The sequence below is a fragment of the Diadema antillarum genome, unplaced genomic scaffold (genome assembly GCF_040938485.1).
Source record: "Diadema antillarum isolate AM-2024a unplaced genomic scaffold, OU_Dant_1.0 scf00000035, whole genome shotgun sequence".
Classification (NCBI taxonomy): Eukaryota; Metazoa; Echinodermata; class Echinoidea; order Diadematoida; family Diadematidae; genus Diadema; species Diadema antillarum.
This window is the reverse complement of record NW_027270924.1, coordinates 3,201,123-3,262,070: the sequence shown is the minus strand read 5'-3', so window position 1 is coordinate 3,262,070 and position 60,948 is coordinate 3,201,123. Positions and strand designations below refer to the sequence as shown.

The 60,948-nt window shown below is 40.0% G+C and overlaps 2 protein-coding genes across 2 annotated transcripts; one reads left to right on the top strand and one right to left on the bottom strand.

The window, feature by feature from the left end:
- Positions 1–908: 908 nt before the first annotated feature.
- LOC139743951 (MFS-type efflux pump MSMEG_3705-like) lies at positions 909–15,969 on the bottom strand. The gene is made up of 10 exons (XM_071654422.1): positions 15,857–15,969; positions 11,345–11,633; positions 8,454–8,572; positions 7,744–7,891; positions 6,780–6,942; positions 5,336–5,561; positions 4,646–4,839; positions 3,759–3,843; positions 2,894–3,092; positions 909–1,478 (listed from the first exon to the last, which is right to left on the bottom strand). Exons 2-10 carry the CDS (start codon positions 11,578–11,580, stop codon positions 1,364–1,366), a joined length of 1,485 nt encoding a protein of 494 aa, XP_071510523.1. The 5' UTR covers positions 11,581–11,633; positions 15,857–15,969; the 3' UTR covers positions 909–1,363.
- An 8,656-nt stretch (positions 15,970–24,625) lies between these two features.
- Positions 24,626–60,529, top strand: LOC139743941 (serine/threonine-protein phosphatase 2A activator-like). The gene is made up of 10 exons (XM_071654411.1): positions 24,626–24,694; positions 26,160–26,245; positions 28,422–28,508; positions 29,583–29,708; positions 31,276–31,493; positions 32,164–32,288; positions 33,346–33,443; positions 34,733–34,840; positions 35,464–35,618; positions 59,647–60,529. Exons 1-9 carry the CDS (start codon positions 24,682–24,684, stop codon positions 35,545–35,547), a joined length of 945 nt encoding a protein of 314 aa, XP_071510512.1. The 5' UTR covers positions 24,626–24,681; the 3' UTR covers positions 35,548–35,618; positions 59,647–60,529.
- The last annotated feature ends 419 nt before the right edge of the window (positions 60,530–60,948 follow it).

Here is a 60,948-nt window from a genome sequence, read left to right as displayed (position 1 = left end):
ATATACACATATATAATATAATATGAAATAGAAATTAAATAATTCTGCAAAACATATCAATGAAATCTGCTCCAATAACTGACAGGTTGTGCCATCTGACCTGCTCTTGGTGCTTGTTTTGACTGGTCGAGTTGCAAATTAAAGAAACAAAAGCGAGGATGCACCACATTTCAAGCAAAGGCACATCTCTAACTTAATGCTGGCAGTAAGACAAGATCATTGTTTCATCACTGGGTCACATATTACCGAGATGATGTGAGAGAAATTTTGATTGGGATAGCTTCACTGTTGATCATTTTATTATTCTGTACATATGAAAATGTGAGTAAAAGTTTTTGTTTGCAAGACAGCAAGGTCTCAAGACAAATCATTATCCATTTCTTTATTTCTTAGTGGCTGTTTTTCTTTTTTGTTCACTCAATAGTGCTCCACTTGCTTCTACATTTCCTTACTCTGAAGTAAAAAAAACAACCAGAAGTGATATAGGCTTAACTTACAACAAATCCTCATTTGTATAAGTGCCTTATTCTTGTCCCCATAGGGATTTTTACTTTTGACCATCTCCAACTACTTTTCTCCTTTTGAATGTCCCATTTCATGAACACAGTGGAAACTACCTGTAGTAATAATGATAGTGGCACTGAAGCGACTTAGGGTGCGTTTGAATGCTCTCCTCAAGCGAACTGTACCATACCATACCCGCGCCAGAGGAGCGTTTGAACGCTCCTAAAGTGTACCATACCGTACTGTACCAAGCCAAAAGTGGACCACTTCCCGATGTGCTCCAAAAGCGTACCAAAGCGTACCAAAAGTTCACTGTAAAGCATGCGCATATCATGCGCATACGTCACAATGCAAAGACATCATTCTCTTTGTTCGGGACAGCTGTAAGTAGTTCAAGCGCCAGGTGAATGACATTCTTGCTACAAACAAGCGTGACCTTTTCTAAAAATAACTCGTGAGGTACGCTTTCTCCACAGAGCGCTCAAACGCTCCAAAACTGGCACAGTTCAGTACGGTACGATTTGATTCAGTTCGCTTTGGTTCGCTTTAGAGCGCTCGAACGCACAAAAAAAAAACCAATTGATATTCTTGCTTGGTGCAGTCTTCATGGAATTCCACAAAGAACTACATTTATGTTCTGACTTCCGTGATTAGATGACTTTATAAAGAAAAAAGGCCAGGAAGAAAGAATGAGAGATGTACTTTTGCTTTAAGCCTTTGCACTTTGCCACAGGCAGGGAACGCTTTCCTAGGTCTCCTCCACAATTTACCCTAACAATAGATACCTCTCCACAAAGAAAATATACCAAAGAAGTGATTAAGGCACTGACTGCCGGTGATGTCAGGGGTTTGTTTTTCATCAGTCCTCCTTGTTGTCGTCGGCGAGGAGAGGGTTAACGCTGATCCCTTCTGCCTCTTGTCGATGCTGGATGTCCCGTTTCACGACCACCATGGACACGAGGAAGATGGCCGCCCTGCAAGCAGGAATGAAACATTGTTACAGAACTAACTTCTGATCACTCTTCATATGAATAGAGAATACAGCAAAGCTCTCTATATAATATCTCTGACAGAGGAAAAACAAAGATGACCAATATAGACAATACTGTAAAAGTGGTTTCTTTCGCGTACAGAAACTTTCGCTGTTTCCATCGGTGCGGACTTTTTCACGTGTGTTTAAATTCGCAGTCGGTAATGATAGCGTTGTACAAGCGACGAGTTCAAAACATTTTCGCGTGATGTTAAATTCGCGGTTCAACCTCAAAGCGCGAAAAGCGCGAAAATAAAACCACTGCGAAAGAAATCACTTTTACAGTACTTTCATATGCATGAATATCAGGTACACTGGATTTATAAGCAGTCAATCCACATATACAAATTCAAATAAAGTCTCATAGCAAAATTTAATGATCAGGTTTTTTTTTTCAGCTCCCTAGCATGACTAAACAAAAATTCACCAACTTACAATAATTTGGTGACAAGTGTTTCATGAAAACTGGAGCATGCAGTGTATTGAGAAAGACACATCAGTTTAACTGCATCAGGTCCGATGGTCACTTTTCTTTGTTTGACTTCTCATCGAACACATATTTGGATAAACACTAAGCACACGCATGAATTTATGAAGAGATGGATGAATAGACCAACAGATCATAACACAGACCGAGGTATGTGGGGTCTTCCTGCTGGAATTCTCATTTTCTTTTCTTTTTTCTTTTTTTCTTTTTTAATGAATTATGTTGTACTCTGGGCATGATTTGAGCCTTGTGGCATCACTGAATACTACCCATGAGTCCCGCATATCACTTCAAGAATCGTAGCCTACTGTATAGTCTCCAATCAATCGCAACTCAATGGTTAGACATGTATTGAAGAAACTAATTGTAGTCATTTAACCCATCGCGCAATCAAAAGGGTAATTTTTTTTTTTGCTGCAAACCTTTTCATCTTTAAATCATTTCACTTGCAACTCTGAGTTTTACTGCATTTTCAATATTTGATAGAAATTAGATGCAGTTCTTCTAAATCGACACATCTGCATAAAGTCAGAAAATGCAACAGAAATAAACTTTATCTATTACGTTGCCAACTTAAGGAGTGGTTATACATTCAGTGATTCATATATTTTTGATTATTCCGCAACAAGAATATACAATGGTATATGACCAAAACAGGGCTCTAATGACAGAGCATTTTTTTTTATCCAACGGAGGGAAATACTAGCAGTGAATGACAAAAATTAAACAAAAAAGCTACGAGCATCAAATCACAGAAAGTAATTTCTGCAACTTGATGGGTCATAGTTTAACACAACAACAAAAATGAAGCTCTCTAAGCAGGCAAGCACTTGCAGGCAGGCACTGCTGGCGAGCATGCTACATGTACTTACGCCACGACGTATCCTCCAGGGTAGAGGATATAGAGGGCGACGCGAAGGGACGTGCTCTGACTGATGGGCGGTACCAAGAGGGGCATGTTGCCGCCGATGTTGCTGATGATGAAGAAGTAGAAGGCGATGGCCGTCGTCCTGATACTGGACGGCACCAGCTCCACGACGACTGCCAGGGTCACGCTGACCCACATTTCACCTGCAGAGGGCGACACACATTCTTTTTTTTTAACTTCCGACATCTATTTACTACAATATCTGTAGCATGTCCATCTTTATTCATAGCAATGTTACAACACTTGATGTAGTTTGGAAATGAGTGTTCATTATGGGTACACTCTGTGCAGTTTTGGGGCTATTGATACCAATATCACTCCCTCACACATATACAAAAATGATACCACAGGAACAGTGTGAAACAAAAGGCACAAGTTTGATGATAATAGCAAAGTTCATAAACACATACTCTTCAAGAGGACATATACTGTGGATGAATAAGTGCATGCATTCTGTATGTTCTAGCCTGGTCCATTTACTTTCATCTAATTATCACTTTTATCCATCTACACTACAGCAAAGATTATTAAGCAAAGGTATTCTACATCAAATCCACAGTATATATCACGCACTGAAACAAGTGTGACACAGGCATATTTTGCACTTGCTCATACACTGTACCTATGTCAGGAGTACATTCATTATTGGATGTCTGTTGGCCCACATGGTTTGCCACACACATTTATGCAGAGGAAATTTACATCATCCATGGACTAGACTTTAGATCTAGATGTAGATCTAGTCTTTCGCAATCGAAGCCCAAGTCCATATAATATTAATATAAAGGAACGGTCACCCAATTCCTTACCGATTATGTAAGTTGGTATCTGCATGACAAATGCCCAGGGAGGGGACAGGAACAGTGTCAGAGCTGCAAACGGAGCTGCCAGAAGCTAAAGGAGTGGTAAACATGGCAACAAGAAAGACAAATAATCATTTTGTTGTTAACTGCAAGACCATAAATTTCTGCACGCATACTACCTTCGCGAATTTCGCGAGAGCCAAGATTCGCGAAATGAAAATACACAAGAGAGTTCTTGTCTACACTATATGCATTGAATACCAGTGGCAATTCACAAAAAATTTGTGCCATGACAAAGGCCGTCTGCTCCAATTCGCGAAAACTTCTTGCTTTCCAGTATGCAGGGCTATACCCAACAAGAGACATGTTAAGGAATACCATATACTCTGACAAACATTCTCACATCTTGAGGGGAAAAAAATTGTCTCTTCTTTCTCAGGATGGCACATGACTGTATTTTGTGCATATTACATGTAGTATTTTGGGGTTTCAAATCATGTTTTAGAAGTAGTCCTTTTGTCTGTTTGTTTCTAAAGCACTACTTTATGTCACTTCAAAACAAGAGCCAAAGGGGGCATGATGCCCTCCTGAGCTTCAAGACCGATTTTGACCAGAATGCATGCTCCCTGTGGTGCCCCATAACATCAACAAAGTTGTAATTTGTAACTACCTTTTCACAGGGCCATATGAAAAATATAGCCAGTCTGTAATGTCTCATAACTGGGATACTTGGACTACATTGAAAGTAAGACAAAGATATGATAATGGACGGGTTTAAAGGCCCTGAGAATGTAACAGAATGGCTATGACAAAAAAGGATTTACAGGGGTGTAAGGTTGCGAGAATGGAAAGGTTAACGAGCTGAACCCAATATGTACATGCAATTAACTTACCAGGCTGGCAATCAGGACCCAAATTCTTGCGTAAGTCCCACTGCGCTTGACCACCCGATCTGAGATGAAGCCGCCAAAGATAACGGCAAAGCTGCCCCCAACTAGTGGGATCCACGACAACCACTGGCCGGTGCTGATGGAGGGAAAGTACTGGTCAAAGTAGGGCTGAGTGTTGTAGCCCCACACATAGCCAGCTGTGTAGGGAGAAAAATGGTGGTGTGATGGATCCAGCAAGTCTGTGCTGCGACAATAGCCATTGCATTGTGTGTGATAGTTAAAGTACTTCCCTGCCCTAACCCCCATCCCCAAACATACAAAGTGTAAGGAGCAAAGTCATACCAAAAGATCACAGCTGTGGAAAATGTCATATCCAGTAACTACAAAACAATCACTTCTTATCTAAAATCAGAAATATGTGTATCTATCACAGCAGACAGACATTAAAACAATCATACATTTTCAGTGAAATTTAACAAATTGTAGCCCTGTTTAACAAACAATGTCCACAACTGAACCTTTTAGCTCCTCAACAATCTACACAAAGCACTATCCTCACTACCTAGTCCTTCAGATGGAAGTTTCTTTGGCTACTAGTACCTCATTAAAGCCCTAAGCTGCTTCTGTAATTTCCCAAGAAAGAGAAAAGCAAACCCCACCCCACCCAAGCAAGTCAAATTTTGTCCCACTGACCTCCATTCCTGATGGACCCAGCCAGACAGATGAGTAGGAGGGAGGGACTACAGAAGCACTTGGCCACCATCTTGAGTTTCTGCATGCCGCTCAGCTCCTCGTAGGTGTCCACCCTCTCCTGGAGGGACTCGTTGCGCCTCCTCTCCGGCTCGCGCACCGTCAGCACCATCAGGAGCGCCACGACGAAGCCTGGGATGCTAGCAATCCAGAACACCCAACGCCAGCCCTGGTTTAAAAAAAAGCAAAACAAAACGACAACTCTGGTATTTAAAATAAATTACATTGTAATGGGCAAGAAAGAGTCCCAGCGTAAAAGGTACGCACTTTTACTGGCATAGCCATAGCCAAGGTCACTGAAACTACGAGCAATTTCCTTCCTGGTAACTTCAAAAAGTTTGAGCATGCGTTCACATGTGGTCCATGAAAAAGCTATGCGGTTTGAGTGATGCGAATCTACCTGTAGTTTCCGTTTCTTAAACACGGCTGCTCCATATATGGGCAAAAGCCGCATGCCCTCTTTAAATATAAAACATGTACATGTGCAACAACATGCAAAATAATGCACAATGTGCGTAAATAACATCAAATGGATCTAATCATTGACAAACTTCCCCAAAGCTTCAGCAGGGTGCGGTCACACTACGCAAAACTACATGTGGTTTCACAAGAAGTAAGAAACTTCCCAAGTGCAGGCAGGAAGTTCTGCGGGAAGTTTCATTGGTATAATTTCTCGAGAAGTTTGCGGTCATGCTGCCCAAACTTACTGGGCAAAATACCGGGTGGTAAAGTTATGTGTAGTTTCACACAGTGTAAACATGGCTTATGTGAAACTATGCGTAGTTTCATATAGTGTAAACATTGCTTATGTATATGCAAGTACAAAATGCTTCATGTGACAAACCTACCTCCACCAATCTGCCTTGATTTCATTTCATCACTTTGCATCCGTGTGATTTCTCCATCATAAATTGCCCACATCTACCCCAAGTTTATGCTTTTTGGTTTCTGTTGCATGTTTTGCATATCTAGACTGTATCAACTTTTTATTTCTGCTCAAAACACACACACACACACACACACACACACACACACACAAAATCCGAATATGATTTCATCACTGAATATCCAAGATGGTCTTCCATACCTCAAATTGGCATCAATGATGCTCAATATTGACCCTATGACCTTTGATCACACAATCCAATCTTCTTGCCATGGGAATACACAGGTTGCATTCAATGACCATTGCCCTATAACATTAACCCAATGAGGACAGGCTGATTTTGCTACAACACGCATTTCCCATAGACACATGTCTGAGTATACTCGGGACTTGTCCTCAACGGGTTAACCATGAACCGTGCTCTTCCTAATGATCACCTAGTCAAATGATATATTCTAGTCCAATGTTGTATTCTGGTCATGCTACATGTCATAGACATACCTTTCCATTTATATCTGCTGCAGTGATGAAATCTCCAAACGCATAGGACATGCTGTATCCAGCATAGATGCCGATGTTGTACACACCAAGTGCCACTCCTCGCACACTTGGGACGAAATAATCCGCGATGATGCTGGTAGCAAATGGAGTGCATCCTGCCTCGCTGGAGGGAAGAACATTTCATCATTTTCATCCAGTTAGTTGTTGACCCAGCAGCTTTTAAGAATAAATGTGACAATCGCTTCAAGGCTATTCATCTGCTGATGGTGTGGTTATCGTCAGAACGACATCAGGCCTATGTCGTTCTTTTTCATGTCACCATGTGAGTTGGAGACTAGGTATGATTTTGCATAAATTCATTTTTCTCAGTTTGTAAACATAAAAGGTTCTTTACACTCTATGAATGAAACTGGAAAAAAAAAAAACTTCATAAAATTCTCTGGGTAAAAGTCGCTCAGTTGCTCCCGAATCCTCTGCAAGAAATGGTGAAAGGGAAAAGAATTCCACAATGTCCAGAAGTCTGACTGCTGGTTCTTTTACGTATCCAAGCTACTTCAACAGTCCTTCACACATTTTCATCCTTTTCTTTCAATTGAACTCATCCCTCTTCTCTTGGTCATTAGATATTACCCACAACTACAAATGTACATGAAGTTTTCACACAAGGATTACCATCAATCTGGTAATCATTTTTCCACCAGTCTATGTATGTTGCGGATGTTCACCCTTCCTTTGCTTCACAGAATGAATCAATGAATAAAGAGTGCTCTTTCAGACAAAAGCCATGATTTGGAAATGAAGTCACTTGTCATCTAATAACTGCAAGCAAGGACGATATGGTCTTGCTTTATTATCTAGAGTCACAAGCAAATAAACAAAACTTCATAAACTCCATTAATTCTTGCATTGAGACTGCAGCCCAGAGTACCGTGCCTCCCCACTATCACAGCTATTGACAACCTACCCAAAGCCGAGACCGAATCGTAGGACGACCAGCTGCCAGTATTCTGTAGCAAACCCGGTCAACAACGTCATCAAGCTCCAGAACGCTAGGCAAAAGGCGAGGAGCATCTTTCGGTTGGTGATGTCAGCCAGGTATCCCAGTCCGATACCTGAGAAATATCACATAAAGAGCACTTCATTACTTCTGGGAGATGACCAAGAAAGTGTCAAAATCTACAGTTAACCCGTTGTACGGTTGAGGACGGACTGATTTTGCTACAACATGCATTTCCCATAGACACCTGCCTGACTATACTCGGAACTCGTCCTCAACGGTCAAAGTTTACAGTATACAATTAGGGAACAAACCTTCAATATCATTTTATTTCATTTAACAGGTTCAAAAGGAGGAATTATAAATTTTGCTTCAAACTACTGACAGGCTTAAATAATCTAGCAATGAAGACAATGACACTAAGATAATGCTGAGTGATAATGTACTACCAAAATCATACACAAAGAAGATTTATACAGATTACCATATTTTTTTCTTCAGAATAAACAAATGGCAGAGCTGTGGGAAAGTGATGACACCTCATTAAAACATGAGAAACAATTTCTCTCATATGAAACTTTCCATATTTTTTGTTTATTTGTAATCTGATCTTTCTTTTAAGATGAAACTTTCAGTTATGCTCTTTTGACTTTGTCATAGCTTTCAATGAGACTTACCAGCAAATGTATAAATGACAATAAAGATTGGACCAGCCAGGATCTGATATTGAAGCCCCTGTCCCGTTCTTTCATAGTAGCACACCTCAGTATTATTTGGTCCTTTGTAAGTGTCACATCTGGGAAAGAAGTTGTAGAAGAATATAGGTAAATGAATAAAAGACTGAATAAAAGAGATACATGAATAAATGAATAAATATTCATCTGAGTATCACAATAATACCTGCCAAGTTTGTAATAAATATAACCATGCATTTTCGAAAAGGAGATCAAAATGTGTAAACTGGAACCCAATTCCATCCTGTCCTCATGGGGGCCACTCCTATATCAGCCATACACAAACTTAAAAGTGCTGGTACATTCAATACTGAACACTGCTTGTACTCAGAGTATTTCTTGTTTATAAAAGCAATTAAAAAAAAATCCTTGGTGGCTCTGGCTCCCCTGAGGGCCCTCAAGTGGAGTATGGTGCCCATTTGAACAAATGAAGATCTTATCACCCAAGTGATGCACAGTGCCAAATTTCATGAAAACTCTATCATGAGATTTTTAAGAAGCTGAAAATGTGATAGCCCCCTCCCAAAGCGAGTGAGTGAATGAATGAGTGAATGAATAACTGAAGAATGAAAGAAAGATCTCTTGTATTTAAAGAAACTCCTCTGAAATGTTTCTCAAAGACAATGACAAGGTACAGCAGTTTATGAAAGCAGCACCATCGACGCTAAAAGATAGATCATGGATCTGTAGAATAATAGGCACATGTGTACATACCGTATGGTATTAGTCAGGGGCGGATCCAGGAATTCTGTGAAGGGGGGGGGGGGCGTGACTAATATTTCTGGTGCCACTTCCGTGTTTCATTTCCATTTTTTTTTTTTTTTTCTTTTGTTTTTAACGAAAAATAAAGGAGGGCTGCGCCGGTTGCGCCCCCCTCTGGATCCGCCACTGTTAGTTGTAGTCAAAACATCAGCCCTGGAACTCATTTACAGGGTTTCAAGTTCACCCCTTGCTGGAGATTGATGATGCACACCCAAATGTGCTCCAAGATTTCAATAGATTATGACACATGTGATGCACTACTTATCTGCACTGCAAAGTTCTACACCTTGATGTCTATGAAATCAAGAGTGAAAGAGGAACCTAATGTTAAGTTAAACATTAGGCTCCTGTTTCAAAGAACAATTGAAAACATCTGCCAGTGTAATGTCTGGTGTCTCCATGGTGACAGGTGGGCAACACCTAGTCAGGTGCAAGCATATCAGTTGTTTCCATATGTTAACTGCCTTTTTTTGGCTATTGCATACCTGCCAAAATTTCAAGATGAAATATCTTACTCGTAGATTGCAAAAATCTCATTTTATATGCAAACTGAAGTTAAAAATCTTACTTTCAGTCCAATCTTCAGAAAATACACATGAAAGGTATATCTAAATATTTTTTAAAAATCTTATTTCTCTGACAGAAAATCTTATTTTGCTATTTTTAATGTAAAAAAATCTTACTGAATCTGATAAAATCTTCTTAGTTGGCAAGTATGCTATTGCTTTTGAAAGGGCTTACTTTCATTTAGTATCAAAAGCACACATGGTGGACTAGAAAAGCAATCCTAATCAAGAATACATTGTTAAATATATAGAAAACAATTTCTACCAGTAGGCTTTTAATGTTAGGTTAAGAGGGTTTGAAGATTGAGACATGTTAAAAGGAAAATCCACTCATACATGGTACAGTACACAGCTTTGTGATCTCTTTAATACAGTCGATTGATTTATAAGCATGTTACATTTAGTGAGGAAACAGTGAGAATACTAAAACATTTATGTGTTGTTTGAAGGCTGATTTTCAACAACAACAATAAAATACATGGAGTGTGTATTACCTACTTTCAGTCCATTAGTGTACTGTCTGCCAATTTGAGGGTAATGAATTCTATCACATACATGTATATTGTCACTATCCTTTGAGTTAGTTGATCGCAAAAGACATGAATATATCTCTGACATAGCACAGACAGACCAATCAGAAGGACAGACTCTGACTCAGTAACCTTTAGAAGTGATGTGGAGGAAGAAAATTATCTGCATCTATCCCATCTTTATGACTGAACGATTTCTAGTGCATTTAAGGAACCAAAATTTGGAGTATTCATTTCACCTATACAAGTTATTTTTGGGTCAGGTTACTGTATTAAATGAAGGACTGTATCATGGGGCTAGAGGGGCAGAAATCAATGCTCTGGGTTGCCGGATGCTTGTACTTGTACAGCAATATATGCCAGCTAGCTCTGGTTGTCTGGAAAGCCTGATCAACTACCAGCATAGCTACTTTGTCACGACCTCACGACCATATGGTGACTTGTTTGGCTGTAGTGACACTCACACATTTGATATATAAAAGATGGCAATATTTAGTAATGGGAATTAATGATCATCAGATATTACTGCATATGGGAAAAAATATTTCATTACACATGAGTATCAAGACCAGGTGCTGGTAAAGAAAACACTTACTAATTGCAGTTTCAGGTTTGTTTTCTATATGGAGTTGTGGTCTCTTTTCTGGTGATGTCCCAGGTATTCCATTACACTCAGGAAGAAGTGGACTTGCAAATAATGTCTAGTATTCAACCCAAGAAGGCAAATTCAGCTGTGACCAAAAGCATTGAAAGCTACCAACATGGAACTGTTTGTATGGGACAAGTAATTACGAATACATCCTGGTCTGTCTTTTTTCAGAGTGGTTTCAAAGCACAAAAAACAGCAAAACTTACGATGTTTCACTTGGCGCATGATATGTTTGGCATCTGAAGTCCCTAATTTTCTGATCGAAATAAAACATAAAGAAATTAGAATTATATACAATGAAAACAAAGATATGAGAAATGGACTTACTCGTCTCTGGTTGCATTTTTTGGGCAGCCATTCTTGGGCATCTCTGAATCTGAGACATTCTTGCGCTCGAGACACCCGTAATCACCATAGCCGATGTCCTGCGCCATGGGCTGGGTGCAAACAGCGAGGGCATAACGGTCGAGCTGGTTCAAGAGGTAGGTGACCAGAAGAATGAGCAGGACGTAGGATGCATAGACGCCTGCCCTGTTGAAGTGGAATCCATTTTCTGTTGCCATGATGATTTAAGGCCCCTTTGATGTTACAGCAATAGCATCACAGAAGAAATCATCTGCAAAGAGTAGAAGGACAGTATAAACTAGAAATGTCGCTATGGCGACTGGTATGCCTCCGCCATAATGCATGATTCTCCTAATAGGTCTAGATAGTACATGTGGACAATGTGTGATTACATTTTCACAAAACTGGCAAAATATTGAAATGACAAGTTTGTAACAAATGTGTTGAATGTTCACCTTCCTTGACCTTGGTTTAGTTGGATGAATAGGAGAGCATGTATTTGGGGATTTAAGGACTTTAACTTGACTTTGACCCATTCATACATTTATGCATTGAGTAATTTTCATGGTACCAGTATGGAGAAAAAGTGCAATTTCTGTACTGAATAGTAAATTGTTACCATGTTCATCTGGCCTTTGACCCTAAAATTCATAAGATAATCACTTTCAGGTAGAACATGCATAAATATGCAGTAAGTTTCAAGATAAATTGAGCCACTTCCGAAATATGGAGGAAAAAGTTACAAATGATAGTTCAGCACTTTCACTTGATCTTTGACCTTTTGACCTTTGAGGCAAAAAAAAAAAAAGAAAAAAAAAAACTCTCCAGAGAATTTCTATTAGGTTACACATGCATACACCAAGTGTAAAAAAAAAATAATAATCCTGCTGGCATTGCATGAACATGAGGGAAATAGTAAAATTTTGAAGTGTTGCACTTGACCTTTGACCCCATGAACCCTACATTCTCTAGATAATCACTGCCAGTCAGTACATGTATATACTATGTTCCATGAAGATACCTTGAACAATTTTCCAATTTACAGAGAAAAAAAAGAAGTTTTAATACTTTTACTCGACCTTTTGACCTTTGACCTCATGACCCAAACTTTCACCAGAGAATCTAAATTGGGTAATACATGTATGCACTAAGTTTCAAGAAAATATCTTCAGGCATCGCATAGATATGGTGGAAATAGTGAAATTTTATGTATTTGACCTTGACCTTTTGACCTTTGACCTTGAGCACGTGCACCCAAAAGTTGATAGGCACAAATTCACCCCCTAATACACATACATGCCAAGTTTCATTAGGATACCTCAACAGCTTTTGATAGTTACCTTGTCCACAAAATTCATTACGGACGGACGGAAAGACGGACGGACGGAAGGACGGACGGACGGAAGGACGGACGGACGGACGGAAGGACGGACGGACGGACGGACGGACGGACGGACAACCCGAAAACAAAATGCCTCCGGCACCACTTCGTGGCGGAGGCATAATGAATCACTGGAACCGTCTAGTTGTAAGTAATCAAAACAAATCAGTAGATGAGACAAGAATACTTGTATGGGAAAAAAGTGATGAGATATTTCCAACAAACAAGATATTAAATTTGACATGAACACCTTGGGTTACAAAATGGCTGTCACTCGTACTAAGTAGAAATGGCCTACAACAGACTTACACGATTTCGAGTGGACTGAAGCAAATATCCTGTTGATACTCAAGTTACACCATAGGATCGTTTCTATCACAGCTTAGATTCAAGCTGGCAGTATCAAATGTAACTTCCACTCACCTTCTAATGCGATACTGACATCATCATTTTTTGTTAAAGCTCTACCTTTCAATTCTTCTTTGATAACGTCCGCAAGCTCTCAGTAAAGCTATAACTTACTTTACTTTATCTGTTTCATTATTGATACGAAAGAAGTCAACAGTGTCACTCTTGTGTTTTGTGCTGGGTGCTACAAACCCCAGAAGTCTGCAACAAACCCACAGACCTATTTGCAATGAAATCTCTCTGGTAGGGCATGTATCATGTATGGATGTATGTAATTGGTCAATCACTGCATAGGACACTTGCCCATAAAGACACCCATTTTAGACAACTTTTTTGTCTGTACTGTGGTCACGATGTACATTTCTCATTTGTTCTTCTTTGATCTTCTTCTTAAATTCTTTTTTCTTCTTTGGGGTACCGTACTGTATATTTGCCTCCTTTTACTTGCATAGGGTATGTAGCTCTCCTGCATACAGAACAGACAGAGTAGTTCAGTCTCCTCCAAAAAAAAATCTTAGCAATGAGGATAAATCAGAGTGAAGTGGGACTGTGACTCAAACCTCATGTGCATGAAGTCAGCAGTCCCATCTACGTGGTCTTACCCACTTAGCCACAACTTATTTGTTGTCCTAATGATAATCACTGATCTGGTGCAGAGATGAACATTGATTTATGGTGCTGACGGTCAGAAACAGGGAAGGCAGGCAAGGACAAGGTATCCAATGTGTACATCAGAGATTTAACAATTAGAGCGAAAACATACAGTATTTCTAATAAGGCTTTGAGAACCCATCTTGCATCATTTCACATTATTTTGCTTGCATCGCGTTTTGCCAGGATGATGAGTAGTTTTAGAGTAAATTTTGAGATAAAAAGTATAGCATAATTTCAATCGTAGTACACAACTTTTATTCCTGAAGATCTCATCCCATTCAGCATTGTGGGATTGTAGAATGTTAAGTGCTGATCAATTGTGCTTTTCCAATTTTATTTTCCAACAAGCTGCATGCAATTCAGCATGGAAGATTGCCGTTCAGGCCCGGTTTGCCAATCATGGATAATCGATTATGAAAAAATATCCATGTAGCAACCATGGTCGGGCAAGTTCTGATATTGTGGACTTCTACCAAGCCCAGTTTGGTTTACTTCGCAGTTTTGTCGTTACCCAACTGAAATATTGTTTTACAGGCCAGTGTTCAATATTCCACATTTTTTAATGCATATAATAGATATGTGCATTTTGGAGCAAAAATCAACACAACAGTTCTGTGCAGGCATACAAGAACTTTGACCCAATGGCCAAAGATCGGTCTGTATCTGGTCGTTGGGATATGTTCAGCGAAGACTACGTCTGGCTTCACGGATCCCCTCCTGTCTCTGGAGGAGAGCAACAACGTCGATACTTATTAAAAGACCCCTCCGGACAGACTGATCTTTCTGTCTATTAACGAGAACTATGGTTAGGCTTTCCGTTTAAGGTTAAATGGAATATAATTTACAGATTCTGATTCAGGTTTACTCTAGTGTTTTATAATCTTAAAGGTATTAGCCCACATTTGTAAACCTGCAGCAATTGGTCTCATAGCTAGCATGGAGTTTGGGTATGATTGCAGTAACACCTGTGCAAAATTTCGTTCCAATTAGTCCATTACTTTCATAAAAATAAATGAAAATGCACCGTATGCATGCATATAACGCTCGCTAGCTCCGGTCCACGTACGTACTACATGCATGCGATACATGTGTAAGTTACATGTACGTAGCTAGCCCGCGCTCGTAATTCGATATGGGTCGGGTTGACCCGGTTTGAAAATTGATTTTAAAACGATGATTTTCTCTCTTTTATCGAATGGTATAGACAAATAGCAACAGGTGAGGTATGTTACTGTTATAACTTGTGAAGTCATATTGGACCTGTTTTATGCAGTTTTGATTTTCGTGGGTTTGCAAATGTGGGCTAATACCTTTAAATCAAAATATGTTTACACTAGATCAGTGGCGGATCCAGAGGGGGGCGCAACCGGCGCATGCCCCCCCCCCCCATCTTTCGTTAAAAACAAAAGAAATTTTTAAAAAGTGAAATGAAACCTGGAAGTGGCACCAGAAATATTTAGTTGCGCCCCCCTTTACAGAATTCCTGGATCCGCCCCTGCTAGATGCTGCACTTGATCTGGTAAGTCACATAGTAGATACAACTTTCCATAGTAGTAGTACAAGTTTGTAAACTGACAAGAAGCGAGATAATTTTACCCCGGCGCGGGGCGCTGTAGCTGTAAACCAGTCGGTACGTGTTGGGGTCGCTGCTGCGGTTAGAAGCGAGACAGAAATGCGATTCATTTTTCTTTCTGAACAGTGTCAGAATGGTATCAAAAGAGAAATAACCTGCTTGTATTCTCCACCAGGCAGCCCTCCATTAAATCATTTGGACTCATTTACTTCAATGTAAGAGCAAAACACAGACGGAATTCGATAATATTACATGCAACCAGAATATTTTGGTCATACTGCACCGGTGTCCGAGCCGCGCCGGCGGTTACCGGGCGGGATGCGACGACATACAAATTGATACCAAGGACAAGGTAGAGTGGTAGGTATGTAGACGAAACCCAGATCAAGGCAAGGGCGATACATTTGATACTGTAAGTGTCAACGACCGTCAACAACTAGTTACAACCTAGTCGTATTTACAAGTAAATGCTGCTTACTTATCGTGATACAGGGCGTCAAACAACGAGGTTCGGGAGAGAATTCCAAGACTCCTGTCCAAATCACATCGATACTCAACAAATCGTTTTCGTGGAGACCGAAAGTCTCGTCCGTGTGGGTTTAGAAACCTTTCATCGTCCACAGCTAGCCTAGCCAGCTTGTTACCCGCCCCCACGGTACAGTACGGCCGTACCGTGCATATGATAAACAACGGCGAAAGATCTGCACGTGATCGCGCGTGCAAGCATTGCGTAAACAGGGCGTGGGGGGGGGGGGGGGGGGGGGGGGGTGGGGGCGTGATGTAACCCGTGTGACACGCGCCGCATTTTTATATCCCATTTCTCTCGTACATAAAAGGAGGGAGGGAGGGGGAGTGTTAATTGCCCCCCCCCCGAACTATCCAGACCCACAATTTTTTTTGGACTCGGATGGATTATTTCAAGGTTAGGGGATGGCTAGTAACTGATCAGTGGGAATCAGTGGGAATATGCTGGGGGATGATTGTTCCAACCGTTCCGGGATTCATTTAAGAGTACATTATTCATATCTATTGTTGTGTGAAAATTATTTGCTTCAGAATGGTCTCATCAAGTACTGTAATGTGCAGTTAATCGCTATATACGATCGCCCCGTCACTATACAGGCATGCTAACCCGGAAACATTATTAATGCACATAACTTGACAGCTCATGACGTGATAGGGCAGGTCACCACTCTATCACAATTTAATATTTCAGCATTCCCCTTTACATCAAATTTTCTTACGTTTCCTTTGAAAATTTTATTATTTGTATTCTTCAAAAATATGTATATCAGATCATTGGGTTTCCGCCAGGTTCTACAAACGCAAAAGCTCCCTTGTGTGGGAGGGGAGGAGGATATATCCTCTCTCACACCCTCCCCTTCTGTCCATCTCCATCAGTCCATACAGCCAAGAATGATAAAGACGAACAGGTGGGGGGGGGGGGGGAGAGAAAAAGGTGACAGATACCTTAATGATTTGATTATTCTCATTGTCGGTGAATATCCATTTTGTGTATACTTTTTTCGATTTATAGTCTTCTAAAATATTCCGCCAAAAAGAGTGTGCCAGATCGTTGAAATTTCCGAAGTTCCAAAAATGCAAATCTCCCTTGTGTGGGAGGGGGATACCTTTCTCCCATCGACCTGTATATCCCCCCTCCCCCTTCTCGGTCGTTCCGCTCCCTCGCTTAAGCAAGGAGTTGTAGTAACTCCTTGGCTTGAATGAACATTTTCTTGCCCCCTTATACACTTATCACAATAGTAGGAAAAATGTTTCGATGGCCTTGCTATCAAGTCTCGATCACAGAGTAACAGCCGAGTTTCTCGCGCCCACACACGTCTGACTATCTTTTTCCCCCTTTCAAATACAAAACAAACATTCACCAACAAACAAACAAAAAACATATAAACAAACAACAACACGCACACACACACACACACACACACACACACACACACACACACACACACACACACACACACACACACATACAACACGGATTACCAACCACCAAAACAGTGAAATTTTGGAACAATATTTTTTCAACAGAATATTTGATATATTTGGAGAGTGAAATTATTTATCAAACCGCGCGATTTACAGCTTTAAATGTCAATTGAAGCTCCTTACCACAATAATAGGCATGAGAGGGGAACACCATCTGTAACATCCCCCCCCCCCCGTAGCCAATTCGCTCCCTCGCTCCTTGTTACCTCTCCGTGTAAACTGTTCTCTAAATTTGATATCTCTGTAAATCGATTTAACATGAAAATAATAGAACTAGAATAAAAAAAGTGCTTCAAACATCAGTGCTTAAATCATCATCATAATCATATCCACAGTTATGGCATTTATGGCATACAACAATCGTGCTGCTATATCATCGCATCCCGTTTATCGCACTGCATGCACTCGTATATACGACGGCAGGCGATCAATCAGAACTTGGAATTTCAGAACAGTGATGCATGAAGAACGGCAAAATGGTAAAATGCAGGCCTAGGTGAGGGTTATGGGACCCAGCCAGCTTGGCTTATAGAGAAATCCACCCCCCCCCAAAAAAAAAAAACACCAAATAAATGAACTTCTAAAGAAAGATAAATATATTCCTTACAGAACTATAAACAATAATCATGGCAAAAGTCGGATTAGAAATAATGAAGAAATGACAATTACATTTGTACTTCGGTAAAAAAAAAATACTTGACCAGTGTACTTGCCATAAAACCACTCAAAATAAAAAAGAACAAATGTTAACTGTGACATATCATGGTATGGGAATGTGCTTTTACTCGTATTAGCTAAAAATAACATATGTTTAAAACGAATCTCATATAAAACAAGCATGAAAAATTGTGAGGGTATGGCATCATCAACTCGCTCATTTGAATATTGATAAGGACAGGTCAAGAAGTGTTTTCCGAAAAAAAAATATGAAAGATTTCAAAATGTCATATCTTCCTTGTTATTCATTTTTGCAGCGTTCTGTAGGGATTTCTTCTCTTCTTTTAGAGTGTGTTTATTTTTTTGGGTGGACTCAATTAAAGGTACACTTGACCTTTGAGAGCAGTGATTTTAAAAATGTTTAAGCTATCACATTTGATGCATTATTGTGTTAGTCAGTTGTATCACAAAACATCCTCCATCGTATAAATATTTTGCAATGAAACCTAACATATAGGGAAATATCACTATTTTTCTCAATAAACCATAACTGTATAGACGGTTAACTTAGAAACAATTTTATCATAACTATTGTTCACATTTTGCATATCTAATAATACTTAACATTGATTATCCTAAGTAAAAAATTTTACAATGGGTGTTTCTATATCCCTATATATCATAACTCACATTTTTTACAACTATTTTAAAGTACTAAAGCTGGGTTCTTGTTTTATCTGCAATAATGTCTTTAAACCAGGGCCTTCGGTCATTAGATTCACAGTGACAGAAGTATAGGAGAGTTAGTATATCATAGTCGAAGAGGCTGAGCTCATCTTAAAGGTCTATAGTTCATGCAGAACGACAACAATAAAGACCATACATAATCACAAACATATTTCTTTAAAAAATTGTGAAATTAGACCATCAAGAGTCATTATGCGATGAACTCTGAAAATGCCAGACAACACTACAAACAACGACTGTTAAATTCTCAAAGTGACATCTTGCATTTCCATGGATTGTTTTGATGTTCCCATCGTGAATTTCATTTACACAGGGAGATGGTGAAAATTGCTTATCGATATTTCAATGCTTGAGAAGCAGACACCCCGATTAAACGAGTTACATTGATTGTTTTTGTTTGATTTGTTTGTCTGTTTGTGTGTGTGCGTGTGGTGTCCTCCTCTCTAAAAAAAAATCGAGTGAAAATATTCACTCTTGAGGGAGTGAATACAAAAAAGAGTGAATTTAGAGTGAAATTGGAGTGAATTTTGAGTGAAAATGTTCATTTTCACTCGTTTTGGAGTGACCTCAGGGATCACTCGAAAAATTTTGGAGTGATCCCTGAGGTCACTCTAAAAAGAGTGAAAATGAACATAAGCCTATTAATGCTACACAAAATCACAAATGAAGGGTTGAGGTTTTAAATATCAACACGAATAGGCCTTGCGAGTATGATAAAAATGTAGGCCTATTTAACGGGATGCATATAGTTCAGCTTTGATCGGACAATGCGGCTTTATTCCAGTAAGAGAGCACACCACAAAATTTTAATGTTGAATGAAGAAAAACACGTTTACAGATAAATACAATGTGACCTCCTATCCATGCTGTGGATTAAAAAGACAAGGTTATTTTGTCTTTTTATAGGTTATTATCTGCATCGGACCTCATACTCAGCACTGGCAAACATTATAATTATCACTGTCAGACAACGGCGTAGCCAGGATTTCATCTTAGGGGGGGCGGTAAGTCTGCGAGGGAGCGAAGCGACCGAGCCCGAGCGAGCGGAGCGAGCGAGGGGGGGGAGGGTGTGGGAGGGGGGTGTCCCCCCTCCCACGGTGAGAACTTTTTGCATTTTGATGTTGTAAATGGTGCACTTTGATGCATGTTTTTGCGCGTTTTATCGACGTGAAACAGTCCCACTTGTTTAAGGTAGCAGTATATTTTGATGTAGATTATCATTGAACAAATTTCCTATAAAATGCTACAATTTAAATATGCTTCTTGTATTACTTCTTTTCACTGAATATCATGAACGCGACTGAACCCGAGAGAGCGGAGCGAGCGAAGGGGGAGGGGAGGGTGTGGGAGGGGGTGTCCCCCCTCCCACGGTAAGAACTTTTTGCATTTTGATGTTGCAAATGGTGCAATTTGATGCATGTTTTTGCGCGTTTTATCGACGTGAAACAGTCCCACTTGTTTAAGGTAGCAGTTTATTTTGATATAGATTATTATTGAACAATTTGCCTATAAAATGGTATAAGTTAAATACACTTCTTGTATTAATTCTTTTCACTGAACATTATGAACGCGACTGAATCCGAGCGAGCAGAGCGAGTGAAGGGGGAGGGGAGGGTGTGGGAGGGGGGGTGTCCCCCCTCCCACGGTGAGAACTTTTTGCATTTTGATGTTGCAAATGGTGCAATTTGATGCATTTTTTTGCGTGTTTTAACGAGTTGAAACAATCCCACTTGTTTAAGGTTGCAGTATATTTTGATGTAGATTATCATTGAACAATTCGCCTATAATATGGTACAATTTAAATACACTTCTTGTATTGTTTCTTTTCACTGAATATCATGAACGCGACTGAACCCGAGCGAGCGGAGCGAGCGAGGGGGGAGGGGAGGGTGTGTCCCCCTCCCAAGGTGAGAACTTTTTGCATTTTGATGTTGCAAATGGTGCAATTAGATGCATGTTTTTGCGCGTTTTATCGACGTGAAACAGTCCCACTTGTTTAAGGTAGCAGTATATTTTAGTGTAGATTATTATTCAACAATTTTCCTATAAAATGGTATAAGTTAAATACACTTCTTGTATTACTTCTTTTCACGGAATATCTTGAACGCGACTGAACCCGATCGAGCGGAGCGAGTGAAGGGGGAGGGGAGGGTGTGGGAGGGGGGTGTCCTCCCTCCCACGGTGAGAACTTTTTGCATTTTGATTTTGCAAATGGTGCAATTTGATGCATGTTTTTGCGTGTTTTAACGAGTTGAAACAGTCCCACTTGTTTAAGGTTGCAGTATATTTTGATGTAGATTATCATTGAACAATTTGCCTATAATATGGTACAATTTAAATACACTTTTTGTATTACTTCTTTTCACTGAATATCTTGAACGCGACTGAACCCGATCGAGCGGAGCGAGCGAGGGGGGAGGGAAGGGTGTAGGAGGGGGTGTCCCCCTCCACGGTGAGAACTTTTTGCATTTTGATGTTGCAAATGGTGCAATTTGATGCATGTTTTTGCGTGTTTTAACGAGCTGAAACAGACCCACCTGTTTAAGGTTCAGTATATTTTGATGTATATTATCATTGAACAATTTGCCTATAATAATGGTATAATTTAAATACACTTCTTATATTAATTCTTTTCACTGAATATCATGAACGCGACTGAACCCGAGAGAGCGGAGAGAGCGAAGGGGGAGGGGAGGGGAGGGGAGGGGAAGGTGTGGGAGGGGGTGTCTCCCCTCCCACGGTGAGAACTTTTTGCATTTTGATGTTCCAAATGGTGCAATTTGATGCATGGTTTTGCGTGTTTTAACGAGTTGAAACAGTCCCACTTGTTTAAAGTTGCAGTATATTTTAGTGTAGATTATTATTGAAAAATTTGCCTATAAAATGGTATCATTTAAATAATCTTCTTGTATTAATTCTTACACTGAATATCATGAACACTGTCTGTTCAGCAGTCAAACAGAAAAAGCAATCACACGAGGGTGTAGATGGGGGCATATCCCCTCCCACACGAAGGTGATTTTGCGTTTTCAGACCTGAAATTCAGCGATCTGTTGCAAATTTTTGGTGCAATACTTTTTCATCGAAGTGATAAAATCACGGAATTTAGCTCTTATTCCGAATGTGCACCATCTGTGTGTATGTATAAAGTCTAGTGAGGTAGAGCTTAGGGGAAGGGGGATTCCTCCTCCCGCTCGCGGAGCTTTTGCGTTCTTAGAATTGAAATACAGCGATCTGGGTATAGCCACAGTCTACTTCTATGCATGGCGGAAGGGGGGGGGGGAGGGGCGGGCGAGCAGGGAGAAGGCGTGGGCGAGTGTAATCCCCACCCTTCCCCACCCTTCCCCACCCTTGGAGCTTTTGCCTTTTTAAGGTTGAAATTGAGATACCTCGTCTACGCATATTTGATGGAATCAACATTTGGGAAATCACACACACACACACACAAAAACTGATGGGGGGCTGAGGGAGGAAAGGGTCGATTAAAAGGGGAAATACCCCTTATACATGAGGGAACCTTGAGTTTTCGGAAATAAGTGATAAGTCTTGTGCACTCAGAATTATTCATAATTTTTTGTAAATCTAAAAAGTGTACTAAGCTAGGGAAAGAGGCACAGAGGGGGAGGGTTTGGGAGGGGGTATCCCCCTCCCAAGCACGAGAGATTTTGAATATTTTGAATTGAAATTCAACGATCTGGTGCACACTTTGAGTGAAATATTCAAAAAAAATATCTTATTTGATGAAAGGTTGCAAAGGAGACCCGCTTCATGTGCATGCATACAGTATACACGCATTTTTTTTCCGCCTCCCAAATCCCCGGTCCAAATCTTAGGGGGGGCGATCGCCCCCATCGCCCCCCCCCCCTGGCTACGCCAGTGCTGTCAGATGAACACGAGGGACCTTGCTGCTTTGTCATAGCAAAGGATGGCATTTATCGTAGTCTGTAATAGACCAGTATACCCTGTTGCTATAGTTTCTATCCATAGATCGGAGCTACAATATCTTTTATGACACTGACAGGTGCCCCTTTCGCATAAGACTCCTCTTCTGCCTCCTTCAGTAGGCTGAAGATTCTTGCAGACCGTGTTATTTACATCATAGTATAGTTTATTTACAGATATTTACAAGCACATAACAAATTTGAAGAATACTAGCCACTGTGATCAACGGTTAGTCGGTTACGGAATGATCCCATTGCACAGATGGCGCTGAAACAATTTTCCGACGACAGGGAATTCCATCTCCTCACATTTGAATCTCGCAGCTCTGCCAAATCGGTTGCTTGATAGGCCTATACTTTTTTTTAATGAAGGAGGAATTTGCAAGGAAATCAGTTTGAAGGCGGAAAACATAATTTCGTATATTTATCATCAAGGAAGCTTAACACGCACTTGAATATGCGGTATAATACATAATTTTGCGTTTCAGTGAAATCTATGGAAAAGTTATGAAGGCGCTCAGACTTCAACCAAGATGGTTAATTCACTCGAAAGTTTTTTTTTTTTTATGTCGGTTCATTTCATTCATTTCAGTTACTCATTTTCATTTTTAACAAACAATATTAAGGTAAAGAAAACGTATCATGTGATGTAATATAAAAAAACCAAACAATACATACATTTTTATAGATATATAATATAATCACAATTTACAAATAAAACAGGTTTAACACCTCTTGTGGGAGCAGCGGAACCTGGGGGGGGGGGGGGCTGCAGCTTCATCCCTTCAATTACTTCTTCTTCTTCTTCTTTTTGATTAAGTCTGCCTCCTTCAATAGACTGAAGATTCTTGCAGACTGGTGCTATTTACATTATAATACAATTTATTTACAGATATTTACAAGCACATAGAAAATTTGACGAAAATACTAGCCACTGTGATCAACCGTTAGACGGTTTTGAAATGATCCCACAGATGGCGCTGAAACAATTTCTGACGACAGGGAATTCCAGACAGGGAATTCTTGGGTCAGTGAAAAAAAAAGGGGACAAATTCCAACACCCATGACTTTCCAAAGGTCCCATCCTTACATTATTTCAAGGGGGGGGGGGGGGGATCATGGACCTTGTTGTCCTCTGAACCCCCCACCCCCCCCCCCCCCCGCCGGTCGGTCCTGAGCTCCGCTCCCCCCCCCCCATCCCGTCTTGGCAAAATGGTGTTTTGCAGAGGCGCCGCGGATGCTGTGTTTTTTTTTTTTTTTTTTTTTTTGTTTTGTTTTGTGTGTGTGTGTGTGTGTGTGTGTGTGTGTATGTGTGTGTGTGTTTCCCTCCACTGCATGGGCGGAGGGCAAAATAAAACCCCGGGAGGAGACCCCTGGAAAGTCCTTGTAAGTTTTGTTCAGGCGGTATAGGCCCATGAAGCTATAGGTTCCTAAATATGCTTTATTACGCAATGATTTGATGTAATTTGCTCTTCCTTTTTCTTCTCCTTTTTTCTCCTTCTTCTTCTTCCGCTTCCTCTCTGACTTTCCATTGTGGCAGCGAGAACTTTGAGAGGTAATTGCATTCAAGGGCTTCATCTCTCCTTTTTTCACAAGCCGAAAACATGTGTCCGTGTGAATAATAGATATGAACATTTCGATGTCAAATAACTCCAAATTTTGTCCAAAATCGCTCTTTTTCTCATCTTATTCAGCCTTCTACTATTAGCCAAAGCCACTGTGCTTTCTGCATCTTGCTATCAAACTTAGCGGACCGCTGTATTTGGCCGTTGTCACGGGTCCCAATCTCCACCCAGTCCAGGCGCGCGCTCCGCTATCAAGATCTCCGTGTCGATGCCGCGCTTAACCCGCGCTCGCTCGTGCATCGTACGTGTGATGCTTTCGGAGACAAACCGTGTGGCTGTATTATCCTGGGGATTCCACGAGATCGCACGCAAATAATTCGACTATGGCTGAAAAGGGTAATGCAATTATAACATTTCATTACGTTCTCGTGTAAGGAAACATTTGTAGCTGTTACTGAATTTGTGTTCCATTACTGTGAACCAATCAACCAAGATAAACGCACATTCTGGAATTCTCTTTTCAGTGTCAATAGAGGCACTAGCATGTATTGTAGTAGGTGGGACTACACATTCTGTTACCATTGGCCGAATTCGGACTCTCCAGAGCTGAGCGAGAGAGAAAAGAAGACTCAGCTCAAATTGTCATGTCTGCTGTGTTCCACTTCTCGACTTACTTACTACATCAATCGACACAACACGTTCTTTCTTAATTCAATGCCATCATGACTAGGCCAGGCCAAGTTGCTAGTTGGTATCTGATTGAGGTTAAATAATTGACACTATCCCACCCACTGCACTGGCACCATACCATGTGCATTACTGCCTGGAGTACAGGCACTAACCTCTACGGACTAGATCTAGAGTCCTTCTAGTAAATGCCAGATTAGGACACTGGAATTGTCATTGACATTGGACTGTGATATTCTTTTGACATTGTCATCATTATTGACATTGTCATCATCATGGTCATGTAAATATATTCTGAAAGACTTCAGTCTTTTCGGGGAATTGGGGATTCCATTCCTGGCATGGTATGGTGTAACTAAATAAAATATTAATGCGAACATGCAGATAATCATGATTCAAGTCTTCACAATTTTGCATGATATGGAATTAAGATTTTGATCCACTTGGCACCTGTTCTCTTTGCTTATCAATGATAAAAAATAAAACTAATGAATAAATTTGCGCTATTATTACTCTAGTATTATAATAAAGAATAACTTTCTCACAAGAAGAATCATAACCATGTAATACAAGGAAGTGTATACAACCACACGCGTGTGGACGTGTGTGTACATGTTGCACACACTGGGGGCTTTATTGCGTAGAGCGGAACACGAAGGTTAATCTAGAAGGTAAGCCCATTGCGTGTTGAAGTGGCCGCACTCAGCGTGTTCCCCGCTACGCAATGGAGATTCTCCGTGTGTGTGGTATGTACACACGCGTCCACGAGTGTGGCTGTATCCAGCGACTCTGGCCATGGCTACAGCCACACTCCTGTGGCTGGATGGTAAAGACACACGCGTGTGGTTGTATACACTGCCTTTAACACAAAGCATTGCTTCGCATATGTACCTGTTGTATATAGACCCTATTCCATCTTTAATAGTTTAGAGTGATGCAGAGGTCCATGGTATCATTGGTAGTTTGAGAAGACAAAGTGTAAAATATCATGCATTGGATTTATTGCTTGGTGGTATATTGAATGTGAAAGCCAAGGTATTTTCTCATGAATGGATGTATATACTTAATCAGGATGAGCTTAATAATTGAATACCTGTATTGTATATTGGCTCCTGGAATCCATTCCTGTGATTGTGAATACCAAGTTTCCTTTTTCCCAATCATTTCTCCTCAGAAGCCAACCCTGATTCGGCCAAGTTTAGAGTTCCGACAAAGGAGATCAAATCCCCAATGGACATCAGGAAGTGGCAAACATCACAGGTGAATACTGACTGCAAAGGTCTTGTGAAATGTGTACATGACACCTTTTGCTAGCCTTATGAGTCACATCTTCGACAAAGTAGAAGTACAGAGAATGGCTTTCTGAGCTGCTGCATCTATGCAGGGAACCCTGTTATGATGAGGTCACTGGGACTGCCAGTTTTGAATTTGATTTTGATTTGATTTATTCTTTGTATGCCATTGCTTTACAATTGCATCATTTTTCAGCAATTTCATTTACATTGTACATGGCAATTACACAGTATGGTTATTTTGTACAATTTTAACAATTTTTGTTACATATATCAGGGCTCCACACTAACTTTTATTTTTGGTGGCCCAAAGACAAACATCTGACCTTTTTTGGTGGCCCGATCAGGCCACCAAATTCTTCATTTCTGAAATTTTGGTGGCCCGACTTGCGTTTTTGGTGGCCCCGGGCCACCGGGCCACCGTTAGTGTCGAGCCCTGCATATATGCATCTGTAAATGTAGTCACATGCGTTACATCCTATTTTCCATACAGAGCGAGTGCCAAGAATAAGCACAAAGCTTTACTTTTTGTCAACAGATAATGCATTTGTGATAAAACAAGGGGGTCCAATATGATTTTTTCCTCATTGGTACCTCATTGTAAATTATGTAATTGTACTGAAAAAGAGACCTAAATACAGAAACGGACAATCGGGACCACTGAATTAACCTTCTTAAAGGTGGTAACTCCTCGTGAGCGAGCTCGTTTATAGCAGAGTTTCCTTGTATGTATGTATGTGAAATGTCGGCAAATACTTACCAGTAAATGTTATTGAGAGCTCGCTGTGGCTCAGTGGAAACAAACTATGGACTCTCAAGTATAAGGTCCCTGGATCAAGCCCACCAGCAGCAAGGGTCTGTGCCTGTTCTGCAAAAGTTTTTGTATTGCACACCACAACCTTTTCAGGATTAAGCACATTTTTTATTGAGACCACAAAATACACAAGAAACTTTGCATCCTTTTGGGGGGACAGTCATCTATCACTGGCTCAGTCATCAACACATATCTGCCTTGCCATCAAATGGCTCAGGTTTGAGTCCCTGTGAGTCTAGCCAAGCAATGTCATATTGTGTTGTCATGCCATCTCCTCTTGTAAGAGGCAAAACACTCTGTCCCTCAGATAGGACAACAAAAAATAGACACATCCCATTTGAGAACAAGTCACAACCCACACACATATAATATCCCGCTTCATTCATTCATCACAAGGGTGCAAACCCGATGAAGAAGTCTTTGGGACCTGTGAAGCAATTTTAAGAGTAGTTGAAGCTGGGACTGAGAACCACAGAAATAGAATGAGAAATTACAAATATTGTTCCATTAGTTTTCAGGGGGAAAAAAGTTTATATTATCCCCTGTACATTGTATGAGATTACATGTATATGGAGGGCATTTATGTCTTGGGAGGCAATATTTTCACAAGTTGCTGATGTTGCAAATACCAGTTGACTTGCAAAATTCTTGGAAATACAATCACCCTTGAATATACAGCATTTTCAGTAGCCACAGGGAAAGATTTTGTATCACACGGCAGGCATGTATGTATGAGCATTGCACTGTACAAGCATCCTGTTCTTCTCTAATAATTTCAGAGTAAACTTTGCTTTCGGTACCCGATGTGTATTTGGTCATAAGCTTGATGTCTACTGGTATACATACTTAATTTGAATATTGAAGCAACTGTATAATCAGGATCTACTGTTCAGTGAACCCATTATATGGCATAATGCAGTGGAATGAAAAGTGATCTATCTGTCAATAGATTAATGTATATTGAGTATTTTTAGTCTGTGCTGTATGCCCTGAATAGCATCCGCATAGTTTTGTAGCTCTCATTAGAAAAAAAAGAAGAAGTATTGTTTATATTGCAAGTTTGCCTATCAAGGTGCATTATTTGTTTTGTTTTTGGTAATAGGTATGTGACAATTACCAAGAATAAAAAGTTATTGAGCTACAATTGCGTGCGTCAAACTTCCTTTAGAAAATCTTGAAACCCGACACTACTGGAGGGTAAGATTTTCTCCCTCATATTATCACTTAATCTGTATAATCTTGTAAATTGTCTCGTGAGAAAATTTGTTGAAGAAAATAAAACATTAGTAACTCAATTGATTTCATAACCACCTGATTTCCATTTCTGCAGGCGTATGCTGACTATTTAGTCTTCTTATCGACATTGAATGAAGCTGTCAAAGGAACGACACTGACGGAGGAATGTTCGCAGTCTGCTGTAAGTAATGTAGCTATCTTTATGATCGATTACATAGTGTGATATTGCATCACAAAGCCAACAAAAAGTTGTAGTTGTGATTTTTGTCTTTATGTATGTGTTCAGGTCAAGTTTTAATAGGGGAGATTTAGAATGTGAAATTGGTATGTGACTCGTCAGAATTTGGCTGTTCTTAGCACACTTTAGGAAGGAATGTTAGCAAGCCTTAGCTGCAGGACTGTTACACTGCTTTCCTAGGGCTCCCACACCAATTTGTGTTTTTGATGTGTGCTGACTAAAGAGGGGATTAAAAACTACTGGTACATCATAACTGCTGTGAAGAAATGATTGCATTTCCCTGAGCATAGCACATTCATTTGGCATACAAGTATTCATGATTATAAATATCAAAGCTAATATTGACTGTTCAAACATTTCTTAAGGTATGCTTGCACCCTGTAATTCACCTCTTTGGTAAGAATAAAGGGGAAAAAAAACAAACACCATCAGATGGCAATGTGGGAATATGTAGGCTACAAACTGTGAGGCTGGTTGGTGTAATGTATGGTACATTTGACTAGGAGCATGCAATATTCTGGATTTAATATCCATACTTCCAGAGTTGTATGTGAGCATTTTTTTCCCTCTGCAAAGATTCAACATGTTCAGTTTCTCTTGACCCATTTGGATCACAGCCCCATATCAAAAAAGCCTTCAGCAATTTCAAGAATTGTTTCTGGGCACAGGTCTGCTGCTAATCTGTTTATACTGTCTACACATACAGCTGTCCAGGAATTAACCTTAACCTTTTTGTTGGTCACCTTTAATCAATCAAATTCCATATATGCGTGACTGTTAATCAGCTTACAGTATGCAGTAAGCCATTGATACAAAATATGAAACATTTGTCAACTAAAACCTATTTTACAGATTCAAGAAGGGGGGAGTTTTCTTTTTTAATTGTGCATGCTGTGATGTTTCTTTGCATTTCATGATTTTTCTTTCATACTTACCCTTATTGTTCTTTCTTCTTCTTCTTTTTTTTCACCAATTCCCACCATTCATCCCATCCCCAACCCCTCCCCCGATCCACAGACCTGTGAGAAAGTCCTTTCATTGCTCGACGACCTGAAGAAGTGGGTAGATGAGATTCCACCCGTGGATCAGCCCCAGAGGTTCGGCAACATGGCGTACAGGACGTGGCATCAAAAGCTCCAAGATGTGAGAATTTGATAGCTTGTGTTGGGTGATCACAGTACAGACTGTAAGGAAATATAAATTAAGCACAGTGTATAATTGCTACGACATCATTATCAATTGATTTTGTAGAATGATTTTTCCATGGCTGCTAATGAAGCAAAAAATGTTTGTCAGCAAACAGTCGCTGGAATGATGGCTTTAAAAGAATGGTATAGTTTTGGTTGAGACCTGGCTTCATGTTTCTAACTTTATTTTGGTGAGATAAGGAGAAACCGCTTATGAAATATGAAAGAGCATGTAATTCCAAGAGGAATTCAATGTTTATTTGATGAAAATTTGTTTTGAAATGGCTGAGTTATTCAAAACAGAGTGATCCTAATAAGAGGTGGGACCTACCCTTTATTAAGATTGCTTTGTGTTACTTTGTTTTTGGATATCTCAGCCATTTAAAAAACCAATTATCATCAAATAAACTTTGAAATCCTCTTAAAATGGTATGATCTCTAACATATCAAACACGGTTTCTCAGTATCTCACAATCAGTTAAAAGCGCAATATCCTCATCTCCACCAATACTATACCATCCCTTTAAAGACCCATCTAGAGGACTAGGCAATAGGGATAATGTGCCTTGCCTAGCTACTAGGGGTACAACTGCTGCAGCCAGGGGACTTGAACCACAGACCTCAGATTTTACTGTCTGTTGTTTTGTCCACTGGGCCACGACGGCAGAGAGTTGTAGTCTAAATAAACATTGATATCAATGGTCATTCCATGATCCTGGATTGAGAGTAGTGCTTATGTTCATCAGTTGCAACTCCAGATAGCACAGAGCCACAATTTGATAGGTCATTATCTTACTATCATGTTATGATAAGGTACACAACTCGTGATGAAGAAAAGCAGAGATGAACTTATTTTCATACTGGCTCTATCAGCCATTTTGGAAGGTCATGCTCTCCCAGAGTAATGTAGTGCAGACAGTAGGAAGTGACTGTATGTTCTTTGGTGTGGGACAGATGAACCTTTTCTTACCCGTTGAGGACGAGTCCCGACTATACTCGGGCAGGTGTCTATGGGAAATGCGTATTGTAGCAAAATCAATCCATCTTCAACGGGTTAAATTGATGCTGTTTTCTTGTACGTGCATGTTTGACTTGCAAAACTCCCAAAGGTTTATTCATATTGCATTGAGAGATTGCGTTTGCATAGGTCTGCAAAAATATCACAGTGGCTGCCATGTATCGTTTGATTTGCTGTAAACCCATTTATTGTCACAGCAATAACAGTGTTAGCAAAAGGTTCTTTGTCTAGTCCTCAACACTATTGGTGATAATATCAAGGAAATATTATTTGGCCATATTTTCCATTCTGTCATGTCAGTACCCATCTTTGGAGCACCCATCATTCATCATTGGAGCACTCTTATTGCATAACTACAATATATGCGACTAATGTGAAGGGAAATTGTGCATATCAAATCTCTGCTGTACTTTCAGTACATTACTATTTTAATCCAAAAGTAGATGTGGTACTAAACTATAACATATCAACTGCCCCCCCCCCCCCACCCCACCCTAATGAACAGAATGCTGAGGCTCTGATCCTGAGGTTGCTGCCGGAGAGCCTTAGGGAGGCCACACAGGAGCTCAAGCCCTATCTGACGGACAGCTTCGGGAACTACACCCGCATCGACTACGGGACGGGGCACGAGATGGCCTTCGCCACCTTCCTCTGCTGCCTGTGCAAGCTGAACATCTTACCGCCCTCTGACTCGCAAGCACTGGTACTCAGAGTCTTTACAAGGTACCATCAGAGGGTTCTGAAGTGTTCAGGATGGTTGGGAGTTTGTTGACAGAGAAGTGATGGCACGTTAGCAGAAGTTGATACAGTGGACTCCCGTTATAACGAAATCCTCGGGACTGGTAGTTTTCTTTCATTATATCAAAATTTTGTCATAACCAAACAAATAAGCAATAGAAAACATAGAGCTGATAATGTGTGGGTCCAAATTTTTATTTTATCGTAACTGGAATTTTGTTATAGCCGTGTTCGTTATAATGGGAGTGCACTGTATTTCTCAAAGTAGCATTGTTTCAGGTTTTAGTTGAAAATTATTCATTATTGAAAGTTGGAGAGGTAGTAGTAGTACTACTAGTAGTAGTAATAGTAGTAGTAGTAATAGTAGTAGTAGTAGTAGTAGTAGTAGTAGTAGTAGTAGTAGTAGTAGTAGTAGTAGTAGTAGTAGTAGTAGTAGTAGTAGTAGTAGTAGTAGTAGTAGTTGAAGTAGAAGAAGAAGAAGTAGTAGTAGTTGTAGGTGTAGTAGAGTTGATATCAGTGGTAGTAGTTGTTTGAGTTGTAGTTGCTTGAGTAGTGACAGTTTTACCAGTAATATGAACACCATTAATTCCTTTTATTTGTTTTTTCTTTGTTTTTGTTTTTGTTTTTGGCATTCATCTAATCACTCAATCTTCAGGTATCTTGAGTTAACGAGAAAGCTGCAGACCACATACAACATGGAGCCAGCAGGGAGCCAGGGCGTGTGGGGTCTCGATGACTTCCAGTTCCTCCCCTTCTACTGGGGTAGCGCACAACTCATCGGTAAGGTCCTTCAGCCGCTCCCAAAATGTTGCAGCCAAGCCCATTTCAACTGCTAGAAACACTTCTCTAGTATTGATGTGCAATTTTTGAAAGACAAGTTCTCAAGATGTAGTGGCTGTGCATCATATGCATTCCCTGAAATTTCCAAGAAATATCTTATTCAGATGGACTGCAACTTCAGCTCCATATGTTGAAAAACTTGTCTTGTCAATTAAACCAGAATACTCGATGCAATGTTTGGATGTGCATTCATTTAGAAATCTGAAAAGTTTTGTCTGAAAGTACCTCGAAGATGCCTCCAATATTCACACAGGAAATGTAATCATCTAATTGCTAATCATAGGACAGTTTAATCCAGAACTTGATATACACTTTGCTTTGTCATAAAGTTTTGTGCAGGTAACTTCCCTACCCCCCCCCCCCCCCCAGCATGCTAGAGGGCTTTTAGTCAGAACAGAATTAATTTTCAGAAGAAGCAGATCTTGTAAAGGTAGTCACCAACATTTGCAAGTCATCCTGATTATCACAAAGTTGATCTGATGTTAGCATTTACTTACTCTTGCTTCGATGAGATGAGACTCTGTCTGGAACTGGAACTGTAAAAAAAAAAAAAAAATGCTCCCAACACAAGCACACACGCACACATGCATAAAAAGATAATTATCCTTGATTGTTCCTCTAGTTTCTACTCGCCAATTCTTTTCTGCCTTGTGTGTGATTGGCATTTAGTCTGTTCTTGATCTCCAAAATGCTTTGTAAATCAGGACTTACCAACCTTTGTTCCTGTCTGTGAAATCAAATATTGTGAAGGTTCTTGGACATTTACCCCAGACCCTTCCCCTGATCCTAATCCTAATCCTAATCCTGAACCTTATACTAACCCCAATCCAAATTCTAATCTTAACATAACCCTAACCCTAATCTTTACTCTTACCCTATCACTATTTGGTATTTATCTGGGAGTAATTGTCCTTGGGGTAATTGTCCTGATATGATTGTGAAGCTGTCTTGTAAAGTGCTAGCATTTATCTTCTCTTTTCTCTTTGTCTCATCGCAGATCATCCCACCCTCATCCCGAAACATATTCCGGAAACAAGGTTTGGGGCAGAGAAAGATAAATATATGTTCTGCGGCTGCATCGATTTCATCAATTCAGTAAGTCGTCGGGATGCAGGTATCACAGTAAGGTCCAAGTAATGGCAGAGTGTCTGGAATTACTGGTAGATTTTAAAGGGCAATTCCAGCCTATTGTAAGTATGTCTGAAGAGAGAGAACAAAATCTTTTTTTTTTTGTAGGACAATGATGAAAATTTAATCGAAATGAGATAAAAATGAGATAAAAATGAGGGAAGTTTGTAAACAGTATATTTTCCGTAATCTTTGCCAAAACAGATCTTGAGCAGTTGATGCGATTATGCAAATGATGTCATTACCTCACTATTTTCCATTGATCACTGACAAAAATTAAATGTTCTGCTCTAAAAGTGTGAAACATAATGTTATTCTTGCTTCTTAAATTTTACTATTCTTTGTAGTACGGAATTGCCTTCCAAATATTTTGTTTTCTTTGATGTGGCTGTTGTGGTTTTGTTTTGTATTCTAACAGGGAGAATAGTGGAAAGCAGTGCTCCGTAATATGTAAAGATTGATAAGTGAGCTCCCTTGGCAGTCAACGTAACACTCATTGAACATCATTCATAAAAGGGGCTTAAATCAAATCCGAGGTTTAAATTTGGTCTTCTGACTAAGACAAGCGCAAAATAGATATTCCTTACACCTGTGCATGTCAATGTCTGTACAGTATTATAGATGTCTGACGGTGCACGTGACATGTCATGCGCATTTACGCTGCCCAAATTTTCACCTTTTTGAATTTTTGCCAACATTTAAGAGTTCTGATTGGCTGTTTCCCAAGTCTCATTCTATACATCAACATTCTATTAAAAAGTGCAACTATTTATTAATTTTTTTCTTATGAGAGGGCCCAGAGGATGAAATGAATTTCACTCCGTACTTGTCATGTTAGAATGTACAGCAAAATAAGGAAGGGGTTAATAACGAGAAAAAAATTACATTTCACAGTCGTTTGTCATAATAGGATGTTTTGTGTATGTGTCTGTGTGTCTGTGAAACTGTTTATAGTGGAGTTACTGCTCTCTATAAAGTCGCAGTAAGATTCACGTTTCATGCTACCATTCATCAAATTTGAGTGATTTAGAGTAAGCCACTCTATACTACTTGAATGTTAAGTTTGAGTTAAAATACGATCAGCTGGCACATGTTGATATCGGCCAGAATAAAAAATTAATATAGAGGTAAAAACCTACATGCGGGATATTTTCACTTGGGTTGAGAACAGCAAGCACAGGGGATTGGAAGGGAGTTGATTAGAGGAATGGAATTTGGATTTGAAAGTGAGTTATGGTCCACTTTCGTAACCTCAGATGAAGACGGGCCCGTTTGCAGAACACTCCAACATCCTATGGGGAATCAGCAGCGTCCCTCACTGGCAGAAAGTCAATCAGGGTCTTCTGAAGATGTACAAGGCTGAGGTTTGAAAGAAGATGTGATTTTATTGTTGACAGTAATAATTGTGTTAATATTGGTGGTGATGATAATGATGATAATAGTAGTAAAAATAACAGCGATGATGATAATAATGTTATTAATGCTTATAACAATAATGAAATCATCGGTTGAGAATGAAAAGGGCGTGAAGTTGCCTCAAATGCTATGGATTTAGTGGCAACGTATGCCCTCCTCATTCTCACTTGACGAAATAATGATATGATACATTGTATTAGTAATAATTGTGATGAAAATAAAACAATCATGGGAAAGTTATAATGGTAGGGATTGTGAGATAGACCTGTCAAGATAGCACAGTAGCAGTGAAAATGTAACTTTTTTTGGTTGGTCATGATGTTCTCGTGTATCAAAGTGTTTCTCAGATTTCTTTAGAAGGTTCTTCAAAATTGATCACTTAATACTTATAGGAGCATGATTAATTGATTGCCCTGCCAGTTGTATCATAGAGCTTGATGGTGAAAAGATGCCTTTGTTCTAGCTCAAGGCTCAAGATTGCTTCTGAAATAGTGTTCTATCCCGTCACCAAGGCGACGTAACTGCGTGCATTTCAGACCACCTCCCTTCATCTCCTCCCCTCCTCCTCCAGGTGCTATCCAAGTTTCCTGTCATCCAACATCTACCCTTTGGGAGCATCATGTCCATCGCAGCAGGCAAGAACGTATCAAGCTGAAGCACGCCCTCACCTGGTGACTCGGTCATCTGAGAATACTACGTGATGAGGGCGCTTCACCCCCATGCCAGGTAAGAGAAGGGGGGGGGGGGAACCCCAGTGAAATAATGCCATTTTATCACTTATGTGCATGTAACAGACCAAAACTAAGATTTCTTGAAATAACTTGCAACTTGGGACACAAGAGATGTTGGTAAAGACTGCTGTTGTGTGTTTTGCGATTTTATTTTACGTGCCCTCTAAGGAAGCACATAATTGCATATATAGCTCGCTGCTTTGGTATGGTTGGCTTGAAGTCCTTGAGGAAAGACTAGGCAGTGACAATAAGATGTCTTGCTCAGGAGCACCACTGCTGCGACCAATGGACTCAAACGAGAGACCCCATGATTTAAAATGTGTTTTCTTACCCACTGAGCTACTATGACCAAATTGTAGCCTCTTTCACTAAGACTTGTTCCAAAAGAGGTTGGTCCATCAGTCATCATGAAAGAGAGTTGTGATGTGTGAAGTCGTTAAAGAGGGACAAAGATGAATTGAGTATCTCACAAAGTTTACTGGTACCAAATATCAGTAAAAATGCTGTCTCCAGTCACCTAACATTGTCCAAGAGAAGGTTAGCCTATGAGGCACTGTGCAAGAGAGTTGCAAGGCATGTTGAGGCAGGCAAGGTGGTTGTCTCACAAAATTCACTTGGTACCAAATACAAGTGTACCAGTCGATTTAATAATCAGATTTTCCTGATATTGTCCAAGAGAAATAAGTCTATAAATCACTGTGCAGGAGAGTTGTAATGCATGGTGTTTGCCTAGTAGGAGACAGACAAATTGGTACCGGTAGTCTCACAAAGTCCCCCCTGCTACCAAATATCAGTACATATAATAACCTTCTTTACCTGACATTATCCCATAATCCTCCTATTGCTGTGCAGGATAGTTGTTATGCATGAGGTTTTCTTGAGGTGGAAGACAGACAACTAATTGCCTTTTACAAATTTCGCTGGTACCAAATACCAGTTGGAATAGTGTACCTCTATCGCTGCCCAGGCAGTGTTATCAAGCACCATCTTGTTCAGTTGTGGTGATATGGTATTCTTTAATTCCTACCACAAGTGACTGGCTTCTAGCTGGAGCAGGAGTTTCACTCCAAGCAGTGGGACTATCATCCCCCACCCCCATCCCCACCCCCATCCCCACCCCCACCCCCCACCCCCTCCCTTGTATGCGCAGAATAAATTTCATGCAACATGGACTTGGATAGAATGCCTATCTGTTAGTCTCTTTTTAGGCTTGGAGCAGATCTTAACCTCCAAGGTTGTTTTACACAGTGGACTTATGTTATAGAGATTATTGTTATGACAAACAATCATTGAAACGGGGGTTGACCGAAAGTACAAAGTTTCGTCGTATTCAATTGATTTTTCAAAACACAATACAACAAAATTTTTACAGGTCCCAAAGAGTAATCTTCTCTGTCATTCAAGCTTTCTTTTGGTCATATGTAATTGTTTATTTGATTGCTCATGTATCAAAAGCCCTTAGATCACCAGGTTCATAACTGATCCTAAAATTGGCGACTAGATATTAAAAGATGGAAGTTGATATTCCTGTTTGCATTTCCCCCTCCCCTTGATTTAGTGCAGATTAAATGAATCCAAGAAGATGCAGGTAACCGTTCTCCATTGATAAGATGTGCAGGGAAATTCAGGGTTGCCCATTTAAGGATGACTAAACGATGATTTCTGCAGCAAATATCCCCAAGACTTTACGGGTTATTACACATGACATCAGTTGTGTGGGGGGAGGTGGAAATAGAACTACTACCACCCATGCATTTCCCCCCTTCCTCCCTCCCTCCCTCCCTCCAGATACTGCTCCAAAGTTGCGTCAGCCTTCTTTCGAAGGCTAGCTCATCTCTCCATCATGCCCACACAGGAGAGTGCAATGTTGCTAGAAAAGTTGTCCCTCCAAAAATAAACCGGGGTTGCCCAGACGGGGCAATAATACCGCTTTCACCACAAACCAATCATGTTGTCTGTGACGTTTCCTTTCCCCTGCGGCGTTGTGTAATTGTGTTTTTCCTGTGGCGACAGCCTACCCAATAACACAGGAGTATGGTGTCACTGTGACTATAACTCACTCATTTTCTCTCTCTCTCTCTCTCTCTCTCTTTTCCCCTTTATGTACATAAAGATAGATAGCGATATAGATACATTGTAGATAGATAGATAGGTAGATAGATAGATACATACATACATACATGTAGATAGATAGACAGATGGATGAATAGATAGGTAGTCTGGTGTCACTGTGACTAACTCACATTTTTTTCTTTCTCCGTCTTTATATACGTATAAATAGTACGATTGATAGATAGATAAGCAGATAAATAGGTAAAATAAATTAACGAATGAATGAATGAATAAATGAATGAATAAAAAAGTCAAGAGGGAACTAGAGATGATTTACAGACATGAATAGCATGTGCGTGTACATACATATCTCAGTTTCTTGACATTCTATTTCTTGTTGCATCAGGCAAATTTCATTCATCTGTACCAAATCAATTGAGCACCTTTGAAGACAGTGTCAAAATACTGTTGCTCACACTATACCCCCCCCCCTTCCATGGGAAAGGGAGACACATAATTAGCACCATTGCCAACACATTATTCACCTCAAGGTTCAGAACTAATGGAACACAAAGTTCGTGATGTGGATTATTGTGTATTTGTGGAGGAAGAACAAAACTTATTTCTGAGAATCATTCCATTATGGTTTCATTTGACCCCAGCCCATTCAAAAAGAGATAGATAATGAATATGTATAGATAGATGAAATATTGATTAGGGAAACCAGAGAAATGTTGCATGTTTTATTCAAGTCTTCCACTTCTTGTCTTTATGTTTTCCAGATGAAGCAAGTCATCCTTGAAATGAATGTATAGTAGATTTTAAAATTTGATTATTTTCAAGATTATCCTCCAAAATTAAATCTCGTGCTCTTGTGAGCCTGAAACCTCATTCCGTCTTTTATCAAGATTCTGCTCTTCTATCTATCTATCTATCTATCTATCTATCTATCTATCTATCTATCTATCTCTCTATCTATCTATCTCTCTATCTATCTATCTATCTGTCTATCTATCTATCTATCTATCTATCTTTCTATCTATCTTTCTATCTATCTATCTATCTATCTGTCTATCTATCTGTCTATCTGTCTGTCTGTCTATCTATCTATCTATCTATCTATCTCTCTTTCTTTCTTCATTTTTTTTTCTTCTCCTTCATCTCTACCTTCACTTTCTCATCTTATCTCTGGTTCAGGTACAAATGCTTTTGAATTTCCGTGTGTTTTACAACAAATTCAATACCTGTGCTGATGTGTAAGAGAATACCATTTACCCAACTCGGCTATAATCATGGTTCTGATAAAAATGACCATATTGTATGTATCGCTGCTAAAAGTACCAGAAACTTGACTATCTAAACCCTTCCAACAAGCAACCATTAGCTTACAGGGTGATTCATTTCAAGTGTTTAGTGACATGATTAAACTGGAAAACATTTACAAATTTTCATGATCTAAAGTACAAAGAAGACAACATCTTTCTGAAGTTGTCACAAAAAAAAAATGGTGCAGCTAATTCTACAAGTGCAGTTTATTAGTTCTTTTGAGACAAGTGGCTTGTAGACTCAAGAATATTGCTGCTCGAATCATCCGAGAGGCCCCAGAGAAGCTTGAAATCACGAACGAATGCCTTTCTCCCTCAATTGAGTCAATTTCCTGTGTTTGGCGTTGCCATGGCGAGCAGTGACAATGAGTGAATCTTGCTGATATCTCCCGTGGATTATGCGAATTTCGTGATATCCTGTGAGAAATTCAGAGACATCTGGGGAGACCGATTTAAAGCTTGCTATCTTGGGCTCGGGATCGTTGCGATATATTTCTCTCTTTTTGAAAAAGAGGGGGGAAAAATGAGAAAAAAAACAGCAACTAGTAGGGAAACCTTATAATCAGTTTATCGTTCCAGTGAGAACACTGAAATATTCTGGGGATAAACAGATTTAGGCAATGTGAAACATACCCATAGAGCTTGATGCTAACTTTTCCCTCTGGTGGCCCGCTCGAGTTACTAAAGTCACTAGATTTGAAATGTTGGTGGCCCGAAAAAGTAATGTAGGAGCGCTAAATGAAAGGAAGCATAGCAATCTATTTTTGAATCTTAGCTGCCCGCTCAAATAGTGAACTAGTGTTTCAAAGAAATCAGTAAAATCAGTGGAGTGATTACAACAGATCAGGAGAATTTTCAGCTGACATGTTCAAATAGTTGCTACCAGTCGTCAAGACTGTTCGAATATCTGTAAACAGCGTTCAATTTGATATAGTTTTAGCAGTTCTTCATATGTATTGCAGCCTCATGGCCATCACTGGGCTTATGTAGAACTTCCTTTTTGTGGCTGATTTTGTTGCCAGACAAAAAGAAGATGTGATCTCCTTAGACATTGTTCGATGGAACTGACTTCCTCTGTCTCATTGGATGTGTAAGAACATATCACCCTTGATACACATTACGCAGACTCATTAAAGCATATATTTTGAGACTTTGCGATATCAGGGACATTCTATGCTTTGAAAACTAGAGGAGTTCGGGCCAAGATGTAAAAGTTGCTTGACCAGACTGTGTCTTCTCCTCACTTCCTTTTTTTTTTTTTTGTAAGGTTGTCTGTTAACTGGTATGATTCACCGCCTTTCTTCGCTTTCATTTCATACAATTTTGGTTCTTGGAAGGTGATCTTCTTTGAAATGTGGATGAACTGTGACTAAGGAAAGTGCCCTCTACGACCCGTAGCATGGCGTAATTAGTCACACTCATTTCCTTTTGTCTTCCTGGGTAGTCGCAACCATTGGAGCACAGTTGCCTATCAAATGATGAGAGCTAGCCACTGACACTGTCAGTTTAAAAAAAAAAAATTCAAAAGAAATTTTGACATGGTGTTATCTACCCCACCATAAGCTCCACAGTCATTAGCTCTGTTCTCTTGAGGACCCAATTTTTAACCTCGCACTTGTCGGATGCTTATTTTATCACCTTGGTCCAGAAGAGACACTTTTTTTTTGGGGGGGGGGGGAGGGGGACAGTTTGTGCAAAGATTGATGTGCCAGTTGGGATTTGATCCCAGGACCTTGTATTTAGGAGTCCAGAGCCTTCTTCCCTCAAACCACTGTGCACCAATATTACCATTACTTCATGATTTTATACAAATAATGCACATTACTGAGGGCATTAGTAAGAAAATTACCCATACAAGGTACAATATATCTTTGGAACTGTCTAACATGCTTTAGGCGATAGCTGACAGTGTTTCAGCTGTTTTGAAGGTAGTGAGTTTGGGTAATTATACAAATGCCCAAACAAAATTATGTGTATTGTTTGTTTTATAAAACGATGAAGCAGATACTTGTCATCGAAAGAATTTCAAATTTAGGCAGTTTAAATCCATTTTTCCCAGTAAATGAAATAATGAAATATCGCCCAGTCGCCATCATGATGTTAAATAGCAAATGACGAGTCAATGTACTTTATTAATGACCGGTCATATGCACAATTACATGTTAGATACCTGTTTGATATTCTTTATTCATATATTTATTCATTTATTTTTTATTCCTATATAATTATGTATTCATCTATTTGCTTATTGATTTAACTGATTACATTATTCATTTGAAAAGTTACTCAGTTATTCATTTGTATAGGAATGCACTTCACTTGTTTTCTTGTTAACTTTGATTATTATCTGTTTAATCTTGTTTTGCTTTGTTGTTTTTTTCGGGCAGAAGATTCAATGTACAAACTAGGTTTTGGCTCTTTGGCAATCAATGCAAAGACATTTATTTGATTACCAGTCATGTCCCCCAACCCTGGCCCAGGCATTCTATCTTCACGATAGCTAGGTCTTGTTTGCGATCTTAGAGTGCCAGTTATTCAACATGTTTCAAAGCTTTCATCAGATAAATGCTTATGTAGGTCAGGTTAATTAACGATAGATATCATGAAGATACTTAGTTGTGTCTGTTTGATGACTGTTGTGCAGTATCATGATACTCATATACTTGCATTAGCAGGGAAACCACCTCATTTATATGTAAAACAGCTTGGAAGCCATGATTCTTTCTACTGGTTTGTGAAAGGAGGAATCATCCCGATTAAGCCCTCTGTCCTTGAGAAATCTCGCTTTTGATTTCGGTCCTCACTGATGGCTTCTTATCGCTCCGACGCATCGCCAAAATCAGCATCGAACACATTTCCTTCTTTCCTTCCAGCTAATCTAGTTTAACTTGATGATTCACATTGTGCTTGGTGCCATCTCGCCCCCCCCTTCCCTCCCCTACTCCACGCCGCGACCAACAGTAGAGAGGAGAGAAATCTGTCCAGTGTAGTGGCAACGACCACAGCAGATATAATTTATCATCTTTTTTCCATCCTGTAGATGGCCATGACCCTCATATCCACAACATCATGAGAGTTCTCAGAGAATTACCAACTTTTTTGTTTGCAAATGAGGAAATTTACCTTCTTGCATGAATGCTTTCCACCTCATTACAGATTCTCATATGCTTTAACCCATAAAGTGCCTGAGCAATTGCGATGTAGAAATTATCCTGTTATACCCTCTAGATTGGCAACTTTGAGTTTCCTGCATTTCCTGTATTGGAAGAAGTTTAGATGGAGCTGGTTACATCCATTAAATCTACACATAATCAGAAGAAAAGAAATTCCCCAAATTTGCCTTTTTGAGATGGAAATGTTAATTTTCATCATCTAAAATGTGGTGCCAATTTAAAGAGCAGTTATGACTTCTCAGCACAGATCTTCATCTCAGCAGCATATCTTGTTTGGCCCACTGTTGCATTGAAAGTGCCAATACTCTTGTCAGTCTTCCAGAGCCATTATCTTTGGTGTGCATCGAAGGAGTGCCATTTTGGCAGGGCCTGCCAGGGGACGTCAGAACGTTTTTTTGATATTAATGAAATGCACATTTGCAGAGGTCAAAGGAAGCACGTTTCCAGCCGTATGGAATCAGTTGAGGGTGAACGAATCAGACCCGACGACAGTCATCACAAAGATTCGGGAAAGACGGGACTCACATCATCGAGAAATGCCGGCGGGGGAAAGTTACTCATGAAGACAGAAATATCATGGGGGAATTTTTTGACATTCCATGAGTGAGTTGGATATTTTAGATTTGAGGGTCAGTCATTGGGCACTTGAGATGAAAATGTTTGTTTTTTTTTTTTTCAACATGGCGGAAGGATGGCATCAAAGATGAAGCTGCGGCTGCATATGGTTAGGGGAAAAATGAATCAATCAGTATCATACATTTTAAGTGATGCGTTGTGACTCTTATCAGGGATGCCAGTTTTTTCAGACAAAAGCCTGAATTCAGGCCTTTGTAGTATCAAAGTTCAGGCCCTTTCTTGTACAAAGTAGCCTCATGTAGATTTACTTCAGTCACTCTCTTTCATTCTAACTGCAATCCCTGTTCTATATGGAAAAAAGATAACATATAAGATATGTAAATACAGTATATATATGATGCTTGTATCCATACAAGACTATCATATTTTTTTTTTTCAAAAATATTACAATAAAGGCCACCATGCACTACACAACTTTGCCATGATTTCCCGGTCGAATTTTTAGCCAATCATGCTACAGTAGAATGTACAGCAGTCAGAACGGTCGTAAGCCTAGCTGTGTATTCTGATCGTCTGGTGCGCAATGTCAAGTCGTAAGACTGGTCGTATGACCCGGCTCGCTTCTCTAGTCGTGCGACCAGTCTGATCATGTAGTGTGCAGTGGAATTAAGATGTAATGAATTAGTGCATTGAAAGACAGTTTTCTTCCAAATGTTGCTGCAGATGATAACGCATGAATTTGACATGTATCTGTTTTAAATGCAGTCCGTTTGGGTCAGTGATGTGAATACTGTGATTGGCTGCCAAAGCTCAAGTCGAAGATCTCGTTTGCCAACACCCCGTAGCTTGTGCATCGGCGAATACAATGCGAAAAGTGCACAACGCCTCAAATTGGCCTCAAGCCATCTTACCTAGATTTGGCAGAGGTCAAAATCGATCCAGCCAAAACCTGGAAGAGAAATGTATTTCTTGGCAAATCAGATGCAGATTTTTGCACTTCTTTTCTATTTTGAATTTCTTTCTGATACTCATTGCTGCCCTCTGAGTAAGGGGTCGTGACCCTGAAACTTTGCCCATCCAGTAGCCACCCTGAAAAATTTGCGGCGACTCATTCCTCGTGGGATTTTGTTTTTTTGGGATGTGAAAACGTCTGTCTCACCGTAGAGGGGCAGCAGATGTTAATTTTTTTCAGTCATCGTTCCGGCCATTTGCCCATTATGGCTCTCAAAGTAGTGTGTGGCATTCTGCAATAAGAGAGGGAAAAAACCCCAGAAAAGACAGGGTTTACTTTTTTTGTGTGTGTGACACAATGCATTGGTCTAGTGACTCATTAAAAAAGTGTCTGTTTCATTTTAGCAACATCTTATAATGGGAGAGTTTTGATAAATTTTCCCCAGAAATAATAGTAATCAACATAGTAAAATTTATTGTCATGTTCTTTGATAAGCTTTTGAATTATGGCAAGTAACAACAGCTTTTTGCATGAAATGTTAACCAGATGTCAAAAAATTTTGATAATCGTCATCATCATAGTGATGATAATGATATTGAGAACAATAATTGTGATAATGAAAGCAAAGAGAACAGCAAGAACAGCATGCCAAATGATAGCTACAGCGTATATTTATTTATTATGAAAGAAGGTGGTGGGGACAATCTTTCTCACGTTTTTGAACAGTTAAAAACTGTCCCAATAAATCAAAAGGGTTTTCATTTGAGATCTTACTTTGCAAAGAGTTAAGGACATAGAATAAAGGCAATTATATTGCTCTTGTAAATTACTTGATGCAATTTAAAAAAGTAAAAATTTAACTCTATGTTGACTTACAAGTGATATAACTAGACGAGGTTACAAAGCAAGAGATTAGATATACATTTTGAACAAAACAAAAACTAGTAGTCCAATGCTTTATTTTCAAGATCATTTGAAACTAAGCATATATGTTTTGAGCTTAGAATTCTTTGAACTTAGTGCATGTTTCAAACAAAGCATTTAATTCACAATTTACTTTACATTGCCTAGTTTATGTGCGTTTTTTTCAAGTTGTTTCTTTATTCATGTATCTCTATCTTTGCCCTGTGAAACTTATTGAAACAGAGTTGTGCCCCTTGGTAGATCGACTTTTTCCACAAAAAATAGATTTAAAGGGAAGGTAAACCCAAAGAACAATGTGGAGTGAGTGAAAGCAGCAACATTAGTAGAACACATCAGTGAAAGTTTGAGGAAAATCGGACAATCGATGCAAAAGTTATGAATTTTTAAAGTTTTGGTGTTGGAACCGCTGGATGAGGAGACTACTAGAGGATATGACGTATGAGTGGACAACAATACAAAGAAAATATAAAGGAAATTCAACAAAAATTCACTTTTCTAGAATTATGAAAGAGCAATGGACCAACCGCTTTCAGAAAGCAGGAAGAATAATTGCTACCCTTAACATATGTCAATATCAAGTTGATGGAATTTGTAATTTTCATGAAAAATGGATTTTTGCAGAATTTTCTTTATATTTTCTTGGTATTGTTGTCCACTCATACGTCATAACCTCTAGTAGTCTCCTCATCCAGCAGTTCCAACATCAAAACTTTAAAAATTCATAACTTTTGCATCGATTGTCCGATTTTCCTCAAACTTTCACTGATGTGTTCTACTAATGCTGCTGCTTTCACTCAATCCACATTGCTCTTGGGGTTTACCTTCCCTTTAAGTCACAGGAAGGGAGGGCCCCGGGTGATGGGGTCAGGGTGTTTGGGGCAATAAATCACAAAAGCTACCCTTAAACCATCCCACGGGATGACACTGCATTGTGGCGGTAATCAGTCTGCGAAATCTTTTCAAAGTCCTGAAGCGGAAGGGGTGTGTCGTGAGGGGCGGAGTTCTTGCACCCTCCTTTGAATAGCGCCATGGAAAATTTGGGAGCTGCCTGGATTTTACGCTAAATCTGAGGGTGTTGCTCGAGGTTGTTCTAGTGGATTGCTGAGTGTTCAAACTTAATACCACCAATTAAGAAAGACAAAGGGAATATCATTAAGCCCTCTGCATCCCTGTCTCTCCTGCTTTGTTGTCACAAAAAGTTTTGCCTTTTGTAGTTTGAAATGTAACAGACCCAATCAACTCCTAATTTTTCAGACCCAATCATTTACTGATTTGTCAAATGCAATGCAGATAAAGATTTTACCTTAGTTTGTGGATCAAATTCATTTCATCTCAAAAGCGGGAGCTTGAAGAGAGACACAATGCAATTTTCTGTCACTTCGAGAGTTTGTAAATAGATGAATAAATATGTACATGTATACATATCTATATTGCATACAGTTGTAGGGGTGTAGCTTGTTGCTAGCTAACTATGAGTTCTATCATCAGTGATCAGCACTGTGTAAATGTGACTTGCAGTCCATGAGCTAATTTGTCTGTCTTTGGTGACATTGTGACCATGTGAACACAGCCTGTGTCACATAGATGGAAGGGCTCCCTCTTCAAACAATTAAAGACATTCCAGTTCCTTCCCACTATGTATGTGAAATATATCCTGTCTTGTCCAATGTGTGTTTGCCCTGTGTGTATGCTTCCACTATATTTGTATACCACCTGTACCATGTGCACCTGTTTCACACAGATGTCTTGCTCTCAAAACTGGTAGATAATTCCCCTCCCCTCACTTGCACACCACACTTCAGCCCTCTCCCACAGGCCAATCTCTCGACTTTGGACTAAGCCTTACAATCCATCCCATTACCAGTCTGAAGCATCCCAGCCAGACTTCCTCCATGCTACACCGTGGCCCCATCCCTTTCCCCTTTCTAACCTCCCACACAACCCTTTATAGACGAACCCCTTGAGTTAAGCTCAGCGGCTGTCCAGTTCAAAGTGGATACTTTTTAATCCCTCCCCTGTTCACCCCTATCTGACCCTACCCAACCCTAGGTCCTCCCGTATTCCTCTCTGTCAAGAGCAGCTTAGCCTCTGTTCTTAGGGGGAGGTAAACTTTTCAAACTTTGTTTGGAAACCTGTTCCCTTCCTTCTCAATTCTACACCTGCCTAACACCCCTCTACTAAGTTCAAATGGATGGTATAGTTTTGGTTGAGATGGGGGATTCAGATTTTAACTTTTTGCAAGATAATTAGAAACCACCTATGAAATATGAAAGAGCATACAATTCTACGAGGAATTTATCAAAGTTTGTTGAAAACCAGGTTTAGAATGGTTGAGATACCCCAAAACAAAGGAAAACAAAGTGATCCTTATAAAAGATGGGTCCCACCTTTTATTAGGACCTCTTTGTTTGTAGAAATCTCAACCATTTCAAAACCAATTTTCACCAAATAAACTTTGAGTGGCTCTTAGAATTGTATGCTCTCTCATTTTACAAAAGGGGTTTCTCATTATCTCACAAAAAATAAGTTGGAAACCCGAACCCATTAGCCCTTTTCTGTGTGTCGGAATGCACATGTATGTGTGTGTGTCTACAAATGACATTTTTATCCTGTGTTGTTAATCTCTTTTGTCACCCTCTTAATCCTGCCCTATCCCATATATACCTCTCCATGAAGATCAACTCAGCCACTCATTAATCCAAGGCAAAGTTTCCAACCCTCCTGGATCAATCTGTACCCCACTCTCCCCTCCCCCCCCCCCCACACACACATATACATACACACACCTTTCATGCACTGCTCTGCAAAGTTCACCTCAAAATGCTACGACCCAAATGTCAGACAGACTTTGGTTAATCCGAGACGCTAGTAACCCACCCTCGTATAATTCCGACACCCCCCCCCCTCCACTTTTTGCCCCCCCGTCAACGTTTTCCCCATCCTCTTACCCCGTCCAACATCCGAGCCATAAAGGGAGCCAGGTTTGCAAACGGAGGAAGATACGGATAAACCCCAAGCACAGGGAGGAAGTCTCAATGACGATAACAGAATCTTTAGAGGTCACCACCTCTCGGGGTTCACTTTATGGGTATTACCCCGATTACTTCAGCTCTACATTGACTTCCCTGTTACGTCTTGTCTCTCTCGCCCCCCCCCCCCCCACCTTCACCTCCATAAAGAGAAATCGCAACTTCCTCAAAGCCCTAAAAAGGATTTGGCCTATGACGTTGTGTCATGCGTTGTGATACTGTGTAATTAACGGTCTCCCGCTGGTATATCCGTATTTGCAAAGTGATGGGAGCTTGTCAGAGTTAAAGCCAAGACATAGTTTTCTATGTGCAAGCTGAGTGTCAATTATTTCTCAAAAGTGTACAAATATGCATAAGAATGTGCGAAGTAATGCTGTATCAACACAATTTCAGTTGGTTAACGACGAAAATGTAGAATATTTTGGCTGAAAAGGCTTGCCAAAGTCCAATATTTCCATAATTGATTATTAGTAATTAACAAATCAGGCCACAGCGATATCCAGTGATCTTCCGTGCTAGAGTGAATCGCATGCGACTTGTTGGGAAATATGATTGCAAGGGCATGATCGATCATCACGTTACATTCTAACTTCCCACGATGCTGAACACAGGGTTGTTTAAAGGGGCATTCCGGACGATTTTCATAATTTCACATCATGCAGTACATAAATCGACAGCTCCATGTATAGATTCGTGGAATTTATTGTGGTCCTTGAGCAGAGAAACCAATGAATTTAAAATCTTAAACAAATTACACTGAACAGTGTTGATGACATCAGAGCCTCATATATTTCAGAAATGTAGCAGTGTAATTCCATTACAATACCACTTGCTCAACAGGTTCACCTGTGAAAAATCTATGCATGCCTTCTTCTTTTGTTCTGCTTCCAGTGAGCCCGAACTCATACATTCTTATGGTGAGGCTGCCATGTCATCATCCTTGTTCATTGCAATTTGTTATAAATTTTGAAAACATTCTCATTCCTCATCCCAATCACTATAAATTCTGAAACTCTGCACTCAGTTTAACTAATTTATAGTTGTTCAAATGTAAAAGTCTGAAGATCATCTGGAGGTCCTCTTTAAAGATAATAAAAAGTTTTGGTACCTCAAAAGTGTCCTTGAATTTCCTTGTCTTAGTTTGTGTTTCAGGTTAAAGTACCTTTCATATAACTAACACTGTGAGACTTACTCGCCCCAAAGTGCTCTCATGTCTTAGTAATCATGCAATTAACTGCGACCAGCAGCCCCATACGCATAGCGACCAGCAGTCCCATACGCATAGCGTAATCGGGCTTCGCATTGTAGCATTCAGGATCATGACAGATTTAGTATCGCAGGGTAAATGTCAACTTAAAATCCCATAAATTCTTCAATTTGAAGACTTACCAATTAAGTTGAAGTATTGAAAACAGGCTTCGGGCAACGTTTGGTTCTGCCTATAGTCCCTTTCTGTTCGAATTGAGGACTGAATGTGACTCGGTCGACAGGACCTTAGGAGAGCTACATACAGTACACTGAATACTACAGCCAGTGCATGCGAACACATCACATGCACACAAATTTCAAATCCATGAACGGATAAGATGTTTGTGTGCGCATGCGCTGGCCATGGTATCCAGTGTATGTACTAGTAGCTCTCCCAAGGTCCTCTCGACCGAGTCACATTCAGTCATCAATTCGAACAGAAAGGGGCTATTGGCAGAACCAAACGTTGTTCGAAGCCTGTTTTCAATACTTCAACTTAATTGGTAAGTCTTCAAATCGAAGAAATTTTTGGATTTTAAGTTGACATTTACCCGCGATACTAATTCTGTCATGATCCTGAATGCTACAATGCGAAGCCCTATTACGCTATGCGTATGGGGCTGCTGGTCGCAGTTAGCTATGCGTACAATGGGCTGCACGCTGCAGTCCATGGTTTCGTACAATATTTATCGACGCTGTACAGCGTTGGCTCTGGTACGAAACCATTATTGCATGATTACTAAGACATGAGAGCACTTTGGGGCGAGTAATTCTCACAGACAACGTACTTTAACCTGAAACACAAACCAAGACAAGGAAATTCAGGGAAGCTTTTGAGGTACCAAAACTTTTTATTATCTTTAAAGGGGAAGGCTCATCTGGAATAAAAGTCGTGTACTACAATCGAAATCATACTACACTTTTGATCTCAAAACACTCCAAAACAACTCATTATCCTGGCAACTCATGTCAGCCAGGTAAGTTTCTTGGTAGACCCTTTCGATGTATTTGAAGTAAATTCCAAGTCATAGAAGATTATTTTTGAGCCCTTGACAGAATTATGTTTTGGCTTTAACCTCTACTTGCTTGTAAAAGGGGAAGTGTGGAAAAGAATTTGCAAGTGACAGAACAATAAGAAGACTTTCATGCAACACTTGTAAATTTGAAAGTAGTACATACAACAGAGTATATTTTTAGTATATCCAGAGGACGGGATAGATGGCATGAATGCCTTAAGAGGCTTACCCACTTCTACTTCATTCTTTTTTTGCAAATACATGTGCAAAACATTTTTCTTTGTGCACAACAGCTTGTGGTTATTTTAACTTTGTGTGGAAATGAGTTGAAATGCAATTTGTGACCAAGGGGTTGGGCGAGAGAAGGAAATTTGACAGAAAAAAATGTGTATAAAGTGTAAAAATAAAAGCTTATAGTGGTGATTAGTAAAGTTGAAGTCATTATGACATTGAATGTTTGTTTTTGTAAATGTAGAAAGGTAAAGTCGCCGTCAGTATCATGGTGCATGTGACCGAGGAGGAGGAAGAGGAGGGGGGAAAAAAATCAGACACGACAGGAAGTAGGGAAGGGGTTAATTAGAAGTGGAGTAATAGGAAAATGAACAGTAGTTGAGTGAGATGTAGGGCGGGTAGATGACATTGGGAAGGGGATTATTAAACAAAAACCAAAACCTAGTTGGGGGGGGGGGGAGGGATGGGGGTGCAGGGAGATATGCAAAAGTTAAGTGAGTTGGAAAGGATAGATGAAAAATTTGGAAATTGTGTGTAAAGAGTTGGTGTCAAGGGTAAATATGCTGTAGTCAAGTTTTTTGATTTATGGTGGATTTTTTTTTTTCGGGGGGGGGGGGGATGTGACTTCAGAGCAAGGTGGCAGTTAGGAATAGTGAAGGAGGTGGTAGATTAAAATTGCGACGGCAAAAAAAACCTGCCGCTTCCGTTTGCCATGTGAGTGTTTGTGACCCCGTGTTGCAAGTGATGCAGAGTAATGTTGACTAATTGACAGTCTCCCCCGAGTCTCGAGATGTAGCCGCCTCGTGCAGACCAATGTAGACGGGTAGAGTTTGGCCACTGTTTTAACCCTGTTAGGTAAATAGGAAAAATTAGGAAATTGACGTTCGGCAGTGTCACCAAACTGACTGGATGCATGGCCACCGACAAACAGGCTTTGCTATTAGTATTGACGAAATGAAGGGAGTTTGGACCATGGTCCGAAGCCATACACACATTATTTATTTTCATCATTCTTCAGTGAAATTGAGGTCTGCTATGCATTAATACAAACATATTTGTCGTCTTTCATAGGGATACTGTCTGATGAAGGGTTTTGCCATTAGGTTGGACGGGTTGAAGAGAGTTTGGGCTCTGCCCTGAAGCCATACACACAATTTTCGACTTTCACCATTCTTCAGTGAAATCAAGGTCTGGCTGGTATGCATTATACAAACATACAGTGTACATGTCTTCTGTTATAGGGATACTGTCTGAAGGGTTTCGTTACCATTTGAAATAAATCGGCCAGGAATCACAAATCGGCCGGAAATCACAAATCAGCCAGGAAACCAAATCTTTGGTCGAGTGCAGTCTGTGGACTTGAATAAGCACAAAATCAACGTACTTCCCACACGTGTAGTCCAGCCTGTGTTTACTATAGGATGTCTGTTAGCAAATGCTATATGGAAGTTCAGACTACCTTGGTGAAATCCAACCATAAACTTTTTTCCAGTTACACAAGCGGACATCCGTCAGCAATGAAGGTCTACATGCACGTCACTGTAGTTCAGTAAACAGAGGGATGTTGTATGGCTTCTCCTAATTATAGATGAAAGGGGGGGGGGGGAGATAGAGGGCAGTAGGCTGAGAATGAGATGTGAAATTAACCCTTTTCATGAGGATAGTCTGTACAGCGAGGGGGCGATCGTTAACGGCCTGTTAACGATCGCCCCATCACTGTACAGGCATGCTAACCTAGACACATTAAAATGCACAATTCTTGAATATGAGACCATTCTGAAGCAAATAATTTTCACACAACAATAGATATATGTGCTCTTAAATGAATCCCACAAGGATTGAAACAATCATCCCCCAGCATTCCCACTGATTCCCACTGATCAGTTACTAGCCGTCCCCTTTAAGCTTTTTTCTTGGCTGTTCATGCGTAACTGAAAGATAATTTGTGATAAAGGACGATGATTCCATGTCTTAACATAACCAACTTGTCCATATGAATCAGGCTCTTTGGTTGACCGAAAGATCGGTCTGTATCTGTCCGTCGGGGAATGTTCCGCGGAGACTGCGTCTGGCTTCACGGATCCCCTCCGTATACAGACCGAAGTCAATGATGCCAGCTACTGTGTGGCAGTAGCGCACAGATAAAACGTTACGATAAACCAAATTACAGGCAGCTTTTTTACATTCAAACAAGTTTGACATGATATGACACATTATGCTGCAATATTTGGGGTTAATTTCTCACATTTTGCAATCGAAATACTCACAGTAACGCGGTTATAATGCAGAAATTTTATCCATATCGCAACATCGCCGTTCGCTAGCTGTAAGTCGCCATTTTGAATCTGTAAACCAATCACATGCGAGGTACTTCATTAAGTAAAAAAAACACGTAGAAACTACCTCGCATGTGATTGGCTAATAGATTCATACTGTATGTTTCTGCAGTTTGAACGTGACGACGCGACGGGCTGGTTGATGTGTGTTTTGCGTTGAAAATTCGACCGAAATATTGGATTATTCATTAATCTGGTGAGTGTAGTCTATTCTTGAATAGTTGTTTTAACTATTCAAGCTTAAATTTGCCGACCTAGGGCCGTGAATTAGACGCAATCGAGAAGGGTGAGGTACCTCACCCAATTTTCCATAGAGACAGTGGTTAAGAACATCCACACAGCAATGGGTACTACAACCTTCCGTCTGTCTACGGAGGACGGCGTTAATGGCAAAATACAAAAGAGTCCTCCGGACAGACGGATCTTTCTGTCTAGCTCTTTGGATGCATCGTTGCTGATGTAAGTGACAGCATTTGACAATAGTGTTCTTGCAAATTGTACATATCAACTTCTCAAAAGATGCCCCCTAAAAAGGACAACACACTTTAATAGTAGTAGTACGTTGAATGCTCACCACAAGAAATTTCAAATGGGAGCGTTGATTGTCAGGATAGAGCAGTTTGTGAATGAGGCATGCTCCATCCGCCCAACCTCCCCCCACATAGGAGGCATACTTTATTGATTGATAGTAGCTAAGGTTTGGTATTAGTGTATTTCTGGATTTTTATCCACAAAATAAACCCACTGGGAAATCTGAAGCTGTCAAGTCCATATGATCGTGAGTTTTTGGACATCCGATCTACTATGAAAAAAAAAAAAGGTCTGTCGGCTGTGTTTGTCGAGGCCGTGAGGGGGCTTTGCAATCGCTTGTGTAATTAGCAGCTTCCCAAGCGCAGTCACTTCCGACTTGTTGTTTACTAAAATTAAACGCGGACGGTGATCTCTATTACATCACTTTCGTGTCGCACGCTCTGTAATGGGCTTGACGTTCACTTCCGACGGCTGCGACAGCCGTGCCCGCCGTCACATCCGTCGAGGTGAGCTCTCCACTCCTGCTGTCTTTTCCTTTGTTGCTGTAGTTTTAGTTTTGCGTGGAAAATCTACCCGCGAGGATGACCTCAAAATGAAGAGATTGTAATCGGTACGAGAATGTTAGTATGTGCATCTCTGTTGCTATGTTATGATCAGCTATACCCCCTTTTTCTCCACCATTAACCTTCCCTACCTCGTTCCTACCCCACTCATCCCTTCTCCGCCCCCCAACAATCCCCCCCCCCCCCACCACCAGCACCCCAATCTTCTTCCACCGTGCACCCACTGCAGAGGCAACTCTCTGCGCAATGCTATTATGAACTTCCTCTTTCTTGCGACAGTTGTCTCATGGTTTGCCCTTCTTCCTCAGACTTCTCTCACTGTCATTCCTGACCTTGTGAATCACACACATTTTATACAGCAGCAGCACAGGTCTTGGATGTGAACAGCATCCACCATGCCTGGGTGCTTCTCTCAAATGAAGAATTTTATTGCGAAATGAGCCAAGCACCATTTTAAAACATTTTGAAGTAAGTCCATCATCAGATAGAGCAAAATTAAACCTTTCCAGTAATACCTCACTTGTGGCATAACAAGGAATATTCTGGAAGTTATGATTAAAGATATCCTGTATTTTCTTATTATTTTCTGTGTTTTTAGCAGCTTCACTTACAAAATATCTCACCTTAACAGGAATGGATTTAGCTCATTTTGTGATAAAACTCTTCAAATATACTGTAAAGTGGAAATTTTTGGCTGGGTCAAAATTTTTGCACATATTGCGCATCACTGAAATATCTCAAAAATTAAAATTGTATGTTGTGTGTGATATTATTTTGCATCTTTGATTTAAAAGGAGGTACATTGTAGAGGCATAACTGTTATGTTATACATTGTAATGTATGCGCCGAATATTTTGCGAGATTTTTATTTTCGCGAATTTCGCGAGTCAGCTGCTATTTGCGAAATTAAAAACACACAAAAATATTGACTCTAATGTCGATATGAATGTGACGTACGCGTATGCATTTCTCCGTTCAGAACATGACTCCACTATCGCGAATTTAACCACTCGCGAAATTGTCAGGGAGTCGTGATTCACGAAAATTTAGACTTGGGAAATATATGGCGTATACAGAATGTATTTTTCTTTACGTTTGCTATTTTTGTAGCGTGAGTGCATTAGCTTTCATAATGCATACCGCCTACCTTCTACTGGAGCTTGTGCTGCCAAAGATGGTAGCTGACAGCAGCCTTTGTGGTCATCAGGAATCACCTTTTGTCAGGGAGATATGCCACAGAGTACCAACATGTGATATCATAGCCATTCATCGCCGTGGAAACTGGTTATAAACAATCTCACCTGGCCCGAATATTTGTGAACACTATTGTAGCTAATAATGTTCACACCTGGTTCCAACTCAAGCTGTGACAAAAGACTGTGATACCACTTTTATGCTACTTTATTAAACTTGCATCATGTCAGTAAACCAGTCTCTTCAATGTTGCTAAGGGGTACACACAAATCATTTAAGGGGCATTTCATGAGGAACTAGAGAAGCACTCTGAGAGCGCAGACCTCCGCCAAGCATGCAGCTCATTTCCACCACTGATCTTGTTCTTCCATAGAGATCAGTGATTTCCACCCTAATGTGTATGCATGCTGAAAGTCGCCCGATTTCCCAATATAGAAGCCTTTTGTTACGTCAACAACTTTCAGCTGCGCGACGCTCTTCACATTGACCTACCTGCAAAAATATCGAAAATCCTTCATAACATACACAAAAATTCCTGGATCACTACCAAATTTCAATCATCTGTTACTGGTGTCATTCTGTAAGTTTCATCCAAATCTGTTTACAGCTTTTTTTAGTTATTTTGCACACAGACAAACCAATGACGATGAAAACGTAACCTCCTCACCTGGCAGAGGTAGAAATGGTATTCGGTATAATACATTATGATCTCCCTTTCTGTTATAATTGCATACGGTACTGCTGCACTTCGAAAAAAACAACATTGCCAGATGTAATCTTTTCTGGCTTTGATCATCCATTTTTTTCACATGGCTTTTTATTTTCTTTTGTGACTGTCGCATTCCCCTCCCTGGGTAAATGGATAGATCTCACAATCCACCTTCACGTGCAGCACCTCATGCGAGCAGCTGAGCCGATGTCTACTGCTGACGGTCAGTCCTTCCCAGGCCTGCATGAACAAGGCCCAAGACGTCGAATTCAGTCCCGAAGGACGTTAGCGAGGGCGAGATATTCATTCGCCACGCTGGCAGTTGTCAGAGTTAATGCGGGCAGGACATTTGCCGAGTACATGGTGTCTGGATGACAACTCCTTAATGTGTTTTTCCTCCCCGCGCTACATTCATCCTCCGCCCATGATTCGCAGCTTCCTATGGCTCACGTCTCCTCACTCGATATCGGCGGCACGACCGCAGATTAGTCGGCTGCGGAGGTCGGCGTGTTACTCACGACAATGGAGATTTAGAGCGATTAAAAATGCGGCGGGATTGCAAAACATGGGCGCACGTTTGGGTTCAAATCAAACAGTGCTAGCTACGATGTTAAAGCATAGAGTGAATATATATAACACAGGGATTAGAGAGCTCACTTTACTGTGAGTAGCCTAGATCTGCAATGCTAAAACTGCATTACCCAGAGGGCCCAACAAATACAAGTATCACCAACCCCATGATTGCCAGGTACCCATTTAAACCCGTGGGTCTAGAGGGATCTTGTCCAAAGATGCATGCATGGAGACAGATTTGAACCCACAATCTCTTGTTTACATGACAAGAGCCTCATCCTCTATGCCACAGGGTTACCACATCATACAATTTTTTATTTTTTCTTTTCTTTTCTTTTCTTATTGCCTGTGGCCCAATAAAGAGCAACTCTGTTTAATTACCTCCCTGGTTTAACCAATCACTGTTCAGCACATGTCAATACTTGGAAACCAGTTTGCATTCAACAGGTGTTAATGTGTTGGGCAATCTGCCGCTACCAAGCTACTTCGGATATCAGAAATAACTTTTGTTTCAGTAGTATGTAGAAAATGTTAAAAGTCCTGTTTACCTTTGGGAACAGTGATTAAAAAATTTTCAAGATATGACATTAAATGCGTATGTGTACAACTTTGTAGGTCTGTTGTACCACAAAACATCCTATCGTATAAAATTTTCATGATAAAGCCTAAAATATAAGGAGATATCTGTATTTTTCTCAATAAATAGTAACTGTACAGGGTTTAGTCTGGAAACATTGTCATTATAACTATTGTTCGCATTTTGTATATTTAACAATACTTAAAATCAGTTTTAATGATTCAAATTTCTACAGCAGTTGTTTCTATCCCTAACTCACATTTTGGAACTATTTTAGCGCACAAATGCTGGGTTTTTGTTTCAAATCTGCAAATGGTAAATTATGCCTTTAAATTCAGAGGTAACCATGTCTTTTTTGACAAGAAAAAAAGCCAAATAAAGGCTGAAGCTCAAGTTTAGTATGCATAGAGATGTACTTCAGTAGTCCATCTTGGTAATTGAAAAAAAAAGGGTTGACATCAGGTATTATTAGCAGCACAGATATTGTATATTTCCTTTAGGAAAGAAAAATAGTGTACTCGGGCTGGTGTCAAATGTCTTTGTAATGTATGAAATAGCAGTTTTTTTGCCTTGTGAAAGCTGTCACGTCACCCGGCGAAACTAGGACCTTATCGAGGGAAGTAGTTGCTTGTATCACTCACGAAACGAAATGGCCTCATCTCCCCCCGTTTCTCCGCTCCATCAAGGTGTGCGTAGGAAATCGCTCACCCTGGGAAGGGAAGCCGTCTCAGCGCCGAGCCCACCATGACTCAAGCAATCCCATGATCCCTTAGAGGAGATTCTTTCCCCCCCCCCCCCCCCATCTCATTTGGCCTTCAATAGGCCTAATCCCTTCTCGGGCAGGGTGATGGAAAGCTTGGCATTTCACTGCTCCTAATTGCGCTTCCCTCATGCCATGAGTAACAAGTTTGTCTTCTTAGTCTTCTAGAATGGTAAGGGGGAAGGGGGGGGGGTGGGGAATTGGTTTTGGTGGGGGGAAGAGCCGAATTTAGCGACCTCATCCCGACGTGGGAGTTGGATGCAGAAGGGGTTGAACCCGCCACAGAGTTTCCTGTCGAGATGGGTGATGGTCTTGACTCGCCCCGTCTCCGCTCTTGCGCCTCCCTGTGAATCACGGGCGGAGCGAGGGGATTGAGACAGTCTCACCCGAGATCAGACAGCGTTAAGTCAAGGATCATAGAGCATCTAAACTTTTGTTACTTCTCTTTTTACAAATGGTGCGAGACAATGTCTGGGGACTTGCCTCGATTTGTTGACAGACATTCTCTCTCTCTCATCCTGAAGCAATCCCCTTTTCTCCTGAACAATGCTTTTATTTTTTTTTTTTAATTGAATTGACTTGAATTGAATTGAATTGAATAACTGGAACTGCACTGGTCTTACACTCGAGACACAGTGAACAGTTCCAGCACGTTTATTTTCATATTTCACTTGACATCGAGATACATCAAAAAAAGAATGCAAACCAAGCAAGATACAAAATATGATATAAATCGGGTCATGAACAGAAAGTGTGTCAACATACATAACGTACATAAGACAATTTTCTATAACTTGTGAAATATGATGGAACTGCAAAAGCAAAGCTTGTAAACGCAGGTTCCAGGAAAAAATACCAATGTAAATTTGCTATGCAATCAATGGAGATAGGACACAAAGTAATAATGACAAAACTATATGAAAGCTAAAATATCAAGAAACAAAGGGAAGAAGAAATAGAAGAGAAGAAAAAGAAAAAGGAAAAATCAAGAATCCAAAGAATAAGAACTGAGTGAAAAAATAGCATATTTCAAAGGAAGAAAAAAAGAAAGAAGCATAATGAACATAGGGACTGTAGCATCTATAATTTTAATGAATTAGTGACTTTGCCTTTATCAAAGCCAGAGATAGCTTGAAGAATTAACTTTAAAGGGAAGGGCTCATGGGATTTGGACAGTTGTGTTATGAGACGTACCCAGGAGCGAAGTAAATGGTTTAGCTATGTAATGACACGAGCAGGGCAGTTTGTTCGCACAGCATCGTAGGAATTCTCCTTCATCCGGCCTGTGGTTGGCTCGTCCCATTCACAGCCACAGAGCTTGAAGAAGTGACAGAAAGCAATCTGCACGATAGTACCTACCAGGGCATCTCAGTGTTTTAGCTGATGTCATCCAGTTGCCATGGTGACTGGTACCTTACATCACCATCATCCATATTCCCTTGTCCTCATGCTACTGACATTACCTTCTATTTTTTACTTGTTGTGTTGTTGTTGTTGTTGAAGTCAGAGATTCTGGCAGCATCCACCTTCTCTCTGGGGTGTAGGTTCATCAGCCAGTTCTCTTCCTATCCCGTGCCACTTTACCATCGCCTCTTCAATTCTTGTCGCCATCCCGTTCCCATGGTAACTTTGATGAATGATTCACTGGGCTGCCAACCATATTTCCTGCGCCTGCAAAAAAGAGCTGCCCTCATTTTTGGTTCAGGCCTCACTTCCTTTTATTACCATGTGATTTCTTTCTTCTCGTGTGGTTATTTATCTATTTTTTTTTTAAGGTGTTGTAAACTTCTTCCAAAGCTGATTTTCTGCTTGATATCATTTCACTTGTTCCAGGAATTTCTGCACCAGAAAGATACCAACACATTTGTTATAACGGTGGAAATTCGATATAAAGAGATCTGATACAGCAAAATACCTGATATAACAAACTAATTTCTCCGGTCCCATTGAATTTTTTCCTTTGTTTCGTATTACTGATTGACTACTGATATAACAAAATATCTGATATAAATAACAAACTGTCCTGGTCCCAAGGGTCTCATTATACTGAGGTCCACAATAGTTCCGTCTGTCACTATGCCAATATGTCATTGCCAGCTACATTGCTCAAGTGAATAACTTGATCTCTATACGGAGGTAAGATTATCAGCTTTGATTTGCTTTTTTCTTTCTGTTGAAGTAATATTTTGTCACAGATGATCACTTTGAATTGAATCCTTTTTTTATATATATTTTATATTTATTCTCTACACAGATAGTCTGTGATGTGGATTCATCACTAAAGGGCGGACAACGCAAATCATGACATGTCACTACAGGTGCTATGCTGAATATTTATGAAACACATCAAAATTAGATAATTTTCATAAAATCTGTGAAGGTAAGGAGGATTCCTAAAATAGTGATTCCAGTGCAGAATTACCCCTTAATGGTAGAACCTATATTAAAATGCTGCATGATGGTATTTTGAAAGAACTTTGCTGTTTGTTTTAAAGTTTGGATTTCTAAAGTTATTTGAACAAAAAAAGAAAAAGAAAATGAGCATGAATAAGAAGGCAGTGTTACACCATTCATGAAACTATAAATGATGAAATTACGATAAAGAATATAATGGTAACTGTTGATATGATGTGATGATAGTATCTCAGAAATAATAATGATGACATAGTTATGATTATGATGCTGATACAGTGTATTGATGGCAATTATGATCATGCTGAAAGAAATATAAAGAAATGATGGTGATAATCATAGTAACAGTGGTAATAATGTCAATTATAGTATTCATGATATGTTGATAAACATAATTTTAACAGCATTGCAGTTGTAATAATGTCAAAACTCAGTCAAATTCCCACAATCAAATAAGTAAGCACCAAAGCCAGGATAAAGTAAACTTCACAGCATGGATGTTGCTGCTTGAATTCTGAACCGAGCTTCAGTGGAATACCAGAAGAGGCTAAGTTTGTCAATCTAATAATTAGATCTTAAAAAAACAAAACAGCAACAAATAAACAAAAAACCAGTATCACTGGACAAGTCATTATGCAATTTCCATTGGCAAAGCTAATTGAAGTCCCTGTGTACCCAGGAACATAATATGCCAAGAAGTAACAATATTCAACAAGTCTGTGAAACTTGAGGGAGTCATCTACATCCCTACTTCTCAACCAATGGTCTATGATGTCAGCCCGCCCCCCCCCCCCAAAAAAAAAAGAAGAAGAAAAGATTCATACTTGATATCATTAGACCTTGATAAAGACAAAATTGTAGGGGCCAAAGTAGGCCTTGGAGTACAAAAGGTTGTGAAGCACGGGTCTGCATAATAAATGTTCGATGGTAATATCTCTCAGACAGGTTTCTTTGCTATTGTTGAATTATCATTTTAGTAATATTTTTGTTTGTATGGCTGTGGCAAGTTATCAAAATTCATATGAAAATTGCAGTCTGCTGTTGAATGCAATTTAACATGAGGAGAAAGAGGTCTGTGTGTCAAAAAGTGATTAAAAAATGTTGCAGTATAGTTGTACATAGGATGCGAGGTATACATGTCTTT

Bases quoted from the DNA above. Each gene is read 5' to 3' on its own strand.
- LOC139743951 (XM_071654422.1), bottom strand. From the start codon at position 11,580: ATGGCAACAGAAAATGGATTCCACTTCAACAGGGCAGGCGTCTATGCA. The intron at 5,562-6,779 runs GTATGTCTATGA...TTTTTAAACCAG, and splicing joins CAGCAGATATAAATGGAAAG to GGCTGGCGTTGGGTGTTCTG. The intron at 4,840-5,335 runs GTCAGTGGGACA...CTCCCTACACAG, and splicing joins TGGGTCCATCAGGAATGGAG to CTGGCTATGTGTGGGGCTAC.
- LOC139743941 (XM_071654411.1), top strand. The intron at 26,246-28,421 runs GTGAATACTGAC...CCATTTCTGCAG, and splicing joins GGAAGTGGCAAACATCACAG to GCGTATGCTGACTATTTAGT. The intron at 33,444-34,732 runs GTAAGTCGTCGG...TCGTAACCTCAG, and splicing joins GCATCGATTTCATCAATTCA to ATGAAGACGGGCCCGTTTGC.